Source organism: Chenopodium album, chromosome 13 (assembly GCF_948465745.1).
Source record: "Chenopodium album chromosome 13, dcCheAlbu1.1, whole genome shotgun sequence".
Lineage (NCBI taxonomy): Eukaryota > Viridiplantae > Streptophyta > Magnoliopsida > Caryophyllales > Amaranthaceae > Chenopodium > Chenopodium album.
In genome coordinates this window covers 37,032,642-37,104,730 of record NC_137846.1, presented here as the reverse complement: position 1 = coordinate 37,104,730, position 72,089 = coordinate 37,032,642, and the positions used below count along the sequence as shown (strand labels likewise).

The 72,089-nt window shown below is 41.2% G+C and overlaps 2 long non-coding RNA genes across 2 annotated transcripts; both read left to right on the top strand.

Moving 5' to 3' along the window:
• The first annotated feature begins 25,302 nt into the window (after positions 1-25,302).
• Positions 25,303-26,456, top strand: LOC145576605 (uncharacterized). Its single transcript, XR_014098485.1, has 3 exons — positions 25,303-25,621; positions 25,820-25,903; positions 26,365-26,456. It is a non-coding gene; the product is annotated as an uncharacterized LOC145576605 (long non-coding RNA).
• A 728-nt stretch (positions 26,457-27,184) lies between these two features.
• LOC145576604 (uncharacterized) lies at positions 27,185-27,727 on the top strand. The gene is made up of 2 exons (XR_014098484.1): positions 27,185-27,315; positions 27,512-27,727. It is a non-coding gene; the product is annotated as an uncharacterized LOC145576604 (long non-coding RNA).
• Positions 27,728-72,089: the final 44,362 nt, after the last annotated feature.

The window sequence follows — 72,089 nt, the reverse complement described above, 5'->3', positions numbered from 1 at the left end:
GGTTATTTCCTAGGGTCAAGCTAGATGTCTCTACAAATGACTTCAAAGGAAAATCGCATATCAAGATCAATGGATAATAATAGCTTCCAAATCGGTTTTTCGTGCCATTGATAACTACTATGAAATCTAGCATGATAATCAAGGTTAGCTACTCCTTTTCAAATCAAGCACATTCACAAATTTCATCAACCAATTTAATCACATAATCAAATCGATCAAAAACCCCAAATTAGCTATAGATTATCACTCATACATGATTCACCACTTCCCTAGAAAAGGAACTACTCACTACACATTGCAAATTTGAAAAGCATAACAAAACTAATCATCAATTTCATCATCAACATTGTAATCTAAGTATCAACAATCAAATCATACAAAACTAATGAAATTCAACAATATATCAAAAATCAAACATAAAATTGCATTGAAAAGGAAAGAATTCTTACAAAACTTTGATTAATATCAAAGAGGAATGAAGATCAAAATGTAGCAATTATCAATACCAAGTTTCTCTCTCTAAAATCTAAGAAAAAAATCTACAAAATCTTGAGCTTCTCTCTCTAAATTCTAATCATAATCTAGTTTTAATTCAGTTCTAATGTTATTCTCTAATCATTCACTCTCTAGAAATGAAGAAATTCTATATATAATAAAACTAACTAAGGAGAAGTTAGTAGACGTCCAAAAAGAAGCTCAAATGGCACGGCCTCTCATCCCATTGTGCGGTCGCAACAAAATGGGTACGGAACAGGGGGAAGAGGCTTGCACGGCCGCTCTTGGCATCTGCGTGGCCGTGCCAACCACCTTCACGACCGCTCCTCCTTCGTGCGCGACCGTGCCCGGGAGCAGGGGATAATGCTTTTGTGCGCTCGATGATGCTCTTGTGCGTTCCACATGATATTTGTTGGGGAGATAGTCACTAGAGGCCTTAACGGTGGGTTCAACACCGACTTTGATGTCCATGCGACATGAGAGCGCGACCTTGATGACTTAGCTTATGTACTCCTTCACTTTTGAGCTTCAAGAAGAGGAACCATGTTGTATCCTAGGCTTTGTATACCCCGAGAGAACGCCAATGAGCTTCTCGAACATCACCATTCTCCCAAAATCAAAGAGAAGCAAACAAGTAAAGAAGAAAAAGCAAAATAAGCTAATAAATGTAATAAAATGAGAAAACAACTAAGGAAAATGCAGAATAGATAAATTACAAGTAAAACTAAAGAAAAAGAGATAAAAGAGATGCAAAAGCAATGAAAAATCATCCTAAAAGAAGCTAAATGAGTGCCATAAATGACACTCATCAAACACTGGAGACAGGTTCAGACTAACGTTTCAATAATGACGCGGAGGTCTTGCCTATGGCGCGACACCCAAGTGTCCATCGCGACGCGATAGCAATATCGTTACGCGATGGCTCTGGCGTGACTCGACGGTGCCATTGTTTGCGTGATGGTTTATTTTTCTACTTGTGTCTTCGCGCCAAGTTTGTTTAATTAATTAATTAATAATCGAAGTCTCATTCAGTCTTTAATCAAGTCTAGACACATAGTCCCATGGTCTTATACAAGTGTCAAGCATGCCACTTTCACTCACTTTTTTTAAAGCACACACTTTATGTATGTTTCACTATGACCATGTGTAGAGAGTCTTGTGTGCGCGTATTTTCCATCATTTCCTTAGGGGGGTAAGTCGGATATTAATCCTCCCAACATAACCATGTTGTTTAAACCATTAAACTTGATTCTAATAATTGTACCCCATTTTTTGCTTTATTGCCTTTTAAAACCAATAAAAGGCAAAGTCAATTTGAGTCGAGACATTAAAAGAATCAATGCTTTAATATTATAGCGCTTGGTCAAGAAGAGAAGGATGGTTAATCAAAGATAACACTTTCGTACAAGTTCTACTCTTCGACAAACCCATCAGGCACAGAAAAAAGTTTGTACTAATGGCTTCCCAACAAGAAGTTGATGAGTTGAGGCAAAACATGACTAACTTGACCTCGATGTTCAAAACTCTCGCTCTTCAAGTCAACGACCCTACTAGACAGCAACAACTTGAGCGTATGGAAGAAAGCTTGAGAAAAATTTCCAACGACTACAAGTTTCAGGAAATTAGCTCACAAGGGGTCTCGGTGGACAAGGAACTTCTTCGACAGAAGTTCAATGCCAATGACATCCCTAGATTCAAGCCAACTAACAACCCCTATTTTCATTTAAGAGCTTTCAAAACTATAATGAATATCAAGGGAATTGATAGGAAAGTTTTCCATTCGCTGTTATCGCTATCTTTAGAAATCGTTTGTCAACAATGGCTCTTCTCCCAAAACAAACAGAAGATCTCTTCTTGGGACTCTATAACAAACGCTTTCATTGATAGATACAAGTGCAACATTCAAGTTGAAACCGACCATAGAGAATTGGAGATGTTGAAACAAAAGGAAAACAAAGGATTTACTTCCTTCTTCAACAAATGGAGGGAAACTTCCTAAAAGATGGTCGAGGTTCCTACTGAAAAAGAATCTGTGAGGTTGTTCATCAAGAACCTCTAAGAAAAGTACTCGAAACATCTCAAATACCAAATCAATTTGATTACTTTTAAGGCCATCTATGACATAGGAATCGATATTAAAGACGACCTTGCAAAACAAAAAGCTTCTAGCAACTCCAACAGTAGCTGGAAAGAAAAGAAGAATGACGATCCTTTTTCTTCCAAAACTACCCACTCAAATAATGTTAGCACCTTTAGCTTGAATGAGTTCCTTGCTATGACCAATCAAGGGCAAAAGAAGCCATTTAGGAGAAACTTCACACCTATTGGACCTTTCGGAGATTCACAAATCAAAAGGAGGACAGCTAGCAGGAACCCCAATGCACATTGCAAATATCACCAAGGAAGGGGCCATCTCACTGAGAATTGTTGGAAGTTGAAGGAAGCTATCTAAGACTTAATTGATAGCAACAAACTTCCATTGCCTCCCGCAAGTAAGAATCCAAGTATTAATAATGTTCCACTTTCAGATTCCTTGGCAATTTCTGATGATGAAAACCATATTGATCCATCATCCCTTATTAAACCAATTGAACAAACTCATGCTATTGACAAAGAGGAGGAAATCTTTTTTGATGCATGAGTGATTACCCCACAAGAGAACAATCTGCCACTAAAGAAGAGGTATGGCTTCTCATAAACACAATGAGGGAGGCAATAGACATATGTCGCGAGACCCTCGACCATGCAAAGATGGTTCAAAACAAGCATGACATTAAAAAGATGACACCCACTAAGACCACTAAAAGAAAACCCTTTTCCCTCAAAGTAGTTGAATCACCCTAAAAGAGTAACAAGGCATACAAACCAATTTGGACTTCATATGCAAACATGTTCAAAATGCTCTTTGAGAATGGGAAGATCAAACCTCTCGAGCCAAGAACATTTGAATTGCTGAAAAGGACAGATAGGTTCTACTGTCCATACCATCAATCAAGAGGACATACTATAGATCACTTTTAAATTAAAGGATTTAGTCCAAGGATTAATTGACAGTAAAAATTTGGTTCAGATTTGACGAGAAAAAAATATAAGTATCAATGGAGTTTGGGAAAGCAATGATGAGGATGTCTACCTCAAAGACATACAAAGAAACTCCACTTTCCACAATCTATCAAGTTGATGGTATTTGGGATGAAGAATATTCCTCTATCGACAACCTCATAAGATCAGGGAGAATGCAATCCCCCATCACGAATCAACCCATTCCTACCACTCAACAAGTCCCTATTCCAATTATAGAAGACAACAATGTTGTCAAACAATTGAAAAAGACTAAGGTAGAAATGAACGTATGGAATCTCCTATCCACATCCCAGGAGCATAGGCTCGCAGTAATGGATGCCTTGGCTAAAGTAGGAATAGATTCAGAAACCTCGCCTGAAGGTTTAGCTAACTTCCTTACTAAAGATCTTCCTAGTCCCATCAATTTGATCACCTTTTCTAACAAGGATTTACCTCCTGAAGGTGATAAGCATAATAAAGCCTTGAACCTCACAGTTGTGTTATAAAAGGATGAATGTTCCAATGACTCTCGTAGATAATGGGTCGGCTATTAATGTTTGCCCACTTTGAACCGCAAGAATGTTAGGAATAAGAGATGAGGATTTGTCCCCATCAACATAAGGCATATGAGCTTATGCTAACACTCGTCGTCAAGCTCTTGGGATCATTACTATGAATGTCACGAGCATGCTACTACTTTTCAAGTAGTAGATATTAAGGCTTCTTTCAACCTACTGTTGGGACGCCCTTGGCTTCACGACCTTAAGGCCGTCCCTTCATCCCTTCACCAACAAGTCCAGGCTATAGTTAGAGGAGTTCCTGTCACAATAAATGCTTTCCCTATGTTAATCAAAGCAATTGATAAGACAATCATAAATGTGGATCATGATAAGAATGATGATGATTTATAGGGCTTTAATGCCGAAGAGGTCTCTTTTATCAAAGAAGAAAAGACCCCTCTTTGCTACAACCTCCATTCAAACATGATAGTCAATGGTATTCTCATAAAACAAGGACACTTTCCTGGAACGACTCTAGGAAAGAAGAAAGGAATAGCGAAGCAAATAGGACTACCTTACCTCCCTAAATTAGATACTTTTTGTCTTGGTTTTGAACTAACTCTTGAATACTACAAGTGAGCTCGGGAAAAGTTCAATGCACGGAGAAATGCTTGTACCCAAAAAAAGGCTATTGTAATGGGTCACTATTCCCCCACTCTAAATGGACAATTCATAAAAGAGGGTGAAGATTATCCATGCCACGAATTCCTCTAACCGTTTGTCAAAGTTGGGATAAGACAACCAGGGTTCGGGATATTCTTGGATTGTAATTTCTTAGATAAGATCCCAACTCCCATCTACAAGGAGCAAGCACCTCCATGCTTCGACTTCAATGTTATTGGTCTCCTCTTTGGATACGAGAAAAATGACCCTAAGCGTGTCGACGATGATTCTGCGCTTATCCAAACAGTATTACAAAGTGAAAACTTTGATCCTACAAAGCTCATTACTCCGGCAGAAGGATTAGTTCAGGGATGGCGAAAGACAATGAAGGTTAACCTCCATCACCACAGGACAAGGACAAATGTTTGATGAGTCTGAGTCGTTTGAGTCTGAGTATTCAAGTCTTCTACAGTTGTGTCTCCTTCTATCCCTTCTAGTTTAAAACTTACCCCTAGAATAGTCAGTAGTCAAGTCCCTATGGACGTATCTCTTTTCGATGTAATGATTTATGAATTTAATAACATGTCTTCTTCCGCTTACTTCTCGTGTCATTCTCTCACCCAAGATGATGATCATTGCTTTGCTAACAATGAAAATGATAAAGAAATAATTAAAGCAGTGGAAACACTTAAAAATAAAACATCGATAATTGAAGACACCGAAACGGTTAATGTTTCAAAAGATCCAATTATTAATAGAGAAGTTAAAATTGGTTTAACCTTTAATTAAGAAGAAAGAACCGATTTAATAGATCTACTAAAAGAATTTATCGATGTTTTCGCTTGGTCATATGATGATATGCTAGGAATAAATAGAGAAATTGCTCAATACACTATACCACTAATCCCATAAATGAAACCTGTAAAACAAAAGTTACGTCGAATGAAACCCGACGTGGCTCTTAAAATAAAAGAAGAAGTGCAAAAACAAATAACTGCAATTTTTATCAAGGTATCCAAATACCCCGAATGGGTTGTAAATGTAGTTGATGAGTGTCATTTATGGCACTCATTTAGCTTCTGTTAGGTTGATTTTTCATTGTTTTTACATCTCTTTTATCCCCTTTTCTCTAGTTTTACTTGTATTTTTCTCTACTTTGCATTTTCTGTAGTTGCTTTCTTAATTTCTTGCTTTTCTTAATTTATTTTTCATTTTCTTCTTTACTTGTTTGATTTTCTTTGATTCTAGGAAGTTGGCGATGTTTGAGAGGCTCAATGGAATTATTTTAGGGTTTTCAAGCCAAAGATGTATCCCGGTCCCTCGTTTTGAAGCCCAAAAGCAAAGGTGTGTAAGAGTCAATTATTTAAGGATGCGCCCTCATACTGCGTGGACATGAAGAGGCGGTGTTAAACCCACCGTAATGGTTCCTAGAAACTGTCACTATCAACATGCATCATCCGGAGCTCACGGGGTCATCTTCGAGCACACCATAGGAAATCCCCTACTCCCAAGGCGCGCCCGCGCGCGAGGGAGGAGCGGCCGTGCAGGTGACAGGCGCTGCCGCGCAGCTGAAAGGAGTGGCCGTGCCTCTCTCTCTTCCTTGAATCTGTAACCATTTTTTTGCAGCCACGCTAAGGAGTGAGAGGCCGCGCCTTTTGAGGTCTCTTTTGGACGTCTAACTAACTTCTTCTTATTTAGCTTTACTATATATAGATTTCCTTCATTTCTAGAGAGAGAAGATCATAGAAGGATGTTTAGACATAATTTTGATCATAATTTTAGCTTAGTTGAGAGTTTCTCTCTCTAGTTTAGGGTTAGTTTAGGAGTACTTTTAAAGAGATAAAGTGAGAGATTAATGATAGAAGGGTGACAATTGTGTTGAAGATCTTCTCTATTATCGATGAGCATTTCTAACTCTATCTCATCTTATTGTTTTGTTTAATTTCATGTTTGTTTTGGTTGATTTTGATGTTTGATCTTGATTAGTGTAATTGTTCCTGATATTTTGTTGATTTTTGATATCTTTAGTTGTTTGTTGATAGATGATGATTCTTGAGTAGTTGTTTGGCTAGGATTTGGGTAAAACTTCTATGATTGATTGATAGTGATTAATTTGGGAATTTTTTTGATTGATTATTGAGATTAAAGTGATTACTGTAAGTTTGCATGTGTGTAATTCGATTAGGCCTTGAGAATTATGCTAGATTGCATTGTAATTGCTAATGACACGACCAATTGATTTAGGAATTGCATCTACCGATTGTTTTAGATTGTGATTCTCTTAGTTAGTTATTTGTAGAGACATCTTGTTTAACGATTAGGAGATAGCTCTTTGATCCCAATTGATATCTCTTATCATTAGTCTTCACAACCATTGATTGGCATGTTTGTCCCAAGTTGTTGCAATTGTCATGATTACTTGTTGATCCCCATTCCTAGTTTTTATTTTGTTTGGTTGTTTGTTTGTAGTTGTTAGTGTTACCTCTTTACCCTTGTCTTCGACCTAGCTTAGGCTCGCAAATTGAAAGCATTTGAACATAACCGTTCCTTTGGGTTCGACTTTGAACTTACCTCTATACTTGTATTTAGGTTTGTTAAGTGTTTAAAAATTTAGTTTGACATAGGGAGGATAAGTTAACGACCTAGTTTTCCCCACGTCAAAATGGCGCCGTTGCCGGGGAACGGTGTCTATGTTTGAGTATTTTTGATTGCTTGAGTCTAGGTCTTTGTATATATTTTTCTTTTATTTGATTTTTGTTTGTTTTGTAAAATAAAAATGGCAAGTACCTCGTTTCCTCAATTTGAGAATGAGTCGTTTTGGGTGTACTTTAATAGACTAGAGAACTTCATTAGTTACCATGGTTGTGATCTTTGGGAGGCTTGTTAAATTTTTTTATCATGATTTGAATGAGAAAACTAGAGACATTATTGAAAGAATGTTGAATGGTAGATTTCGAGCATTGTCAATCGATGATGCTTTGGACTTTTATATATGGTTTACTAGAGATACTTATGATCGTGGTCATGATTATTTAAACGTATCTATTGATAATAGTGATGTTCCATGTTCCATGTATAATGAATCTTGCATGCCTACTTGTGCCTCCATTCCCAATTTTGATGATGATGCTCATATCTCTAATGTTAATCCCCACATGCTTGCACATGATTCATTTCCCCATGATACTCCTCAATGCTCTTCACCTTTCCAATCTTTAGAATCTAGGTTTGAGTCTCCTCATAATCAAATTGGAAGTTCATTGAAAGAATTGGACATGAATTCTAATTTGGAACCAAATGAGATAAGATATTTGGAAATTATGAGAAGCCAAATGGAAATGTTAAAATGGATGGAAGAGAAAAATGAGGAAGACTATAGGAGAAATGATGAGATGAAAAGTCAATTGTCATCCATGTTGAATGTAAATGAAGTTTCTATAACTTTGGTAGATATGGAAGATGATGATGATGATTGTTTTGAGAGCTCCAAAGTGTGTGAGGAAAATGTTTAAGAGCCTATGAGTGAGAAAAAGGGTGTAGAGATGGATGATCCTAAAGAGAGTTTGCATTTTAAACCTCTTTCCCAATTTGAATTTCGTCCCATTGAGCCTTTAGATGGAGTTGAAGAGAAACTAAAAATGTTGGCTTCTATTAATGTTGAGGAAATGGTAATTCAAGTTATGAAGGATGGGACATTGCAATTTTTTAAGCATGGAGAAGTTGTGAGGAAAGAGAGAGATGATGAGGAGGATGAAGTAGTTTCCATGGGAGATTGGATGTTTGAGGGTGATGAGGACCAAGAGGTTTTAAGTGTTGAAAAACCAATCGGAGTGTCAATACCCCTACCCACCTCCCTTGATGGTGATTTCATTCCCCCATTCCTTTATTTTGAAAACCAATCTTCTTCCACCCCATCTCCTTTGCATGAGAACCGTGGTTGCTTTGAGGGTGAGGCCTTGAGCTTAAATGATTTTTATGTAGATGACGATCAATATGAGAGGGTTAAGGAGGTAGAGCTTATTTTTTATGATTTTGGAGATGAGAATGAAGTGTTTAGTGAGGTTGAGTCTCCAACTCCTATCTCAAATCTTCAACCATTGCCTTCCTCTTTTACCTTTGATGACCCCTTCTCTTCTATATTTTCTGTTTTGGGTAAAATTACTCTGTCCACGTGGACCAATCAGAGAGGACCACGTGTCCATTTGGGCCAATTGTCAACTGACACGTGTCAACCTCAGATGCTTCCTGAGTTGCGGCCTTCAAGACCCAATTCCCAAGAACGCCGTAAAACGGCGCTGCCCACAAAATCTAGGTCAAATGACCTAGAAGGGGCACGTTCTCCAATGACCCTATAAATAGGGAGATATTCCCAAAATTTTGGGGACATTAAATAATTTATTACACCTAACCTACATTCTCTCACATCATAGAACCACCTGATCTCGGAATCCGAGAAGATCTCATTTCATTTTCCGCACCTTCTCCTACTCACATTCAAGTATTAACTTAATCGTCGAAGGTGGAGCTCCAAAACACCCGGAGTCTCTGTTGTAATGCAGGTAGAGGCGCATTCGGATCAGTCCTCAAGCTGTAACTTTCCCGTGGGACAAAAACACCCAAAATATTTGGCGTTGTCGGTGGGGAGAGTACCTCAAGGATGGCTCAAGAGTCTGTACCGCCTCCTGACCACACTGTTAATCAGCCAAAGGTCTTTACTGACCAGGAGGATAATGATCCTCAGGTCGAAACGTACATAGGCAAAGATGGCTCTCTAATCACCAAGCGCATCCGTCCCAAAAACACTCTGGAACGGGGTACAAGCCAGGCGGGCACAAGTGGGCCCCCTGGTCAGCCGGAAGGGGAAACCCAAATGGCAAACAGATCCGCCCCAGTCACCCGGGACGAACTCATGAAATTCGTGACCAGTTTCAAGGGTTAAATCAAGGATCTGATCACTTTAAGTAAGGCTGGCCCAAGCAAGGGTCAGTCGGCCAAGAAGACTCGTCCAGAGAGAAGGAAGCTAGTTAGGGACAGGCAGCCAACTCCGCATCCAAAGGACAAGGCAGCCGGGACCCTAGACTGGTCCATGATCCTTCTGCCCCAGAAGTATCCAAGAAATCCCCGCCGGGAGAAACAGCCGGTGGGTAACAAAAAATCTACTCCTGACGCTCGACAAATCATGGAGCGCAGGAGGAGTCAGCAACTGTCTATTTTGGCCTCTACTTCGAGCTTTCCGGACAGCTTCAAGAATACATCTGCAGGGAACATTCAATCCTTGCATAAGAGCCATACAGGCGGTAACACCGTCTATTTTGGCCCTCAGATGATTAGGAATACACCGTATGTACCCCCTATGGTCTACGGTCTGTATTCTCCTCACTTCATGCAGCCGACACTCTTTGGGGGTTAGGCGGCATATAACGTCCAACCTTTGGACTGGCAACTCCGTCTGCTTAAACTTGGTGAACAAACTTCTACCTTCACCAAGGAGATAACCGAGGCCGTATAGCCGGCCAAGGTTAAGAATGTGTTGGTGGGTGCCTATGATGGTACTACCAACCTGGAGGACCACCTCATGGCCTACTCTAACCTCATGCACATGCAGGGCCTGGAGGATGCTATGTGGTGCCAGTGCTTCCTAGCTACATTGAAGGGCATTGCCCCACAATCACTAGTAGAAAAAATGAAAAAGGCACCCCTATAATGCCACCGGTTCAGTCCAAACCGGTGGAAAAAAAGGCTAAAAAATGGGATGATCAAATCGGGGAAGCTTAATGGCACCGGTTCATTTCAAACCGGTGGCAAAAATATTTAGGCCACCGGTTTGAACCGGTGCCAATTTTTTTTAAAAAAAACCGCCTATAGCTTTCTCCCTCCCCCTCCCCCTCCTTTCTTCCTTCTCTTTCGTTCCTTTTCATTTTCGTTCTCAGCTCACACCCTCACTCACTGTTTCATTCGAAAACCCTCACACCCTGACTGTCCTTCTCCCTTTTTCCCTCCACCACAGCCGCCACCTTCAACACCGACCGCCACCTGCATTGCCGGAGGATCGAAAACCCTCCACCACAGCCTTCTTCTGTTTTCCCCCTCTCCTTCTCTTTCCCCTTTCTTTCTCTTTCATTTTCGGAGGTTCGACCACAGCCTTCACCACAGCCGCTTCCATCATTCCATAGCCGACACCACCCCCGCCATCGCCGCTGGGTCGTCCTTAGTCTCTCCTCCCCTTAGCTTCCACCTCCAACTAGCTTAATTAGGGTAAGTTTTATTTTTTTTGTTAAAAATTGAACAATTATTTTGAAATATGTACTTATATTATTTTCAATTGCATTTTGAACAATTGTTAAGTAGATTAAAGTTAAGGTTTGAATATAATTTTTCCTTAATTTTTCTTAATTTTTTGTTGTTTATTGGGAAATTTTGAATACATTATAGATTAGATAGTAACCTTGTTCCTTAGTTGAAATTTTGTATGTTGTAATGAGTAATTTTAGGTTTATTTAATGAGTCATGGTTTGGCAACCTGCCAGCCGGATGTATAGACAGCTTCGGGAAGCTTTCCTTCCTGTTTGCCTCCAACTTCTCAATGAACATCCTTGCTAAGAAAACAAGTCTTGACTTGAGTACAATCCGGCAGGGAGATAGAGAAGGGCTTCGCTCCTATGTCAGGCGGTTCAACCCGGTGAGAATTCAAATCCAGGGGCTGTCAGACGAGGTAGCCTATACAGACTTCTTCAAGGGTCTGAAGGACGGGTCGACCTTTAAGTTCAACCTTGTCCGAAAGAGGGTTTTCACCCTTCAAAAGGCGTTGATAGAGGCGGAGAGCTTTATTCAAGCCACCGTTCTCTGCTCGTCCAACCACCAGTCGAATTTCAACAAGTTTGACAGGTAAAAGGAGAGTCGGACTGCTCAGCCGCCTCAGAAAAGCTGAAGAGTGCAAAAAGAGAAAAGAAGTCTGGGCGGTTGAGGAACCTGATCAGCCGTCCAAAAAGAAGAACAAGGAATTCAAACCGTATGTCTCACGATATGAATTCAATAAAGATTGTTACGCCATCTTTACAAAGGTGAAGGACCGGCTGACTATTGAGAAGCCGAATCCTATGAAGAGTTTCGTTCAGTCCCGAAATAAGAATAAATTCTGTCACTTCCATCAGGAGGTGGGCCATAACACCAACGACTGCTATAATCTCAAGCATCTTTACAAAGGTGAAGGACCGTCTGGCTGACAAGGGCTTGATGTAGTCCTATGTCTTGAAGTCCAAAGCAACTTCTAAGACGAATCCGGGGCAATCGTCAAAAATTGTCCAGCTTACTAGTAGTTTGGATACCGACAAGGATCAGGTCTACACTATAGCAGGCGGATTCACAAGTGGTGGCCCGACCATCCGGGGCACCAAGGATCATCTGAATAGGATGATTCACTCAGTTAATGTAAGGTCGCCAACCAGCTGGTTGGTCGGATCCTCATAGACACGGGTAGCTCCTCTGATCTCATGAGCTATAAGTGTCTGTCCCGGCTTAATTACAAGCGGGATAGCCTGCGCGACGTCTCCCATCTACTAGTTGGCTTTGGCGGAGGGGTTGTGCACCCAGTCGGACAAATTGACATACCTATCCGGCTGGGGGAGAAGGGAAAGGGGCGACAGATGGTCGTCCAGTTCCTGGTGATTAAAAAGCTGACCGCCTACAAAATCATTCTTGGCCGACCCACTCTGCACGAGTGCAAGGCCGTCATCATCCCAGATCTCATACTTCTCAAGTATGAAAAGGATGATGGCTCTGTTTGCTCGGTCAATGGGGATCAGAAGACGGTAAGGGAGTGTTATCTCTCTAACGTCAAGCCGACTGCTGCTGCAGCCGGTCAATCGAAGGAGCCAATAGACCTTGACGATGTCAAGGACCCTTATTCGCTCCCTCCAAAAGCCGCAAAGAAAAGAAAAACTAAAAAGCTGGTGGAGGTGAAGAAGGAGAAGAAATAGCAATCATTGACCGAGGAACGGTCAGATGATCTCTGTCCCCAGCCCGCTGGTGAGCGCATGGATATCCCTCTAGACGACGGCCGTCCAGAGCACACTATTAAGGTCGGGACGGCTGCCTTTGAAAGGCTTGGTGCAGACTTGCACCTTCTGCTAAAGGAATTCAAAGACATTTTTGCCTTTGAAGTGGAAGAGATGCCAGGCATCAGCTTGGATCTCGCTGTCCACAGACTCATCGTGGATCCAAAAAAGAAGCCCATCCGGCAAAAGAAAAGAAATCACGGCGAGGAAAGGAGTCAGGCGACAGCTGCCAAGGTCAAGAAGCTGTTAGACGCCGGGTTCATTCGGCCATGTGAGTTCCCTGATTGGGTTGCGAATGTGGTGCTTGTAAAGAAGCCGAATAGAACTTGGCACATGTGTGTTGACTACACTGACTTTAACAAGGCATGTCCAAAGGACAGTTACCCGCTTCCAAAGATCGACAGCCTTGTCGACCCTACAGCCGGGCATGCCTTGATGAGTTTTATGGATGCCTACTCCGGCTTCCATCAGATACCCCAGTGGAAAAAAGATCAAGGAAAGACGGCCTTCGTCACTTATCAGGGGCTATTCCGTTATACGGTGATGTCGTTTGGCTTGAAGAACGCGCCGGCTACTTTCCAACGGATGATTAATACAGTCTTCATTAATCAGATTGGAAGTAATTTGGAGGCGTACATTGATGAAATGATAGTCAAATCCAAGCTACAGACGGGTCACCTTGCTGATCCCCAAGAAACGTTCACAACACTAAGGCGGCATAAGGTCATGTTAAATCCTAAAAAGTGTGTTTTTGGTGTTCAGTCTAGGATGTTTCTCGGATTCTTAATTGATCAAAGAGGGAAAGAGGCTAACCTCGAGAAGATACAGGCGGTGATTGTCATGAAGTCACCCCGCTCTGTCAAGGAAGCTCAGAGGCTTACCGGTTGTCTGGCTGCACTTGAAAGATTCCTCAGTCGGTCAAGTGACAAATGCCTTTACTTCTTCCAAGCAATCAGGAAGAAGACTCGGTTTGAGTGGGGGGATGATGCTGAGGCGACCTTTCAAAAATTGAAAAGAACATTTACACTCCTTGCCAAGGCTTGTTAGCCCTCTGCTAAAGGAGACGCTCTATATGTGCCTAGCCGTCTCAGATCATGCCCTTAGTGCTGTTCTCCTTGCTGAGAGAGATGGCAATCAGCTCCCGGTCTATTTCATTAGCCATGTGCTTAGAAATGCTGAACTCCGGTGCCTCATGGTTGAAAAATTTGGCCTTGCTATTTACATGGCTGTTAAGAAGTTGAAACCATACTTCTTGGCAAATCTGGTGGTGATCTACACAGATCAACCCCTCAAGCAGCCAGTGACAACACTGGACTCATATGGTAGAATGCTCAAATGGGCTATTGAAATGCAAAGTCTTGAAATCACATATGAACCTAGAAAGGCAGTGAAGGGCCAGGCGTTTGCCGACTTCATTGTCAAAATGACAAGGACGGTTGCTCCGGACAACCTTGATCAGGTTTGGAAGGTGCATATATACGGGAGCTCAACTATGAACGGATGTGGTGCAGGCATAATATGTCAATCTCCGGAAGGAGATAAATATGTGTATGCACTACGGTTTAAGTTTTAGGCCTCAAACAATGAGGCGGAATAAGAAGCCCTGCTAGCCGGTATCCGCATGTGTAAGGCGACAGGGGCAACAAAAATTGACGCCTACTCTGATTCTTAGTTGGTCGTTAGCCAATACCATGGTGAGTATGAACCCACCCATCCGGCTATGATCAAGTATTTGCAGGCGGTCAAGGATGAAGCTGGGACACTTGAACAATTTCATCTAAGTCAAGTGCCCCGGTCTGAAAACAACCAAGCAGATGCTCTGTCAAAATTGGCATCCTCCGCCTCCTGTGATACGCCTCGGTCAGTCTTTTGGGAAGTAATGGAAAAACAAAGTATATCAAATGACGAGCCCATTGGAATACTAGACCAAAGTTCTACTTTGATGGATGGCATCTGGGCGTATCTGACAGACGGCACGCTCCCAGATTCACCTTAGGAGGTAGCCGTGTTGAAGAAGCGTGCAGCAAACTTCGAGATGAGAGAAGGAGAACTCTTCAAGGCGGGGTTTCTGAAGCCTCTATTGAAGTGTGTTACCCCGGAAAAGGGAAAAGAAGTTCTCATAGAGTTGCATGCGGGATACTGCGCCTCTCATTCAGGCGGTAGATCCTTAGCCGTCAGGGCCAGGCGGCATTACTTCTGGCCCACTCTTGAGTCAGATGTCATGGAATTTGTAAGAAAATGTGATAAGTGTCAAAGATTTGGCAAGCTAATCCATCGGCCGGCTACTGACCAGACGACAATCCACAGCCCAGTCCCGTTTTCTAAATGAAGCATGGACATTTTAGGTCTGTATACACCTGCACCAGGAAAAAAGCGCTATATTCTTGTGGCTGTAGATTATTTTACTAAGTGGGTGGAAGCAGAGGCGGTAAAAGGCATCAAGACAATAGATGTTATCTCTTTCTTCGGGAAAAACATTATCACCTAGTTCGAGGTACCTATGTCTATGGTATTTGATAATGGACCTCAATTTGAGACGCCTCAGCTTAAAACTTGGTTGGGAGATCAAGGGATCTCACATTGTTTTTCATCAGTCGGTCGACCCCAAGCAAACGGCCAAGTTGAAGCCTTCAACAAACTCAACTCAGACGGTATCAAAAAGAAAATTGAAAGAGCCGGTGGTATATGGGCTGAAGAGTTGATTCATGTCTTAGGGGCCATCCGGACAACTGAAAAGGGGGTAACCTGTGAAACCCCATTTCTCATGGTTTACGGTGTTGAATCCGTCTTGCCCATCAAGCATTATGAGTCGACTCTACGAGTCATGCTATACGATGAAGAGGCAAACTGGGAGGCCATGCGGCTAGCATTGGACTCACTCCCGGAGCGTAGGGGCAATGCTGCCTTACGTCATGAGATTTATCGTCCAAGAATGACTCGTGCCTACAACAAGAGAGTGCACAAACGGCCCTTAAAAGTTAGGGACTTTGTGTTACGAAAGATGGAGGCAACAGGTAGGGCCAATGAGCAAGGAAAGCTAATTCCTAATTGGGAAGGCCCCTACCGGATTTATGAAGAAGTAAGAAATGGCACCTACCCGCTGGAAACTCTAGACGGTAGGCGGCTGCCTAGAACTTGGAATGTAGATAACTTGAAAAAGTACTACTTCTAAGACTTGTAAATTTTTGTAAATAAAAAGCCTATCAATGCAAAAGTTGCCTTTTGTTTTCAATATTAATTTTATTGCTTTGTATATATACATGCGGAACAATATACTATCGCCTGTTGAAAACACAGACGGTTTATTGAATAAATAAGCTAGGTTAAAATCTTAGCGGCTAACCTAATATTTAAAATTGGTGGACCATCATCAGTGCAATGCACAAACGGGCCCTATAATGAATAAAACTAAGCTAAGTTAAAAGACTTAGTGGCTAAAATGATATTCAAACTGAGGCCAATGGCCGGATGCAAATTGATTTTATTAATTTGTCTACTCCTATTTGAGTATGGCGTCCGGCGATGCCCCTCCGGGTGTTATCGTCGCAGAGGGCATTTTATCATTTGCTCTACCAGCATATGCAGATGGCAAATATTGAACGACCAAATTGGTAAACTCATAGTTGTCTGACGAAAACAGTTTAAAAGAATGATTATGCTTAACACCGGATGACATCAGCTGGTTAATTACTAAAGTTTTCTGTTAGGCTGTTCAACGAAATTGTACTAGTCACCCTAATGGGGCAGACGAACCAGTTGCAATGGATTGCAGGTATCCTAGACGGCCTTTAAGCTGTCCGGGGTCCATAACACATGCGGACAATATGTTCCTTGTTCCATTAACTGTCAGGCGGCAATTTCCCGTCTGGCTCGCAAAGAAGTTATATGCGAATTCCCGGTAGGGTAAAACGGCTGTCGTTGACAGCTGTGTACTTGGTTTGGGGCAATCACTACTGTGATTGATTGACTTAGGAATATTTTATACTCTTTAAAGTATCAAGCATTCCAAAGTCAATCAATCAAAGAAGTACTGAAACGAATAACATAGCCGCCAGGGGCAAGAGTAGGCGGTATACTATCTGAATCGCCGCATGCTTTAAAAAGTTAGGAAAAAATTCAAAAATTGAAACAAAATAGCAAATTCATCAAACCGACTCAACCTGTAAATTTCATTCAAAACAGGTTTAAACCAGATAATATTATAACCAGATATACATCCAGGATAAGAGAAAGTATAATTGTTACCCGATCCCTCAGTCGTTAAACCTACAGAAATACTCGGCACGCAGGCCAGAAAAAGATAAAGGATGGCATACTGCCGTAGAAAGAAAAAAGGGAGGAAGCTGAATCATGGCTACTGGGTCTGCTCCGCATGCTTTTGACATGCGAGGAGGCTTGTTTCAGTTTGAGCATCCGGGACCTGACCATCCTGGACTTAATCAGCTTGAGCCTCATTAGCCTGGATTTGAAAATTCGGGTCCACAGCCGGCTCCTCCTCACCATCAAAAACCTCGTAGCCTTTTCCAAGGGCCCATGCCTTGAAGGGAAGCGGGGCCTCCTCGTTGAGTTGTTGTGCATCATACACCTTAGTGGCATAATCGTATCGAAGCCTAAGCACATCAAACTCAACCTTGGGATGGAGTAGACCGCATGCAATCCGCAGACGGGCTTCAGTGTCCCGTTGGTTCTCAGTAACTAGCCACTTCTGCTCTTGGGCTATTTCGTCCTAGTGTTTATTTTTTAGTTGGACGAGTTCGACCCCCATGCGATTGACGTCTTCCCTCAGCTGGGTATTTTCTGTGTCAGCTTCCTCCAAGGCCTTGAGGTTCGACTGGGCAGTCTTCAACTCCTCTTCAAGCTTGGCCACCCGCTCGTTTGCGGAATCATTAGCAGCCGTCAAGTTCTTTATCAGCTCCTCCTGTTTCAACTCTACTACTTTAATTTCAACATCACATTATATTTTACTATATTCAGTAGAGTTGAGAGCTTGAACGACCTTCTACTTAGCATCATTTTCCTCTTCTCCCTTCCGTCTGAAGGGGACCCTAAGCCCGTCTACTCTCAGCATCGCCTGATGAGGTTCTAAGAAAAAATTACCTCAGCCAACAGGCCATGGATTCGATCGAAGTCCACGACCTGCACATCCGGTACATAGTGTTTCTCTGTCCGGTAAGTGTTCGCACCATCCTCTTAGCAAACACCTGCATGTCAGGCGGATCTGAGGGGGTATCTGTACCAATTTTGTGAGAAAGCAGCATAGGCGGCACCCGACTCATGCCGGCTGCTGATCGAACCTTCAGGCGGATTGACTCGAGTCTTCACTCGCATATAGTCAACCGGCCAGGGGAGTTCGACTCGTGTCTTACCTTGGACGTGGGGCTGAGGAGACTCCCCTTCAGCAGCTACAACGCCGACTGGAACAGTAAGTGGCTTGCCACTCTTCGATGTAGTTGAGACATCCGGCTGTTTCCAAACAGATCGCCTTGAGCATTCACTCATAGCTCTCATTACTGCCAGGCCTTTGCTCCTGGTTGTAGGACGATCTAGGTTGGCTGAAGACGAAGTAGAAGAGTTTTTTCTCCCCGTCTTAGACGGAATTTTGGCCAGCTCTTCCCCCGGCCGCTTGAACAGTTTTGTGATGGGGCAGGGGATTAACTTGCATCCACCCTGCAAACAACAAAATAGGAGATACAAACGGAAATCCATAAGTTGAATGAAAGGGGTACAGCCGGAAGTTTGAGTTTAGCAGGCGGCTTACCCCTCCCTTCTTGGCTTCCTTGGCTTCTAACGCCTTCTTCTCCAGAAGCTGCTCCTTCCTTAAAAGAGCAGGCGTCATTTCTAGAGGTACCCTGTTCTTCCCTTCTTCAGCAAAGATAAAGAATACAGTTGGTCAAAAGATTAACAAAAACAAATAAGGCATTAATAAAGACGGCAAATTGTCGGGTGTGTTATAAGTCTACCCTGCTTGAACATAGGGCTAAGCCCATAGGCGGAGAGGAAAGCTTCGTTCTTAAAGAAGTCCGGATGAGGTATCTTGTTCTTAGGAACAATTATTTGAGTCCCATCCTCTAAGGGAATTGTTGTTGTCTTAAAAGATCCTGGCTCTATGATCTGCTCGTAAGCCCTAGAAGACATCCGGGGCAGGGCGCACTTCTTTCCGAGCAGCGCCGGATCTTGATTGTACTGGCGAAGGAACCAGTTGTGCCCCAGAGTTGGAGAGCAGATCAGATAAAATCTTTCCTTCCAGCCGGACCATTTGGACGGCTTGTCCAAGGTCATTAAGTATTGTGGGTGTGTGGTTAGAGTGTACCACGCACCATACCCGCCTGGGGCCCGGCTCATATAATGCATATGAGCAAACGCAGAAAAACTAGGCTCTATGTTTTGATACTCCCAGGCGGCAATATAGCCCAGAATGTTAATCCACGAGTTTGGGGTAAACTACCACACACCCAAGTGTGTTTAATCACGGCCTTGTGAAGGGGGAAGCGGAGGCTGGCTTTAATCACGGCCTCATAAAAGCCGAAACAGTTGTCGGCGTTCTCAATATCGTCCTCCTAGGCAATCATTGCCTCAGGCGGAGGAACCTCTTTTCTCCATCCCTCTCCTATCGGATGTACATCTGCAAAAGCTCTAAAGCTGCTTTGCATAACAGCTAAGGCCCTAAGAAGCATTTTAGTTGTTAAGGGATTTGGCTGATCCGACCCTTTAGCCGGCTGCTGAAACTCAGCCGCTATATCTTCTTGGTCAGTGCCCGACGCCTCTAAGCTGGATCTCTCGGCGGCTTCCTCGCCGCCTGACCTCTCTTCATCGGACCCTAGGGAAGAGGCATCGTTCTCGCCATCTTCCCCTTCAAATATTGTGTCACTGGGAGTTGAAGGGGTACCACCCGAGGAAGAACCTGCCTACTCTTGCTCTTCCTCCAAATCCTCATATTCCTCATCAAGAATAGCTTCATTAGCGGGCACTCTTCTAGCGCACCGCTTGCTCGGCTTGACAGCCGTTTATTTGACTCTGGGCATGGTGTCCTGCATAGACACAGAGACGGAGGTGTTCGGGGATGAGAAAAACAGATCCGAATGTCTAGAAAAGGGACCCCCAGTTCTAGATTCAACCGTACCAGGAGACCGGTTGAATGACCTAGGCGGTACCGTGTGGGTCGATGGAGAGTTCATTTTATCTTTGAAGCCTAACTACACAGGCGGAAAAGTATAAAAAGCTTGAAAGGAGTATAGGCAGTTACCTTTAAACTTAGCTCTAAATATTTGAAAATAGCTATACACGGTGACCGGATGTGTTCCTTGAAATGCAGCCGAAAAAACGCAAAATCATAGCAAACGGATGCAAAGTTTCTCTCTCTAAAAAGCTCTCTCTTTCTCTCTCTAAGAAGTCAAAGGCTATGGTGTGAAATGAGGAGAAAGAGAGGGTAAAACCTTTTATTTATAGAAGGGTAAAATCAGGGGCATCCCCGTAAAACCCTAGAAGGTGAATTGTTTTACTATTCACCGTTTACTGAATGTCGCGTGTCACAGGCGCCATGTGGCCAGCCACGTGCCACCTGTGAGGGGCAAATGTTTTGGGTAAAATTACCCTGTCCACGTGGACCAATCAGAGGGGACCACGTGTCAAGCCTAGGCAGATCCATTTTGGCCAATTGCCATCTAACACGTGTCAACCTCATATGCTTCGAGAGTTGCGGCCTTTAAGGCCAAATTCCCAAGAACGCCGTAAAACGGCGCATCCCACCAAATCTAGGCTTAATGACCTAGAAGGGGCACGTTCTCCAATGACCCTATAAATAGGGATATATTCCCCAAATTTTGGGGACATTTAATCATTTATTACACCTACCTTACATTATCTCACATCATAGAAACACCTTACATTATCTCTTTTCATTTTCCGCACCTTCTCCTACTCACATTCAAGTACTAACTTGATCGTCGGAGGCGGAGATCCAAACACCCGGAGTCTCCGTTGTTTTGCAGGTACAGGTGCAGTCGGATCAGTCCTCGAGCTGTAACTCTCCCGAGGGACAAAAACACCCAAAACATTTTCCACCATTAAGAATGATGAGGCCTTTTAGAGGGAGATTGTTCTTCTTATGTTTATCTTGAGCTACCTCCCATGTTCGACCCTCCACCATTTGATGAGATTTCTTTGGACCCTGATGATGTTTTGAAGCTTTTGAGAGCTCATTTAGGGTGTGAAGTTTATGAGGATAATGTGATTGAGAATGAACTTAATTTGAATGAAGATGAGTTGGAGGAGAACCCTTTGGATGTGAGTTTTTTGGATGGGAGAGCTTGTGTTTCAATGGATAGTGGTGTAAGTGAGCAATCAATTCCTATTCCTTCTTCTTACACCTCATTTTCAAGAAAGATTGATCTTGTTCCCTCCTATCCCATGTCATTACCTTCTTTTCTCATATCCCCTCCTCTTGAAGAGCCTTTAGTCCCCCAAGTGCCTCATTTGATAACTTTTGAGGATAATGGTGGGATTTCCAACAAAAAATACTATGTTGAGAAGAGAATGACGTCTTCTTTTTCTTTTATTTCTCTTACTTTTTTTTACATTCTTGTTTTTCCCTTCTTTTCTTCCCCTTCTTGGCATACCTCTTCTCAACTCCATAGGTGTGCACTAAGCTTGTTGCATGCCTTCATTTTGTCATGTGCATACTTACTTTCTTATGAGATGTGTAGTAGTGCATTTGACAAGCTCTTGCGTTCGTTGTAATATTATTTTCTAGAGTGGTCAAGCTTGGGCCTTAAGCAAGCCTTTCTTGGGAAGTAACCCGTGTTTTATTTCTTTCATTTTCTTTTCTTTTTAGAATAGATTTTCTCTCATGGAAATGTTTGTTTGCCTTTTTCTAGGTACATAACTTGATATACTTTGGTGCATTGGTTTGGATCGAGAATCAAAGAAGATTGACTCCTATCTTTGGTAGCATATAGAAAACAAAATTCAATGACAGAGGAAATTGGCTTTGAAAGGTTGAATTGGGTCATTTACGGGTATTTACACCCACCTAAATCCGGTAATATCTTTCCTTGCTCTTCCTCTAATGGTTGCTAACTTGTTGGACATGTGTTGGTTTGTTGGATTGATCTCTTTTTTTTTCCCCTCCCGTGGATTATTTGATTTATGTTTGAGCATGTTGTCTCATTTAAGCTTGGAGGAGGGTATTCTATCATGTTTGGTGGGATGTTGGTTCATGTATGACATGCACATTTGTATATGCATTTCCGTGTTCTTTTATTTTGAAAAACTCCAAAAAGATTTTTGTTTCTTTCGAGGCAAATTTGCTATGTGTTTTGTTTTGTTCTTGCCTTGGACATAATACTTTTGGACTTGTATAATTGAATTCTTTTCTTCTTAAATGGTAACGGTGTGCACGATTTAAGAGTATGTTTGGTTGATTCTAGGATAGAGTATGCTAAGGTAGTGTCTTTAGAACTTTTGGGACCTTGATGCCGGATTCTAATTGTTTTTGAAAATTTGAAATTGCTCCCTTTTGGTGAATTTGAAACTAATAGTAAGTTATTGCTACAACTATGTGAGGTTTCATTCTTTTCAAGCCTTCTACATCATTTGCATGAGAGGCACTTGGATCCTTGACAATTGTATGCTTTATCTAGAATTTGACTCTTGTCTCCCGAGATCGCGACCGAGCCATTTAGAAAGGACAAAGGCATCTTTTCGGGGTTGTGATTTTTCTTTTTCTAGGTTAGTTTTCTATTTCTTTATTTTGGGTTTTCATTTGCCTACTTGCTAACCATTTGAGCCATAAACCTTCTTTTCAAGCCATATCTTTAGATTTTGACCCTTTTATTTTATTCTTGTTTCTAGTATTAGTTTTTGTGAAACAATTGATCAATTTGTTGGAGATTATGGTGGATGAGTTGTATATTTGTTCTTATAATGAATGCAAGTTTGTATTGTGTATATCTTGTGAATAAAAGGAAAATTCCAAGTTAAAAAGGCCGTCCATAGTTAAAAGAGGCAAGGACAATAAAGTGAAAAAAATGAAAAATGAAAGAATGAGAAAAAGCAAAGCAAATTCAAATGCTTTGGCAAAAGTGATAAAAAGTGAAAAATAAAATGCTCAAAAATATTTTGATGTGAGTGTTTTTCTCGTTATTTTAAGCATTGAGGACAATGCTTTGTTCAAGCTTGGGAGGAAGCGTTCATAAGCTTTTTGTATATATGTTTGTGATTTTGGCTTTGAATAAGTTTAAGGGTGTTAGTGTTTTTGTTTGGTGATTACTTGGTTTTGCTGCTAAGATTTGGCCAATCTTTGCTTCACAATATAGGTATACCACCAAATTTCAAATTTTAGCTTACCTTCACCCTTTTCGCCCTTACATTACAACCCTTTTCAAGACCTTTTGACCTGTTTGGTTGAGTCACAAGTTTGTGGAGGGAGATGTGAGTCAAGCCTATAGAGTGGTGTGCAATAGTCGAGTTGTCGAGTAGCCTTAAATCTCTTTCTTTTTCTGGTTCCTTCGAGGAATCATTTAGATGCTCTCTAAAGGTGAATTTGAAGCTAATTGGGAGAATGTGTTAAAAATGTTTTGAGATGAAGGTGAATTGTATTTCATTAGTTCTCTATGCTTAGCATATCCTATGTTTCAATCAACCTTGGATATCTTGAAACGTGCGCTCCCTTATTTGTTTAGAAAGAATTGCATCCATTTCCGCTTGTTTATTTGCAAAAGTCCATTCATGAACATTTGTTTTCTTTTCTTTTCTTTTTGCTTCTTTTTCATTCTTTGCCTTGTTGGTTTGGTTTGTGAGAGTTATGGGTCAATTTCTTAGGAATTCCTTACGAGGGCATCACTCGTCCTCTAGGACGATCTAGGGGTTTTAATGGCTTATCTTTAGTTGCTAAAATTGACCGTGATTCCTACGAAAGTGAGTTTTAACGTATATTCTTATCTTTTTCTTCCCTTTTTCTTGGTTTGAATAAGTCTTTCATCCTAATTCTTCTTGCTTTTTTTTGCTCGAGGACAAGAAAAATTTTAGCTTGGGGGAGTTTAATGAGTGTCATTTATGGCACTCATTTAAATTCTTTACGGATGATTTTTCATTGTTTTTACATCTCTTTTATCTCTTTTTCTCTAGTTTTACTTGTATTTTCTCTACTTTTCATTTTCTTTAGTTGCTTACTTAATTTCTTGCTTTTCTTAGTTTATTTTGCATTTTCTTTTTTACTCGTTTGTTTTTCTTTGATTCTAGAAAGTTGGCGATGTTCGAGAGGCTCAATGGCATTCTCTCGGGGTTTTTAAGCCAAAGATGTGTTCCGATCCCTCCTTTTAAAGTCCAAGAGCAAAGGTGTGCAAGAGCCAAGTCATCAAGGATGCGCCCTCATACTACATGGAAATGAAGAGGCGGTGTTAAACCCACCGTAATGGCTCCTAGAAACTGCCACTATCAACATGCATCATTTGGAGCTCACGGGGTCATCTCCGAGCGCACCATAGGAAATCCCCTACTCCCATGGTGCGGCCGTGCGCGAGGGAGGAGCGGCTGCACAGGTGGATGGCGCGGCCACGTAGCTACAAGGAGCGGCTGCGCCTATCTCTCTTCCCTATTTCCGTACCTATTTTGTTGCGGCCACAGTAATGAGTGAGAGGTCGCGCCTTTTGAGGTCTCTTTTAGACGTCTAACTAACTTCTTCTTAGTTAGCTTTACTATATATAGATTTCCTTCATTTCTAAAGAGAGATCATAGAAAGAAGTTTAGACATAATTTTGATCAAAATTTTAGCTTATTTGAGAGTTTCTCTCTCTAGTTTTAGGGTTAGTTTAGGAGTAGATTTAGAGAGAGAAAGTGAGAGATTTCAATGGTGATGTGAGAGATTGATGATATAAGGGTGACAATTATGTTGAAGATCTTCTTTATTATCAATGAGCGTTTCCAACTCAATATTATCTTATTGTTTTTTTTAATTTCATATTTGTTTTGTTTGTTTCTGATGTTTGATCTTGATTAGTGTAATTGTTCTTGATATTTTGTTGATTCTTGATTTCTTTAGTTGTTTTTTGATTGATGATGATTCTTGAGTACTTGTTTGGCTAGGAATTGGGTGAAACTTGTATGATTGATTTATTGTGATTAATTTGGGAATTGTGTTGATTGATTGTTGAGATTAAAGTGATTAGTGTAAGTTTGCATGTGTGTAATTCGATTAGGCCTTGAGAATTATGCCAGATTGCATTGTAATTGCTAATGACACGACCACTTGATTTAGGAATCACTAGTGGAAAAAATCTCATTCGTAACAGGCTATTCGTAACGGGCAAAGCTTTGCCCGTTACAATTAAGATATTCGTAACGGGCAAACTAGTGTCCGTTACGAATACGTATGTATTCGTAACGGGCAAAATAGTGTCCGTTACGAATACGTATTTGTCCGTTACGAATACATACGTATTAGTAACGGACACTGTTTTGCCCGTTACGAATACTATATTACACGTAGATGACCAAACATGGCCCAATTAATGAGAGGAGAGCCCAATACTCGGCTTTTTAGGTTTTCACTTAACAGCCGTCACACCTCTTTCCCTCTCATCAGTCCCTCACTCCCTCTCTCTCTCCTCTCCTCTCCTCCCCTCTCCGTCATTCACCTCTTCTCTTTCTTTTCAAACTCAGGCCCTCTCATTTCGAGGAGCAACGAGAAGACCTTGAGCAGCGATTGCGTTCATCTTGAGACCGGCGGCTTCATACATTAACTCCCAAGCGGCGTCGAATTTGGGCGGAGGTGTAACCGGCGATGATGAACAACCAAGCCCGTAGGCTTCTTCCTCTTTAGATCTAAGTCGTTGAACGAACCGATGCTAGGTAAGATTATTCTCTTTGTAATCATCGAATATTAAGTTGAAATTTATGTTGTTTTTAATTGATTTTAGTTTCTAGGTACTGTATTTTAGTGATTTGGGATGAAATTCAATCAGATCTAATGGAGGAAAATAGATTTGATTAGAAAAATATAATAATTTGTAATATTTTTTAATAAAAATTGTTAACTGGGTTTTGTAGGTTTACCCTCTGTTTGCATCGGTTGGTGTAGCCGTCGGAATTTGCGGGTTTCAGCTCATCCGGAATATTTGCGGCAACCCAGAAGTGAGGTATATCTTTCTCTCTAATTCAATTTCTTGATTTTCCTTTTAAATTCTAAATAGAATTATTAATATAAAGCGGGATTCATAATATTATTATTAGGTTTAATTTATCTAAATTGATTTCGTTAGGTTGTTTTGATGTGTAATTAAAATCTTTGTATTATTGTGGTAGTTTGAATTAGGTTTTAAATTCGAGTGAATAAGCAATTTGAGTTGTGTATTGTTGTAAGGTAAAATATGGTGGTTTATCTCGTACTTGTCGATTAATTGTGTGAAAATTAAGGGATTATACAGAAGCTCGGCCAAATTGTGTGAAATTTGGATTTGTTTCAGGCATTAGTGAATGTTTTGACATGGAAATTTTCAGTTGATTAGGTTGCCTTGCTCTTGAACAGAGCAATGTTAATTTTCTGGTTGAATTTTTCATTCTGTAAGTGATTGTTTGTGTGAATTTTTCATTAGATCTGATTGAATTTCATCCCAAAGATAGAAGGGGCATGAGCTTCAAATTGTTGCCACAAACCTTAATCAGTATATCAAGATCTTCATCAGGTGGTGTAATGGTTCTTGTATTATTATTTTAATCTTCATTGTCATTTAGTTGGCTGCTGCAACTAAATTTGAATACACAAGCACTAAACTGTGCCCTTGATCAGTCCAGTACAATGTGTATTAATACCTTATGCTTGTATTTCATCTGAGTGAAAGTTATTGCTTTTATTGATATTGATATCAGTCTGTAGAGTTTCGTAGATTTACCCTCCTTTGTCTATTTTTCTGTGATCGAGAAGTGGTCTTACTTCTGCTGCTAGAATATGTGCTCTTGTCGTCCAAATTTGAATGTTATTGTCTAATATGTCCTGTCTTTTTCTTTGCAATTTGGTTTTCTCTGAGATTGATGCATCCCGTGCAGCAATGTGTTTATTGATTAATAAACATTGCCTTGGCAGAACGGAAAAGGCAGAAAACTAGTAACTCAATTAACCGGAGTAATAAATTGAGGGATTTATACCATCAAGTTACAATTTGCTCCATAGATCTTTTACCAATTCAGAAGTGAATTTTTTGAGGCACATTCAGAATTGAATTTTCCCATCCCTAAGTAATGATAATCGAAGTATGAAAACAGATTAACAGATGTTGAGCGATGATTCAGATGTATAAGTTTGCTGGAAGCCTCGTAGAAAAAGTATATGTGTCTTGTTTTGCTGTCTTTGTGAATTTAGTGATTTGTTTTCTTTTGTTGGAGTATAATCTGTTATGTTTGTATGGGCAACAAGTAGCAATCCTATTGATGTTACGGATTCATGTTGGGAGATGTATGTCATTGTTCATAAGATAGCTGACCCAGAGGGAGACCAGAGTAGATTGCTATAAACAGCTCTAGATATGAGCAAGATACAGTTTAACAAGGTACTTCGTCAATGCCCCATAATTTGCTGCATCATTGCTAATTACCCCAGATGTAATATCGTATTGTTGTTCCCACTTGAATTTAAAATTCATAGTTAAACAAAGTGATGAAAGTTTTTACCATGTGATTGCTGGAAGGCATGCATTTCTTATACTGAAAAAGTACTCAAAATTTTGCATTTATCTTGTCGTGCAGGATGTTGGGAAAGCAATGCGGCAAAGCTACTCAAGAGTTTTGGAGAGCTTAGCATTTACATTATGGCTAGACTAGACGATTTATTATTTTAGGTAGTCTTATGTAAACTTGTTTAATTATTATTACAATGATTTGTTTTTGCTTTGTTTTAGTTTTAGTTATTAGGAAATGATTAAAGCAGCTTTTCTTGATTGTATATTATTCGGTAATTATTAAGTGTATACTCTACTTGTATTTATATATATATATATGATTTGATAAAATAATTTTTCAAGCTAGCTGTCCAGCCATGTGCTGGATTTTTTTTTTTAATTGGATCTCATAGTATTCGTAACGGGCAGAACCTGTCCGTTACGAATAACCCCGTTATTCATAACAGGCACCTGAAAAGCCCGTTACGAATAACCCATTATTCGTAACGGGCACCTGAAAAGCCCGTTACGAATAATGGGTTATTCGTAACGGGCAACATAAATGTCCGTTACGAATAATGGGTTATTCGTAACGGGCTTTTTAGGTGCCCGTTACGAATAACTTATTATTCGTAACGGACAGTGCCCGTTACGAATAACAATGGCCATCCGTAACGGACGCTGCCCGTTACGGATGGCCCCTTTTTGCCCGTTACGGATGAGGATTTTTCCACTAGTGAATTGCAATTATCGATTGGTTTGGATTGTGATTCTCTTAGTTGGTTATTCGTAGAGACATCTAGCTTAACGATTAGGAAGTAGCTCTTTGATCCCAATTGATAGCTCTTATCATTAGTCTTCACAACCATTGATTGGCATGTTTATCCCAAGTTGTTGCAATTGTCATGATTACTTGTTGATCCCTATTCTTAGTGTTTTATTTTTTTGGTTGTTTGTTTGTTAGTTGTTAGTGTTACCTCTTTACCCTTGTCTTCGACCTAGCTTAGGCTCTCAAATTGAAAGCATTTGAACATAACCGTTCCTTTGGGTTCGACCCTTGACTTACCTCTATACTTATATTTAGGTTTGTTAAGTGTTTATAAATTTAGTTTAACTTAGGGAGGATTAGTCAATGACCTAGTTTTCTCCACGTTAGTGGTACGGTTCCTTAGATGGATGGTAGGGTAGAAATGTGTGTCGACTACAGAGATCTAAATAAGGCAAGTCCAAAGGACGACTTTCCTTTACCACACATCAACATTCTAGTAGATAATACAGCGAATCACGCGCTTCTCTCATTTATGGATGGATACGCAGGATATAACCAGATTCTCATGGTTGAAGAAGACATGGAAAAGACTACTTTCATAACACCATGGGGCACTTACTGTTACACGGTGATGCCATTTGGGTTGAAAAAACGCGGGTGCCACTTATCAAAGAGCAGTGACTGCTTTACTCCATGACATGATGCATAAAGAGGTTGAGGTATATGTGGATGATATGATTGTAAAATCAAAGGACCGTCCAGGACACCAAATAGCCTTAAGGAAATTCTTTGAGAGATTAAGAAAATATAACATGAGGCCTAAACCCAGCCAAGTGTGCATTTGGAGTCACCTCAGGGAAACTCTTAAGCTATGTCATTAGCTCTAGAGGAATAGAGATAGATCCAACTAAGATCAAGGCAATCATGTCAATGCCACCGCCCAAAATTGAGAAACAAATTCGAGGATTTATTGGCCAGTTGCAATACATAAGTAGGTTCATATCTAAACTCACTAAGATATGTGAACCAATATTCAAGAATCTAAAAAAGAATGTACCAATGATATGGGACGACGAGTGTCAAAAAGCCTTTGATAAGATCAAATCCTACCTCGCTAATCCTTCTGTATTAGCACCTGAGCTTCTAGGAATCCCTCTTCAATTGTACCTAACGGTTACCAAAGAAACAATGGGAGCTATGCTAGCATAAGAAGTAGAGAATAAGGAAATTGCCATCTACCACTTAAGCAAAAGATGCTCAAGTATGAAGTTCGCTACACACCACTTGAAAAATTGTGCCTCGCATTAGTGTGGGCCACAACCAAGTTAAGACATTACATGCTTGTTCATACAGTATATGTAGTATCTCGAATGGATCTCTTAAGTACCTCTTTGAGAAGTCTACACTCAATGGGTGAATAACTAGATGGATAGTCAACTTAGCCCAATTTGATGTAAGATTCATGCCTCAAAAAGCTATCAAAGGATTAGTGGTCTCGAACTTCCTAGAGGATTTCCCGATTGAAGATTCGACACCAATCCATGAAAATGATTTTCCAGACGAAGATTTAATGGTCAAGGAAGATGATACCTGGACATTATACTTTGACGGAGCCTCAAACCAGTAAAGATGTGGAGTAGGATTAATATTAGTGTCACGAATAGAAGAACACCTCCCAATCTCAATAAAGTTATATTTCGACGTTAACAACAATGCTGCGGATTACGAAGCATGTGTGGTAGGCCTTGAAACTGCTTTGACATTGAGAGTAAAGAAGCTACGCATATTCGGAGACTCTTCCCTCATCATCAACCAGATCTCCAAAAGGTGGAAAACAAGGAGCGCCCCTTACCAAACATACTTTGAAACCCTTACTGGCCAACTCGAGAAGGTAGAATATACATATCTACCAAGAGAAGAAAATCAGTTTGCTGATGCCTTGGCAAGACTAGCCTCGATGGTTAGAATTCCTAAGGAAATTGAGCAAATTCCTTTAATAATAGAAAAAAGGCATAAGCCACCTTATATTCAAGCCATAGAAGATAATGAAACCGTTCAAGAAGAGGAAGAAGAGGAAGAGGAACCTTGGTACATAGACATCCTTAACTATGTCACCAAAGGAGAATATCCACTTCATGCTGAAAAGAGAGCAACACGTTCTTTAAGACTTTTGGCTTCCCAATTTGTGCACATAAATGTTGAGCTACACAAAAGGATACCTAAAGGAAGAGCTCTCTTATGTGTAGGCAAAAAGGAAGCTCAAAGAGTGATGAGAATAATCCACGAATGAGCATGTGAAACTCATATGGTGGGGCTAGATCAGGATCCTTGACATCGTCAAGGTCTATTGGCTCCATCCCCTGTCCGGTTGTTGCAGTCGTGGGTTTGACATCTGAGAGGTAACACTCTCTAGCCGTCTTCTGATCCCCGTTTAAGGAGCTAACAGAGCCATCATTCCTTTCATATTTCAGCACCATGAGAGATGGGATGATGACAGCCGTGCACTCGTTCAGAGCGAGACGTCCTAGAATAAGGTTATAGGTGGTCAGCTATTCAACCACCAAAAATCGGGCGACAATATGACGCCCTTTACCCTTCTCTCGTAGCCGGATGCACATATCTATCTGTCCAATTGGGTGCACAACTCTTCTCCTAAAACCAACAAGAGGATGGGAGACGTCGCGCCTGCTGTCCGCTTTATATTTCTGCCTAGACAAGCATTTGTAGTGGATGATGTTAGAGGATCTACCACTGTCTATCATGATCCAGCCTACCACCTAATGGTTGACCTTGCACTCAATGACGACTGGGTCATCATGCGGCTGGCGGACAGTGCCACGGTCCCTTTCAGTGATGACGACCTCAGGAAATTTGTTGGTAGACGCCTGAGGCTCATCAGCAAGGTTAACATCTATTTTCCTCAAATGGTCCTTGGAGCCTCGGATGGTAGGGCCACCACCAATGAATCCGCAAGCTATGGCATAGATCGGATCTTTGTTAGTGTCCGAACTACTAGTAGGCTAAATAGTTTTTTTGGACGACTGTCCTAGATTCGTGTTTGGAGTCACTTTGGACTTTTGGATGTATGACTTCAGCAACCCCTTGTCAGCCGGATGGGCATATCTATCCGTTCGACTGGGTGCACAACTCCTCCCTAAAAACCAACAAGAGGGGAGGAGACGTCGAGCATGCTATCCGCTTTGTATTTTAGCCTAGACATGCATTTGTAGTTGATGATGTTAGAGGAGCTAATATTGTCTATCAGGATCCGGCCTACCAACTAATGGGCAACCTTGCACTCAATGACGACTTAGTCATCATGGGGCTGGTGGACTGAGTCGCGGTCCCTTTCAATGATGACGACCTCAGGAAATTTGTTGGTATACGCTTGAGGCTCATCAGCAAGGTTAACATCCATTTTTCTCAGATGGTCCTTGGAGCCTCGGATGGTAGGGCCACCACCCGTGAATCCGCATGCTATGGTGTACATCGGATCTTTGTCAGTGTCCGAACTACAAGTAGGCTGGATAGTTTTTTTGGACAACTGTCCTGGATTCGTGTTGGGAGTCACTTTGGACTTTTTGATGTATGACTTTAGTAACCCTTGTCATCTAGACGGTCCAACATTCGCTTGAGGCTATAACAGTCGTTGGTGTCATGGCCAACATCCTCATGGAAGTGGCATTATTTATTTTTGTTCTGCGACTAAGCGGAACTCTTCATTAGGTTTGGCTTCTCAATGGTTAGCCGGTCCTTTATCTCCATGAGGATGGCGTATGGTTTAAACTCTTTCTTCTTTTTCTGGGACGGCTAGTCAGAATGATTGACCGCCCAAACTTCTTTCCTCTTCTTGATCTGTTCAGCTTTGGGAGCCGGCTGAGCAGACCGACTCTCCCTGTGTTTGTCAGACTTCTTAGAGTCTGACTAATTTTTGGACGTGCAGAGGTCGGTTGCTTGTATAAAGCTTTTTGCCTCCATCAACGCCTCTTGGAGGGTGAAGACCCTCTTCCTTACAAGGTCAAACTTAAAGGTCGACCTGTCCTTCTGACGCGGGTGAAACCTAGGTCGTTGATTTCTAGATTCCTCGATCAAAAAAAAATTTATAAAACCAAACCCAACCCTAGGTATAGACGTAAGTCTGGGTCCAACCCAAGGGAAAGCCGTATTTACTAAGGTCTCAAGCTAATATATTCCAAAGTCTTAAAACAATGGGTTGGTCTAAGCTATACTATTAAGTCAACGCAATCAAAACTAGCAAATAGAATTCAATTATCATAACACTAGGGAATTTAGGATCCTCATGCACTAATGATAAACATGCTAATTTTTCGGGAATTTAATCAATCAAGCAATGCGAGGGAAAACGATAATTGCAAAAAATCACTCACAGAGCTATCTCCTAGGGTCAAGCTAGATGTCTCTACAAATGACTTTAAAGGAAAATTGCAAATCAAGATCAATCGATAATAATAGCTTCTTGTAGGGAATATTTCAAGCATTAACCCCAAGCTTGAACCCCACTGTGATCATACACTTAAGTATGGTGGCATCCAAAAGGAAGGAAGCTAGAGCAAAAGAGTCGCCAACAAGTTTTAGGAACTTATAAACTGTTCACAAGATGAAGATTACACCCCTTAACGATCCATGAGATCGTCAACTCCAATAGGTCTTGAACCAAATAGGGTTCAAGGATGAAGGTACAAATCCAACCTAAAAGAGATTGAACCTGCCCTAATAATAGGCCTCTACTTCATTCTCCTCGTATGCATGTGCGCTTTCTAACTAACACGCAATCAACAGATTAACCCTAAACCTGTTTATCTATGTTAGTGTAGACACCCAAATGTGTCTCCCCAAAACCAAACCCAGTGATAAATACCTTTTGCGTCGAATCATAATCGAATAAGGTGAAAGTGTCAAAGTTCTAGTGTTGCGGTTGGTTTTTATTTGAATTCTTTCTTTCTGTTTTCGAAAACAACTCTATTTTATGAAAACAGCCAATCCAGTTTAGTTTGGTCCATGACAAGGGTCCAATAATAGTGTAGTTGGATGGGGATTGCAAAGAGCTTTCCAACGATATATTATAAGCCCAATTCCGATGAATAATGAGGAAGTTATTGCCAAAATACTAAACTAGGCCCAGTTTGATCTTCACATGCGGCCCAATGATCTAGGGGAGGGCCTAATGTTAATTATTATTCCGAAAGTTATTAGAATTAATTATAGTCTTCTAGAATTCTTTAGAAGGTTCTCTTTAATCCTAATAAAATTAGAATTAGTAATTATATTTTGATAAGTTTTGCTTGGAATAAAATATTATTTTATGAAAAATACGATTTCGATTTTCATACAGACTTTACAAATCGATTTTGATTCATATGTGGACTCCGTGTTTGAAAGCGCGTAGAAAATTAGGCATGTCGCCACGCGACAGACCCTGTCGCCTGGCGACAAGGTCGGTTTTGCAGCGACATCGTGGAGTTTCATTCCTTATCAAATTCTACCTATTTCTGGACTGTTTTCTTATAAATAGGGTCATGAACCTCCATTCTTATTCATCAACAATCATCTCTATCTCTCAAAAGCTAGAAGCTTTCTCTTTCTGTTCTTTTTCTAAACCTTCCCTCTTACAAAATTCCGCATTCACGAGATCTAGACACACCTAGCCAAGTTCGAAGTTGCCTTCTCCCTAGACGTGAAAGGTTATAATTTCTGAGGGTTTGGTCCCAAATCTCGATTTTAATTATTTAATTTAATTGTTTTATTATTTTCCTTAAAGTTATTAACGCGTGTATTTTGTTATTAGAAAGAGGTACGAGGCATCCAAGTAAGTACTTTAATTGTTTAATTGATATTATGATATAGAAATCATGTTAAGATTGTTATTTTGGTTCCTAGTATCATGTTAGGATGCTTTCCTTAGTATGATATTTAGGGTGATTTGCTTATATCAATTATGATTTCTAGGAAGTTTCCTATTTTCTTTCCTAATTGCATGTTAGTACCATGTTAGGTTTAAAGCTTTGATCTTTATTGCTTAGTGACATGCTAGGGTTTGTTATTAATCTTGTTAGTATCATGCCTAGGATCTTGCTAATAATATTATGCTTTAACATGATTATTATTATGATTATTATGTTGCTTGATGTTTATTTATTGTTATTGCTTGATCACGCCTTTTATGCATGTTTAAAGGGAATTTGTACTTCTAATCACGCTTAATAAGATAATTAATAATCATGTTTAGGGTTAATTTGATTATAATTCAAGTCGTTTAGGGTAATTTTACCCCGCCATGTGGACCAACCAGAGGGTGACACGTGTCAGCCCCAGGGTGGTCCAAAGTGGACCTATCCCTGCTTGACACGTGTCATCCCAGATATTTGGAGGAAGACGACCTTCAGGCCCAAATCCCAAGAAAGCCGTAAAACGGCGCAGCCCACCACCGATTAGGGTTCTGTGACCTAATCAGGGGCACAATTCTCAGGGACCCTATAAATAGGGGGATTCCCCTCTTTTGGAGGGCACGTTCTACCATTTATTACAAACTATCCCTTTGATAGAGACAACTGAGCTTGGAACTCGAGCAGATCCCCACCTAAATTTCTGCACCTTTTTCTCTCCTTTCAAGTTACTAACTTGATCGTCGGAGGCGGAGCACCTACCAACTGGTGTCTCCGTTTGTCTTGCAGGTACAGGTCGCACCGGACCAGTCTTCGAGCTGTAACTCTCCCAAGGAACAAAAATACCCAAAACATTTGGCACCGTCTGTGGGGAGAGTACCTCAAAGATGGTTGGAGAGTCTGTACCTATTCCTGATCTTACAAACTTACAACCGGCTATACAACCGGAGAACCAAGAAAACCCTCAATCGGCACCTCAGCCGGGAGGTTCTGGAATTCCTCAGTCGTTCCCTCGGCCTCCGCCTGAGTTCGTCACTGAGGATGAAGCTGATGATGACGTGGAGACCTATACCATAAAGGATGGGTCCTTCGTGTCTAAGTACAAGCGTTCCAAAGATAAAATGGAGCGCAATCTTGATCAGGTGGGCCCAAGCAGGCGCCCCTCTGGAAGGCCAGAAGGGGAAACCCAAAAGGCTAAAGGTCAAGCCCCAGTCACCCGGGATGAGCTCATGAAATTCATGACCACTTTCAAAGGTGAAATCAAGGCCATGATCAACAAAAACAAGGCTGGCTCTAGCAAGAGTCCGCCGGCTAAGAAGTCTCCCACTCCTGGGAAGAAAAAGCCCGTCAAGGACAGGCGTCCAACTCCCCATCCCAAAGACAAAGAAAGGGAGAAGGAGAGGATGGCCTCCAGACTTGACTGGTCGAAAATTCTACTGCCTGCTGGTCCTCAGAGGCAGCCTCGGTATGAACAGCCGGGGACCAGCAAGAAAACAGCCTCCGATGCTCGACACATCATCGAGCGGAGGAGAAACCAGCAGCTGTCTGAGTCAGCCTCTACTTCGAGCTTTCCAGACAGCTTCAAAGAAACTTCTGTAAGAAACTCACAGTCCTTACTTGAGAGTGGGACAGGCGGAAAAACCGTCAATACCGAACCTCGGCTGATGATTGGGTCTGTCCCATATGCAACTCAGGCGCAGTATGGGAAATATGGCCTACAAATCATGCAGCCTCCTCCTTTTGGAGGACAGGCGGCATACACCCCCGTTCAGCCTTTGGACTGGCAGCTCCGGCTGCTCAAGCTTGGTGAACAACCCTCTGCGTTTGCCAAGAATATAACCGAGGTGGCTCAGCCGTCCAAGGTTAAGAATGTGTTAGTCGGCACCTATGATGGTACCACCAACCTAGAAGACCACCTGATGGCATAAAACAACCTCATGTGCTTACAGGGTTGGGACGATGCCACCTGGTGTCGATGTTTCCCGGCTACACTGAAGGGCATTGCCCAACAGTGGTTTGGCAACTTGCCAGCCGGCTCAATTGATTGCTTCAAGAAGCTAGCCTTCTTGTTTGCCACCAACTTCTCAACGAACATCCCTACTAAGAAAACGAGCCTTGATTTGAGCACCGTTAAGCAGGATGAGAAGGAAGGGCTACGCTCATATGTCAAGCGGTTCAACCTGGTCAGAATTCAGATCCAAGGATTGTCTGACGAAGTAGCTTTTACAGACTTTTGAAGGGTCTGAGAGATGGGTCGGCTTTTAAGTTCGACTTTGTTAGAAAGGGGGCATTTACGCTACAGGCGGCCCTGAGGGAGGCGGAGAGCTATATTCAAGCTACCGACCTCTGCACGCCTAGTAGTCAGTCAGACTCAAAGAAGTCTGACAAACAAAAAGAAAGCCGGTCTGCTCAACCAGCCAACAAAAAAGAAGAGAGCAAAAAGAGAAAAGAAGTATGGGCGGTCAGTGATTCTGACCAGCCGTCCCAGAAGAAAAAGAGAGAGTTTAAACCGTACGTCCCCAAGTACGAGTTTAACAAAGACTGCAACTCCATCCTCATGGAGGTAAAGGACCGGCTGTCCATTCAGAAGCCAATTCCAATGAAGAGTTCCGTCCAGTCGCGGAACAAAAATAAATTTTGCCAATTCTATGAGGAGGTTGGCCACGATACCAACGACTGCTTCAGTCTACAGCAGACGTTGGACCGTCTGGCTGACAAAGGGCTTCTAAAGTCCTACATTTCTAAGTCCCCAGCTGGGGCAAAGAAGAAAAACAAGGGTCAGTCCCCCAAGACTACCCATCAGCCTACTAGTAGCTCGGATACCGTCAAAGATCCAATCTACACTATAGCAGGCGGATTTTCATGTGGTGGCCCTACCATCCGGAGCACCAAGAGCCATCTTCGAAAGATGGACAAGGATGATGATGATGAGCAGGCGTCTGCCAGTTCCACCTTCCCAGACGTCCTCATAACTGAGGAGGACAGGGGCAGCGTCTGCCGTCCGCATGACGACCCGGTCGTCATTGAATGTAAGGTTGCCAACCAGCTGGTTGGACGGATCCTTATTGACACCGGCAACTCGTCGGACATTATCAGCCTCCGGTGCCTGCAGAAGCTGAAATACAATGTCAGCTGCATGCATCCGGTTACCCACCCCTTGGTTGGTTTTGGGGGTGGGGTGGGCTACCCAGCCGGAAGAATTGACTTGCCAATCCTACAATATCATCCTTGAGGAGTAGGCCAGGGACGACATATTGTCGTCAGATTCTTGGTCGTTGAGGAGTTGACCGCCTACAATATCATCCTTGGTAGGCCAACCCTCAACGAAGCCAAGGCGGTAATCATCCCATCTCTCATGCTCATCATGTATGAGCGGGATGATGGCTCTGTTGGTTCCTTGAACGGGGATCAGAAGACGCCTCGGGAGTGCTACCTCTCAGCCGTTAAAGACATTGTGGCCTCAGACGGCCAAGAGAAGGAACCAATAGACCTTGACGATGTCAAGGATGCCAATCCTGCCCCACCAGTCGTTGGTAAGAAAAGAAAAGCGCCTCTGCTGGTGGAGGTGAAAAAAGAGAAAAAATAGCAATCACTGACCGGGGAACGGTCAGACGAGCTCCGTCCCCAACCGGCTGGTGAAAACATTGATCTCGCTCTGGATGACAGCCGTCCAGAGCGTACTGTGAAGGCTGGGACGGTTGTTTATGCTACTCTGGGTGCAAGCTTGCACCTTCTGCTGAAAGAATTCGAAGACATCTTTGCCTTTGAAGTGGAAGAGATGCCAGGCGTCAGCCCAGATCCCGCTATCCACAAACTCGCCGTGGATCCTAAAAAGAAGCCCATCCGGCAAAAGAAAAGAAACCATGGCGAGGAAAGAAGTCAGGCGGCAGCTGCCGAAGTCAAAAAGCTGCTAGACGCCAGGTTCATTCGGCCTTGTAATTTCCCCGACTGGGTGGCCAATGTAGTCCTTGTTAAGAAACCGAATGGGACCTGGCGCATATGTGTTGATTACACAGACCTCAACAAGGCGTGTCTAAAGGACAGTTACCCGCTTCCAAAGATCGACAGTCTGGTCGATTCAACAGCCGGTCACGCCTTGATGAGCTTCATGGATGCCTACTCTGGCTTCCATCAGATACCCCTGTAGAAGAAAGATCAAGAGAAGACGGCCTTCGTCACTGATTTGGGGTTATTCTGCTATATTGTGATGCCGTTTGGCTTGAAGAATGCGCCTGCCACCTTCCAACGGATGATTAATACGGTCTTCATTAATCAAATTGGGAGGAATGTGGAGGCGTACATCGATGACATGATAGTCAAATCCAAGCAACAGATGGATCATCTGGCTGACCTCCGAGAAACGTTCACCACCCTCAGGCGACATAAGGTCATGTTAAACCCCAAGAAATGCGTCTTTGGTGTTGAGTCTGGGAAGTTTCTCGGATTCCTGATTGATCAGAGGGGGATAGAGGCTAACCCCGAAAAGATACAGGCGGTAATTGACATGAAGTCATCCCGTTCTGTCAAGGAAGTTCAGAGACTAACTGGTTGCCTAGCCGCCTTGGGAAGGTTCCTCAGCCGGTCAGGCGACAAATGCCTTTACTTCTTCCAAGCAATCAAGTAGAAGACCGGGTTTGAATGGGGAGACGATGCTGAGACGGCATTTCAGAAGCTAAAAGAGCACTTGCATTCTCTGCCTAGGCTGGTTAGTCCTCTGCCTAGGGAGACGTTGTACATGTATTTGGCCGTCTTAGATCATGCTCTCAGTGCGTTCTCCTTGCTGAGCGAGACGACGTTCAGCTCCCGGTTTACTTCATTAGCCATGTTCTAAAAAATGCTGAACTCAGGTACCCCATGGTTGAAAAATTTGGCCTTTCTTTGTACATGGCATTCAAAAAATTAAAGCTTTACTTTCTGGCTCATCCGGTGGTGATTTACACCGACCAGCCACTCAAGCGGCCAATGTCTACTTTGGAGTCAGCGGGCAGAATGTTGAAATGGGCTATTGAAATGCAAAGTCTTGAAATCACTTACGAACCAAGGAAGGCAGTGAAAGGTCAGGCGTTTGCTGACTTCATTGTTGAAATGACCCGTCCGGTGGCTCCGGATAATCTTGATCAGGTTTGGAAAGTATATGTAGACGGGAGCTCTACAAAGAACGGCTGTGGTGCAGGCGTAATCTACGAGTCCCCTGAGGGGGACAGATATGAATATGCACTACGGTTCAAGTTTCAGGCCTCAAACAATGAGGCGGAATATGAAGCCCTGCTAGCCGGAATCCGCATGTGTAAGGCGGCAGGGGCAACAAAAATTGACGCCTACTCTGATTCACAGTTGGTCGTTAGCCAGTATGAGGGAAAATTTGAGGCAACTCACGCGGCTATGATAAAATATCTTCAGGCGGTCAAAGAGGAGGCTGGGTCTCTTGAGGAGTTTCATTTGAATCAAGTACCCAGGTCTGATAACAACCAGGCGGATGCACTGTCAAAACTTGCATCTTCCGCCTGCCATGATACGCCTCGGTCAGTCTTTTGGGAAGTTCTTGAAAAAAGAAGCATCTATGAATATCCCATTGGAATCCTGGACCGAAGCTCTACCTGGATGGATGGCATCCGGGCATACCTCTCAGACGGCACACTTCCTGATTCGCCACAGGAGGCAGCCGTTCTAAAAAAGCGAGCCGCAAGCTTCGAGTTGAGAAATGGAGAACTCTTCAAGGCGGGGTTTCTTCAGCCTCTTTTGAAGTGTGTAACCCCAGAAAAGGGGAAAGAAGTTCTTGAAGACTTGCACTCAGGATTCTACGCCTCCCACATAGGCGGTAGATCCCTAGCTGTCAGAGCCAGACGACATTACTTTTGGCCCACTCTGGAGGCAAACGCCAAGGAGTTGGTGAAGAAATGTGACAAGTGCCAGAAATTTGGCAAACTTATTCACCGTCCGGCTACTGATCTGACGGCCATCCACAGCCCAATCCCGTTTGCAAAATGGGGCATGGACATCTTAGGTCCTTACACGCCTGCCCCAGGAAGAAAGCGTTACATCTTGGTGGCTGTGGATTACTTCACCAAGTGGGTAGAGGCTAAGGCGGTAAAGAATATCAAGACATCAGATGTCATCTCTTTCATCTGGAAGAATGTTATCACCTGGTACGGGGTTCCTATGACCATGGTGTTTGATAATGGTCCTCAGTTTGAGACGCCTCAGCTAAAAACTTGGTTGGGAGATCAAGGGATCTCAAGTTGTTTTGCATCAGTCGGCCGTCCCCAAGCAAACGGCGAAGTTGAAGCCTTCAACAAACTGATCTCAGACGGCATTAAGAAGAAAATTGAAAGAGCCGGTGGCTTATGGGCTGAGGAATTAATCCATGTCCTATGGGCCATCCGGACAACAGCAAAGGGGGCAACCGGTGAAACCCCATTTCTCATGGTTTACGGTGCTGAAGCCGTCTTGCTCATTGAACACTATGAGCCGACTCTCAGAGTCATGCTTTATGATGAAGAGGCAAACTGGGAGGCAATGCGCCTGGCATTGGACTCACTCCCAGAACGCAGGGGAAATGCCGCCTTACGTCATGAGATTTACCGTCTGAGAATGACAAGAGCCTACAACAAGAAAGTAAACAGGCGTCCTTTAAAAGTGGACGACCTAGTGTTACGGAAAATGGAGGCAACCGATAGGGCCAATGAGCTTGGAAAGCTAACTCCAAATTGGGAAGGCCCCTACCGGATTTATGAAGAAGTAAGAGACGGCACCTACCGCCTGGAAACTCCAGACGGAAGGGGCCTGCCTAGAACTTAGAATGTAGACAATTTCAAAAAGTACTACTTCTGAGATTTGTAATGTTTGTGAACAAGAAGTAAATTAATGAGAAATTGCTTTTTGTTTTCACCTGTTCATTTCTCTGAGTTTGTCACTTGAAAATTGAATTAACGTCTGATTGACGAGAGGCCAATGGCCAGATAATTAAGCTAAGCACAAAACCGCTTAGTGGCTATACAGCCGGTCTCAAACAAGACCAGAAGGCCAATGGCCGGATGGCTGCTTTTCCCATAAATTCGCCTATCCCAACATGGACAAAGGCATCCCGCGACACCCCTCCGGGTGCAATCGTCGCAGAGAGAAGCCAACCTACTTACTCTACGAACCAATACAGGCGGCCATGATTGGACGACTGAATCAGCCATCCATAGCCGTCTGACCTGAACAGTCTAAGGAACGACCAAGTTTCGGAACCCGGATGTCCAATGACATCAGTCGGCGACCGACTGAAGTTCTTACTTAGCATTTTTTCGTTTTAAATTGCATACATCCTCGTTTGGGGCAAAAGAGTTGTGCAATGGCTATACAATCTATACCTAGACGGTCAACACCGTCTAAATAGTGACTGGAACGCCTGTTAATGTACGGCTGTGCACTTGGTTTGGGGCAATCACTACTGTGATTGATTGACTTACAAACGTATCATGCTCTATGCAGCATCAGACGTTCCGAAGTCAATCAACCAACTCCACTTGTAACCAACCACACAGCCATCCAGGGGCAAGGACAGCCGTATACTTTTGATAAGTTAGGCAGAGATCGCCGCATGCTTTTGATAAGTTCGGCAAATATTGAAAATGCAAAAAATTGAAATGAAATTGAAGTGCAAACACAAGCGCAAAGTAATAAAAACCGACTCAGTCGGTGCATTCATTGAATTTCCACCCAGCCAAACGGCTGTGATGGATTAAATGTTAACCAGACCCCGTCCGGGTAAAGGAAATTGTTTGACAACACGGCCCTACGGCCGGTAAAGATACAAATATACTCGGCACACAGGCCGGAAAAGCAAGTTTGGTGGCATACTGCCGCAGATAAAAAAAAAAGAAAGAAATTGGCACACAGCCGCTGAATTCATTGCCTCGCAGACGGTCCCTCCTGGCCCTTCTCCTCTTCTTCTTCAGTCTCGGGGGCTTCAGGCTCGGGGTGCTCAGTGTTGGCCCAGGCGAGGAAAGACTCAGGCTCTAGCTCACCCTTCTCTCTCAGGTATAACACCTCTTCAGCATATTTATAAGCCAGAGCCCATACGCCATAATCCTTGTTTGGATACAAGGCAGCCCAGGGGATCTTCATCATGGCCTCGCTGTCGGCGGCCATCTCAGCTACCAGGCGGTTTTGATCCGCCTGCAGAGTCGCTCGGAAGTTATCCTGAGCTTTGGCTACCTCCTTCTCCAGCATGGCAACCTTGCCCTTCAGATCAGTGTTCTCTTTCGAGACACCCTGAAGCTTCTTAAGGTCCTCCTGAGCCTTCTGGAGGTCCTCCCTAAGCTTGGGGAGGTCCTCCTCCGCCTGTTTCTGGGCCGTCTCTACATCCGCCGCCTTCTGCTTGGCCGCCCGCAAGTCCGCCTCTAGCTCTTGAATCTTGGCCGCCTGTGTCATTTGGGTTGCTTTAGTTTCAAGATCGTCAATGATACACGAGTATAAAGCAACATTATTGGCGTCTGAGGCGGACTGCTTTGCCCGTCTTACCTCATCCCGCTTGCGGGTGTAAGGATGCTTGAGCCCGTCTACCCGTAGAAGAGCCTGTAAAAGCAAACAGGGTTAGCACTGCAGGCGGAGAAAAACTTAGAAAAAAAATGATTCAAAATTATTCAAGTGTCTTACCTCAGCCAGGAGGGACAAGATACGTTCAAGATTGAACGTCTCAATCCCCGGGATAGCATCCTTATCCCGCTTGCTCACAGCCTCCAGCATGGCCTTGGCGTGCTTCTGGACGTCTGGCCAGCGAGGTGATTGATCTGCACCACAATCAGCGTCAGAGTGTGAAACTAAAGCAGCACCAATCTGGTTCCGACCGTCTGAGGATGACGTCTGCTGGGAGTGTGATTTCACTCGCAACGGCCACCCCAGCTCAGGCGGGGATTCAAAAGGGTTCTTACCTGCAGAGCCGGCCAGACGAGAGCCGCTGGCAGGTGCGGTGAACCCCCCGGTTGCAGATAGGGGGTTGGCCAGGTCGAGGCCTAGGGAGCCACTCACCTTCTTCGTTCTTCCCCCTATCCGCATCAGAGTCTTCCCGCCTAGGGCGTTGGGAGTTGCGGTGGAGGCTGCCTTTTTCGAGGACTTGCTGGGGTTAGAGGCGGTGGTCTCCTCCTTTGCCCGTTTGAGTTTTTTCTCAAATGTCTTATCCACCTCTCCTCCCTAAGAAAATAAACAAGTTAATGTTAGCAGTCGAAGAAAGCAAACTTTGAAAGCAAACTCAAGAAAAGAGTCAGAAGTTTACCTTGGCCCTGAGTTCCCTCGCCTGAGCCTCGGCCAGGTCTCTGCGGATTTGAGCAGAGGACCGCCTGGGAGTCTTCTCGTCTGGCAACATGTTCAACGCTTCTTCTGCAAAAAACAAAAAGGAATTGGTTAGTACATCATTAAAAACGATTCCGATACAAAAGTACTACAGACGGATATTGATTCAGGCGCATACGTCTGGTGAACATGTGCCCTAGCCCGCAGGCGGCTAAGAAGCATTCGTCCCTGAGCCAGGCGCTCTTAGGGATCCAGTTTCTAGGGACTTTTATCGTCTCCACGGTTGACAGTGTGGCGTTTGTGACGCCAAAGAAGTCAGCCTCAATTATTTTATCGAAGTCCTCATCCGGGATTCGGGGCAAACAGCATTTCCGACCCAGAAGGTCGGGCTTTTTATTGTATTGGCGGAGCTCGCAATTCTCCCGCCTGGTTGGGGCCGTCAGCAGGTAGAACCTGTGCTTCCAGCCATCAAATTTGGAGACCTTATCCAAGGTCATCATATATTGAGGAAACGTGGTCAAAGTATACCACGCTCTGTACCCTCCTGGGCTGCGGCTAAGATAGTGCATATTAGCAAAAGCTTCCCAGCCGGGGTGAATTCCTTGGAACTCATAGGCGGCAACATACCCCAGAATGTTTGCCCAAGAATTGGGGGTAAGTTGCCAGACTCCGAGGCCGTAGCCTCTCAAGATTGCCTTCACCGCCTGGTGAAGGGGGAAGCGCAGACCAGCCTTGAACGCCGCCTCGTAACAGCCAAAGTAGCCGTTGGCGTTTCGTTCAGTGTCTTCCCAAGAAATGGTGTCGTCTGCAGGAGGCACCCTTATTTTGTACCCGTCTCCTAACGGGTACACTTTCAAAAAAATTTCAAGGCCTCTTTCCATGAGGTCCTTGTCTTTGTTGGAGACGTGGATCTTGTAGGGATCGTCCTTCTCATTCCACTTCTTCCTCTCTTCTTCCTCGCTATCCTCAAGCGGGGGAAGATCATCACTGCTCTCAGAAGAGGAGACGGTAAATCCGCTCCACGTCTCCTCCCTAGAATGGGAGACAGAAGCTGAGGCGGCCTCCTCACCGCCTTGGTCGCACTCGTCCAAAAACGAGTCTGGAGGAGTTGGGGGGCCACGCGGAGGGGATCTCTCCGGAGCCGTCTGGTGTTCTGAGCCAGACGTCTCTCCCTTAGGCGTTTGGCCGCCTGAGCCTTCGCTCCTATAATTGGGATCATGTGCCGTCTACATAGTCCGTGCCATTGTGTCCTGCACAGACGCGCAAATTGTCGGAATCCAAGCATGAAGGTGGTCCCAACACCCTGAGACGGCACTACCAGTCCTAGACTCAGTCGTTCCTGGTGAACGACTGGATTCTAACCTTGGTTGTGCCGTGTGTGTTGGTGATGAATCCATTTATTACAAGAAATATGTACAAGCGGTAAAATGAAAAATAGCTGAGAGTGTTAGAGACGGTACCTTTAGATTTGAGATCTGAAGGTAGACGGGTCCACCTGTGTTGAGAAGAATGAGTTTTCTTAAAACTTGCGCTTGACTCAGACGGATGACTTCTGCTCTCTTTTTCAAGATTCTCTCAAAGTTCTCTCTGAAAATTTTTGTGAAACGTACAAAAATAATGAGGGTAAACGGCTATATAAGGAGGGTAAATTAAGGGGTATTCCTGTAATTTACTCAGATGGTGAACAGTAAAATTTTGGCGGTAAAATTACCACCAATTAGAGAGTGACGCGTGTCACAGATGCCACGTGTCGTGCCACGTCACATCTGTGAGGGGCTAATGTTTAGGGTAATTTTACCCCGCCATGTGGACCAACCAGAGGGTGACACGTGTCAGCCCCAGGGTGGTCCAAAGTGGACCTATCCCTGCTTTACACGTGTCATCCCAGATATTTGAAGGATGACGGCCTTCAGGCCCAAATCCCGAGAAAGCCGTAAAACGGCGCAGCACACCACTGATTAGGGTTATGTGACCTAATTAGGGGCACAATTCCCAAGGACCCTATAAATAGGGAGATTCCCCTCTTTTGGAGGGCACGTTCTACCATTTATTACAAAATGTCCCTTTGATAGAGACAACTGAGCTTGGAACCCGAGCAGATCCCCACCTAAATTTCCGCACCTTTTTCTCTCCTTTCAAGTTACTAACTTGGTCATCGGAGGCGGAGCACCTACCAACTCGTGTCTCCGTTTGTCTTGCAGGTACAGGCCGCACCGGACCAGTCTTCGAGCTTTAACTCTCCCGAGGGACAAAAATACCCAAAACACAAGTGGTCTCCAATAATAGTTTTGCTTGTGCATTAACTTCAACCAACATAGATAAACAGGTTTAGGGTTAACATATTGTTTGCATGTTAGTCAGAAAGCGCAAATGAATACGAGAAGAATGAAGTAGAGGCCTATTTAGGACAGGTTCAATCTCTTTTAGGTTGGATTTGTACCTTCATCCCTGAACCTTATTTGGTTCAAGAGCTTTTGGAGTTGACGATCTCCTGGATCATTAAGGGGTGTAATCTTCACCTTGTGAACGGTTTACAAGTTCCTAAAACTTGTTGGCAACTCTTTTGCTCTAGCTTCCTTCCCTTTGGATGCCACCATGCTTAAGTGTATGATCACAGTGGAGTTCAAGCTTGGGGTTAAAGGCTTGAAATATTCCCTACAGTTTTTGGCGACTCCACTGGGGTATGTGATACCAAGTTGCAGTGCTTAACATTATTAATGTTGTGCGTGAGGCTAGCATGGGAATGGAGCTTGAAGGTGCCCTAGAAGTGTTCGAGTAGCCAGAGATAGCTTCATAGTTTTAATTTCTGGATTTTTATGATGATTTAAGAACAATTTCCAGTTTTGATCGGACAATTTTCAGTGTTAGTTTGAATAGTGATTCGTTTTTTACTTGGCTAGGACAAGTGTTGATTCATGACCAAGGTAATAAATTATTTTCATTTTGCTTGATACGAGTTAAATTTTTTTTATGACATTGATATAAGTAGATCACAAAAGCAACTTAGATGATTCAAAGATAAACTTACTTACAACAAAGTAAGATTAGGTCACACAACCAATTAGCACATCTAAAGTTACATTGGATGGACTCTTATTCTAATTTGATTATGAATCACTTGAGAATAAGAAGTCATGCTTGATAAGGTAAGATGACCAAGTCGCTTTTTAGTTGAAAGGATACATAAAAGAGCTAAAATGACCTTTCGGAACACAAACATATGATGTGTGTGGACCATAAGTTCAAGAATTAGCAAAGAGATTTAACTATTTCATTGCTTTTACTAACGATTTAAGTAAATATATCGATAATTACTTAATGAAGTAAAAGCTTAAAATCATTGAAAAGTTCAAGAATTCCAAAATGAAATGAATAATCAGTTTGAGATAAACAATTTAGCACCGCAATATGGTTGTTGTGATATATTTTTAACTCAAAATCAATGATCATCTGAAAAGGAATTGTTGAATTAGTTCACAATCCAGAAACATTACATTCAAAATGAATGGTGAAAGAAGGAATCAAACCTTGCTTGCCATGGTTCGATCTTAGTTTAGCTTTAATGATTTACAAAAATCGTTTTGAGGATATGAATTTAAAAGAACAATTGCGAATATACTAAACAAGAAAATTAACTAAAGCAGTAGAAAAGATGTCATAAGAGTTATGAACTGGAAATGTTCCAAAGTTATCTTTTCTAAACAGGATTAAGGGTTATGAAATCAATGTAAAATGTTTACAAATATGACATAATTCACCCTAAATCAGACAAATAGTTCTTCATGGGTTTTTCTCATGGAAACTAAAAGGCATTATTCCTACAATCGCGTAGATAACAAAGTGTTTGTTGCTCGCGATAGTGTCTTTATAGAAAGAAATCTCTTCCTACAAAGCCAAGTGGGAGTAATGTTAGATCTCAATGAGATTCTAGACGAGAAACAAATGGATGTGGATAACACTGCATTAGAGACGAAGGCATATGAAATCAGTTAATTTGATAAACCACGTGTCGAAGCAAGCTAATTCCACTAGCGAGGCTTCTATCGTCCCAACTTGAATGAAAGGATTCAAAGAGTTGAAGAGAATAATTCTATTATTGCTCATACCTATTGTAGGTTACTTGGGATCAAAACAAACAGTTTGTTAAAATTTTGAGAAAAGGTGGATTTTAAAATTTTCCTATTGGAATGGTTAGAGCCCACAACCTACAAGCAAGCTTTGAATAAGTGCCAACTCAAGAAATGGCTTAAGGCCATGAAATCCAGAATGGACTCCATGTCTGTAAAGGTGTATTAGTCCATGATAGTCTTACAAATAGGATCAAACCTATTAAATGCGTAAGCCTATTCGGACTCTTCTAGTGATTGCTGATTTTAATTACGAAGTATAGCAATAGAGATCAAAATCACCTTCTTGAAATTTTCTTGATGGAGGATATGTATATGATACAACCTAAGACTCTTGAAATCCAGAAATTCCTAGAAAGTTTTGCAAACTTCAGAAATTCATTTTAGGGATTGAAGTAAGCATCAGGGAGTTGGAACATTCTTTTTGATTAGGCAATCAAACAGTTTGATTTCCTCAAAGAACGATAAGGAATCTTGTAGAGACAAGAAGTTTAGTGGGAGAAATTGGTCTTCTTAGTCATGTATGTAGATGACATACAGTTCATATGAAATGACATATCAATGCTTGAATAAGTCGAGCTATGGTGAAAGAGTTGTTTCTATATGATAGACATAGGAGATGTTGAGTACATATAGGGAAGCAAGATCCATGAAGTGAATCTTTAAGAATGATTGGAATGAATCGAGAGACTTATGTTGATAAGGTTCTTGACAAGTTCATCAAGCAAGACTCTAAGAAAGGATGTTTTCCCATGTTTCATGGTATTACACTCAGTAAAACTCGGTGCCATTAAAAGCTAGTAGAGTTGAGTTGTACGGATAATGTACCTCATGCTTTTGAAAAACGGTCAATTATATGTACAAAGCAAGATGTTACATATGACTCGTGCATGTGTAGCAAGTTTCAAGTAAATTCAGAATAAGCATACTGAATGTTGCAAAGAGCAAATCCTTGAGTACTTGAGAAGAACTAAAGGAATGTTTCTAGCTAATGGTGTTAAAAGTGAACAAGTTGTCAAAAGTGAATACGGATGCGAGTTTCCAAACAGGCAAGATGGCTTTAAATGGTGATCTAAATACATTTTTTGTTTGAATATAGAAGAATAGTAAGCTTGAAGAGTTCAAAGCAGAGCACTGTTGCATAGCCAATATCAGAATATGTGTATTTAGCTACAGTAAGAGTATTTAAGGAGGAAGTTTGGATCAAATTGTCCTGTGACTAAAAGGACACCTTTGCTAAAACAAAGGAGTCAGGGTCACATCACAAATCCAAACAAATAGATATGAGATATCACCTCATTTATGAGATCAATAACAAGCGGGATGTCATGTTCTGCAAAGTTTTATTATGAGTGAGAAATCACTAAACCCTTTCCAAAGACTAAGATATGAGAGTCATATTAAAGACTTGGATTGAAGCAAGTTATGTAATTCAAGTTGTATATGTTTTGAGAAAACGTATTACATAAGGAATGAATATACTTGCAGAATTATGTTTAAAATAGAAATTTCATTTCTCTTATTTAATTATGGTTTTGGAAATCAAATAAATATCCAAAATAATTATGAATTGATGGGCTCATCAGGTTGATGACCTGGTGAATGAAACCCCACAGGTGAACAAAATTCATATATTATTTAAGTTCCTAGTTCGAAATCATTAAAGTGGACATAAATGATTTCAATAAATGGACTAGCATGTAAGATTGATTGGATAGCGCAATTTCATGGGCTATAGGGGCATAGTGATGCTCGGTCAATCACTTAGATATGCATGAATGATGCATGATCGAACTAATGACCTACTTTGAAGTTCATGTATAGAGCTTCCGGATATATTAGTGGATTCCTTTGACATGAGTGGAACATTGATTTCATTCAATGATTGATTTAACTGTGGTACACTCAAACGTCTGCCCGTAACTGCAAATTATAAAGTGTTTCCCGGTTACTTCAAAAGTTGAGTGGGAGCCTTGTTGCCAAAAGATTGGATTGAGTCTACCTATTAAATTAGGAAATGTGTCATGACCACTTGAAGAGGGAGAATTCAAAAAATATGTGGCCGCGTTCAAATGCATTACTTAGTAATCGTTCAAATCTCTTGGGGCTCTATTCTCTCCCTGATTTGTCAATCAAACTGCTACATGGAATTCACGCTTCAAAGTTATGATTATGTGTCTTGTGTGTTGTGCACGTGATCTTGGGATTAGGTACTTTTATGAATATGATTCATGATTTTCCGCTGCGTAGTACCTATAAACTCCTACACAAGCATCATCACATCGCAGCCGTTAGATTAGTTGAAGCAATCGCGACCGTTGAAACTCGGTAATTCCGTACAAATACACCCAAAAAATTAGAGCGGCTGTGGCTAGGCATCTCCTCGGCATCTACCGAAATTTGGGCAAGGCTGGATAATAGAGCCTCGTGCCCCCGGCGGAAGAGGCCGCGCTCGCGGTTATATGGTTTACTGCAATTGGAGAGGCTGTCACTACTCTATTGCTGCTTATTTGTTGCGATTGGTGCGGTTTAGTTGTGGTGGTGAATGGAGATGAATTGGAGCAAATTGATGATGTTGCAGTGGTTGTTGCGGTGATGATTGCTGGTGATGATTGGAGGTGGTTTGGGCGGTTATGCGAAGTGAGGGAGGTGCGAATTTGGAGGTGTGAGATGCGGGTTGGTGGGGAATTAGGAGTAGTGGTGGCTATGGGTTTGCGTGGTGTGAAATGGTTGTTGTGCTGGGCTGGTAATTGATGGTGGCTGACGGTGCTGCATGGTGGTTTGGTGCAACTGCTATTAAACGTTGCGGGGTGTGGTGGTTGAAATTGGTAAATGCATGAGTTGGGGAAGCAGGGGAATTGAGAGTGGAGATGGTGAGCAAGTGGGTGTGGTGGAGGATAGGTGATTGTGGTGATGGATATGAGCAAAGGGGCAGCAGCTTGATGCTTTACATATGACTCAAAATTGAGAATCCGAAATTGATTTCAACTTGAAAATCGAGCATCGACCCGAACACGCCTACAACCAAAGAACAAACACGAGGGTAGGATATAAAATAATAAAATAAAACGAAGTAAAATAAAAGGTTAAAATTAAATAAAATAAAGATAAAATTAAAGTAAAATAAAAAATTAAAACTAAAAGAAATAATAAAGTCAAATGAAATTAAATAAAATAAAGAAAACAAACATGAAAATAATAGAAAATAAAAGGAGTTAAACGAGAAGAAAAATATTAACAAGAGCCTAGACTAAGAACATTATAAATTAAGAATTATAAAATAAATTACGAAAATAAACTAAAAACTATTAAAATATACTTCCTCCGTTCTTTTTTACTTGACCCGCTTTGACTTTACACTATTCATCACCCCTCCTTTGACCACTTTTGTTAATAATATGTAAGGAAAAATATATTCATGTTGGATATTTTTAAATTCGTCTTAATAAATACTACCATAATATATAAGTTTTATAATTTTTACTTGTGGAAAATTAAATTTATTGATTGTTAAAGTTTTGCATTGGCAAGCATGATAAAAGAAACAGGTCACGTAAAAAAGAACAGAGGAAGTACAAAATGAAGATCAAATAAGGAAAATAAGAAAAAGAGAGAAATAAAGCGTAAAACTAGGAAAATTATTTAGAAACTAAACCGAAAAATAAGCATAAAAATACCCTAAAAGTGACATAAAATTCACTTATCAAAGTCCCCCAAGCTAATCTTTTGTTTGTCCTCGAGAAAATTAACACGAAACACTAGATAAAGGGAGTGAATTATTCAAGCAAAGCTGAGACACTAAAAGAGATAAGAATGTACACTAACTCACCTTCGTAGGAATCATGGTCAATTTTAGCAACAAAAGACAAGCCCTTTAAACCCCTAGATTGCCCTAGAAGATGAGTATGTTCTCGTGAGGGTTTCCTAAGAGCTTAACCCACAACTCTTGACAAAACCAAGGCAAGGCAATAAAATGAAAAGAAAAAGAAACATAAAAAGAGAAAGAAAACACGAGTTCATATTTGGACAAGAGATAAGAACAAGCATCAATGATTGCAAACCTTTCTAAATAGACAAATCTATGCACGTTCCAAGATGTCAATAGTTGATTGAAACCTAACATATGCTAAGCATAGAGAACTAATGAGGACTCAATCCACCCTAGCCCCAACCAACCGGGCCGCGTTCTCTCCACTAGTTTCAAATCAACCTTTTTGCTAGATTCTCATGATTCCTCGAAGAAACCGGAAAAAGATAAAGAAAATGATGAAAAACTTTTGGCAAGTTAATCCCGACGTCTTAGCCATGCACACTCTCTCCAAAGGCTTGACAACTATGTCCCTCCACCGATATTGACTCAACCCTCAAGGGTCTAAGGGTCTTTTATTGGTTGTAACGTGAGGCTAAGGGTCAAGGCGGGGTAAAAATTTGAAAAATTTGGTGATATTTCCTAAGTGAAGAAAAAGAGGGGCAAACTCTCAAAAACAAACTCAAGAAGTCACCAAACACCAAACAAAAATACCAATAATGACATCTCCCCCAAGCTTGGTCAACACCAACACATAATATATAAAAACATGAAGGAACGCTCCCCCCCAAGGTTAAACGAAGCATTGTCCTCAATGCTTAAACAAGGGAAGAAAACGAAACCAACAAAAATATTTTTGCTGTTTTTGATTCTTTTCCAAATTTTTATGGAAAAAAATATTTGGTGTGCTTGCCTTTTTTAACTATGGACGGCTTTTTCTTGAATGCATTTGCTTTATTAAATACAATATATACAATTTACTTTCTTTCTTGGTCCAAAAGTGCATATTGCTTTCTCATTTTCATTCAAACCATCACAACACAAAACAAACTCTCAAACCAAAATGCTTCACAAAACTAAAGGTTAGGGAAACAAAAGGTCATAAGGCTTGTAATGTGGCTCATAATCAATAAAGGGACTAGGTTCAAAGGGTTAGCAAGATAGGCAAATGCAAAATAAAAACAAAATACGTAATAAAACAAAAAGAAGATAAAGAAAATGAACAATGCCCTTGTCCTCCCCTAGAGTGGCTCGGTCACGATCTTGGGAGCTAGAGGTCAAAACAAGGATTAAGACATGCATAGCTAAGGATCCTTAATTGCCGCTCAACAAGGTAATGAAGGCTAGAACAAATGAAGCTCACAAGGGTTATAAAGCAATTACTAACAAAGGGTTTCAAATCCATTATGAAGAGCAACTCCATCTTACCACAAGCAATGAACTAAGGCTTCATGGAACCCAAAAGTTCTTAAACCGGCTACCTTAGCATATAGTATCCTAGAGTCAACCAATGACACTCTCAAACCGTGAACACATTTGCTACTTAGGAAGAAAAACATCCAAGAATACAAGTCCCAAAATAGAATGTCCAAATCAAGAACTAACAAAATACATTTTGCCTAAATTACCTTAAAAGTAAACACAAATCTTTTTGGATTTTTCAAAATATAAGAAAAGACATGGAAATGCATATACTCAAGTGCACGGCATACATGAATCAACATCCCACCAAACACGATAAAATACCCTCCCCCAAGCTTGAATGAGACAATATGCTCAAACATAAACCAAAGAGTCCAAGAGATGGGAAAAGATAAAAATCAATCCAACAAACCAACATAAGTCCACCAAGTCACCAACCACCAAGTCAAATACCCACAAATGAACCAATTTAACCTTTCAAAGCCAATTCCCTCTTAAATTAAATTTTGGTTTCCATATGCTAGCAAAAATAGGAGGCAAACTTCCTTGTTTCTTGATCCAAACCAATGCATAAGTGTATATCAAGTCATGTACCTAGAAAGGGGCACACAAACATTTCCATGAGAGAAAATCAAATCTAAAAAAGAAAATAAAATGAAAGTAATAAAAACTCGGGTTACTTCCCGAGAAAGGCTTATTTAACGTCCAAGCGAGACCGCTCTAGTAAATAATATTGCAAAGAACACAAGAGCTTGTCAAATGCACTACTAATCATTTCATAAGATAACAAGTAAGCAAATGACGGTAGGAGGACGTGCAACAAGATTATTGCACGCAAGTGAGGAGATACCAAAAGAAAGAAGAAAAATCAAAAGAAAAATTAAGAAAATAAGAAGAAGAAAAAGAAGAAAAACAAGAAGAAGAAAACAAGAGAAAGAAGAAAAAGGCAAAACCTCATCTTTTTAGGTGGCACAATCACCCAATTCCTCAATAATGGGAGGATGAGATGGAAGACGCTCCTCAATAGGCACTTTGACAAAAGAAGGGAGGAACATAGGATAGTAGGGGATGTGGTCAAATTTCCTTGAAAAAGGGACATGAGAAAGGGGGGAGAAATAAAGGTCTCACAAAGCCTCACATCACCACTGAGGGCATGAAAATCATTCATAGAATCCTCAAAAGAACACTCATGACTCACATCTCCCTCAAACAAAAACTCTCCAAGAGAAACAACCTCATCATCCTCTCTATCACACCGATGACCAACCACTCCCTCAATAAATTCATAGCCTAGAGTCTCAAAACCGTGCATGAAAGGATAAAGGTTTCTCTCAAACTCGTCCCTTTCTCATGAAGCATTGCCAATGAACTCTTTCAAAAGGCTATAATGCTTTGTTACTCCTTCAATGAATATACTAGAAATAACCTCAAAGGAGTCTAAAGACTCATGGATAGAAGGGTCACAAACATGCAAAGTAAACTCATCAAGATGGGGAAAGAGGTTGGAATCCTCAAAATAGACATTCTCTTCATTCTCAACTCCTCCACCATCACTCAAGGGACTCTCAATCTCTCTTGGTAGCTCAAACTCATCATCATCATCCTCATGAAATCCCTCATTCAAAATTGAAGATGGCTCACTCACATCCTCGCCAAAGGAAGCTCTCAAAGGGGGTGAATATGGGGAAGGATGGCACTCAAGCTCAAATGGGGAATGAAAAGGATCAAAATCCTCAAAAATCCTCTCATCACAAGAAAATCTCCCATCACCTCCACACCCTTGGCCCACATCATCCTCAAAAACACTCTCACACTCCAAATGAGGTGCCTCACATCCATTTACATCAATCCTAGCACTCATCACTTGGGCAAGTCTCACTTCTCTCAATTTTTGTTCTTCTTGAAGCTCTTGGGCTTGTTGGGTGAGATATTGTATTTGAGAAAGAATTTGGGCATCAATGTTATTGGGTTGAGGTTCATGATCAAAATCAAATTACATATCATCAAAATTAGCACAAACCTCATCACAATGAGCATAAGAGGGAAAGGGGTCAACATGCATATTTAGATCATCACAAGGCATATTAGAAGTATCAAGAGAATTCATGAAAAAATTAAAAGAATCTTGACATTGAGAATCAAAACAAGAAACATGACATTCTCTATCATAAGAATCTCTAGCAAGCCAAGTGAAGAAATTCCAAGCATCATGCATAGACAAAAGATGGAATCTACCATTATACATATTCTCAACCATTCCCCTAGTATACTCATTCATGTCCCAATAAGCTATACTACAAGCATCACTAAGAGAGCACCCATGGGAATTAAGAAAACCATGTAATCTATCAAAGTAAGCATAGAAGGGTTTATCATCAAGTTGAGGAAAAGATAAGCATACCATTTTTTTACAAAAAACAAATAAAGGAAAACAAAAATCAAATATTATACAAGAACCTAGCTAATCAAATCAACAAACATTAAAGAACGCCTTAGTCCTGGCAACGGCGCCAAAATTTGATCGAAGGTTAATAGGTCATTGGGACTACTAATCCTAACCAAATTAGAAATTTATAATAGCTAAACTTACACTAAACTAGTTAGTGGAAAGTAAGGGTCAAACCACTTAGACTAAGTGTATCAATCTATGCTAATTAGACAACTAGGATGGTCGAGATATAGAGAGAGGTACAACTAAACACTACTAAAGCAAACAAATAAAACTAGGGAAAGTGGAATCCAATTACCTTAACGCATTCAACGACAACATTGCAATTAGATGAAAATGACCTCAATTAGGAACAATCAACACACTCAACTCACTCTCGCGCAATTAAGCATGCTAATTATCCTACTAAACTAATTCACTCTCGTGCAACTAGCCTAGCATAGGTATGGAAGAATTTAGACTCTCAAACAACTCACTTTCGCGTAATTGATTGAAAGCACAATTAAGAACATAGAATCAATTAGCTAGAAAGATTCTAATCTATATAAGCATCATCCATACACAATAATCAAGAATCAGTTTCATACAAATCACAATCAATCATTCAATTCATCAACATAATCTTCATCCAATTCCCTAGAATAAAATATAAGTTAACATGATAAAGATGAACATTAAAAACAAGGTAAAACTCAAATTAAAGCTAGAATCAAACAACTAATCTAATTAACAACTCCAATCAACAAGCAAATAAACAAAAACAAGAAATAAAGGAAAGCAATAAAGATTAGAGAAAGTTAGGAAGACTCATTGAATATATGAGAAGAAAATCCACAAATAGATTCTTCAACCTCTCAAAACTCCATGAAAAATCCAAGATTTCTCTCTCTAAAACTACTCCTGAACTAGATAGAAAGAATCCTAATCTAACCCTAAGAGAGAGAAAATAAAAGAGCCTAAAACTAATCTAAGTTAGGGAGAATAATTGTTAAGAGAGTATTAAAACCCCAAAGAAATAAAGAAATAAAACGAAACAAACTAAATAATAAACAAAACTAAACAAACTAAATAATAAACAAAACTAAGGAAAAGAAAATTAAAGGAAATGAAAGTAAAAAGGAAAACAAAAATAAAAACCCACGAAACCCCCAAAATAAACCATCAAACCCCCCCTAATTCCACTTCTTCGAATTAGTTGGCTGCACTAATTTATGATCTTCACCATTCACGCATCATCAACCATCATTACCACCGTTCATCAGTTTCAATTAGCATTATCATCATCAAGCATCATCACATCGCAGCTGTTAGAATAGTTGAAGCAATCGCGACCGTTGAAGCTCATTAATTTCGTACAAATAAACCCGAAAAATTGGAGCGGCCGCGGCTAGGCATCTCCTCGGCATCTACCGAAATTTGGGCAAGGCTGGAATATAGAGCCCCGCGGCGGAAGAGGCTACGCCCGCGGTTATATGAATTGCTGAAATTGGCGAGGTTGCCACTACTCAATTGCTACCTATTTGGTGCGATTGGTGCGGTTTAGTTGCAGTTGTGAATGGAGATGAATTAGAGCGAATTGGTGCTGCTGTAGTGGTTGTTGTTGTGGTGATTGCTGGTGATGATTGGAGGTGGTTTGGGTGGTTATGCGAAGTGAGGGAGGTGCAAATTTGGAGGTGTGAGATGAGGGTTGGTGGGGAATTAGGAGTAGTGGTGGCTATGGGTTTGCGTGATGTGAAATGGTGGTTGTGCTGGCCTGGTAATTGATGGTGGCTGACGCTGCTGCGTGGTGGTTTGGTGCAGCTGCTATTAAATGTTGCGGGGTGTTGTGGTTGAAATTGGTGATTGCATGAGTTGGGGAAGTAGGGGTATTAAGAGTGGAGATAGTGAGCAAGTGGGTATGGTGGAGGATAGGTGATTGTGGTGATGGATATGAGCAAAAGGGTAGCAGCTTGATGCTTTACATATGACTCAAAATCGAGAATCTAAAATTGATTTCAACTTGAGTTGGGGAAGCAGGCTATGATCAGTTCAAGATGAACTATATATGCACAGCATGGAGAAAACCCTCACCAAGTTTTATGGTATGTTGAAGCAAGCCGAGTAAACGCTTAAGGATGAGGGGAAGCATGATATTCTCATGATCAAAAAGGGCAAGCCGTTCAAATTCTTAGGCAAAAAGAAGAAAGGCTTTAAGGGAAGGGTAAGAACAAGACCTTTCCGCCTAAGTCTAAAGCTACCAAGGATGACAAGGAAAAGAAGGTAGCATCTTCTAAATCTAATTCTGAATGCTTCTATTGCAAGAAGAAGGGACATTGGAAGAGAGATCGCCTCAAGTTCAAGGAAGATAAGAAGAACAGAACTGTTGCTTCTGGATCAGGTATATTCGTTATTGACTTAAACTTCACTAGCTCAACATCATGGGTATTAGATACCGGATGTAGCTCACACCTTTGTTCCAATTCTCAGGGACTAAGGAACATTAGGAAGCTAGCGAAGGGAGAGGTTAAACTCCGGGTCGCCAATGGAGCCAGAATTGCAGCCGTATCCGTAGGAACTCTCAATTCGTCTTTTCCCTCTGGGCTTGTTTTGGAACTTGAAAACTGTTTTTATATTCCCAACATTACCAAAAACATTATTTCAATTTCGGCGTTGGACGCCAAGGGTTTTGAATTTCGAGTAAAGGACAATGAATATTCGTTTTCTCTCGATAATGTTTTATATGTATTGCACATTCTGAAAATGGTCTTTATGTGCTTTCTTTAGACAAACAAGTTTATAATGTTAATAATACCGCCAAAAGGGGTAAGACCATGGAGTCAAATTAAACATACTTGTGGTATTGTCGTCTTGGCTACATTAACATCAAATGCATCAAGAAACTTCTACAGGAAGGTGTTCTTGACTCTTTCGTTTTGCAATCGTTTGAGAATTGCGAAGGATGTTTATTAGGCAAGATGATTAAGCAGCCATTCTCCAGGTTGGGAGAAAGGGCAGGAGACTTGTTGGGTCTAATACACACTGAAATCGGTAGATTCTCGTGAACACTTGTTATTTGATATTACTCTTTTGAGAGCTTTTATCTTACATAGTTGTTTTGTAGGAGCCTGGCGTGGTATACCGACCATGGGCTGATTTCGCTATACCTGCGCTGGCCACGAGGTATACTACCGAGCGTTGTTATTTTCAGGGGACGTATGATGCTACGGTGTATCTTGGCGAGAGAGTAGTTATTCAGCACTCCTCGGATGTTTTCGTCGTTCCCACTTTCCCGCCTCAACATATGTTTCATGAGGCGTTGATGCATGACTCTGCGAGTCGGTCGTCTCCTGGCACTCGCTGGCAGTCTTATGTCCATACAAAGCAGAGTTACGAGGATGACTTGCTGCCTTTGTTAGCGCCGGCCCCTGTTTTGTCTGAGGAGGCAGCGGTATGCTTTACTTTTTATTCTTCATTAAGTAGCCCCAAGTGAATTCTGATCATTTGAATTTTATTTTACCAGGCTAGGCCTAGGGAGTTCGTCCCTCCGAGGATGTATATCTATTACCAGGGTATGTTTGGACCGATCAAGGAGATGATTCCTCCAGCCCCCGAAGATCAACGTTTTGTGGAGCGATCCATTGCTCGTCACCAGACTCGGGTGAGCTTATCTATTTTCTTGCTCTTGTATTTGTTTTGTATTATCACTGACTTTATTCCTTTGACAGTTTTCCCGCGAGGTGGTGACATCCATGGCGAGGTGTATAGACGCCTTTCGCAGCCAGCTCGTGAGGTTACGGAACTGAGCTACTTGTCGGAGGAACGACGTTGAGGAGGTATCTCTCCTGTCATTCTTTTGTGTCACCTTTTATTATATTCTTTACTTAGTATCTGACTTGATTTACCTCTGCAGGGACAGCCTATTCCTTCACCCCGCACTCGGTCGAGACCCGAGGCTAGGAGAGAGCCGAGTAGATCTGGCTCAAGGCGTCGCCGCGTTTCTGATGGCGGCCGAGGTGGCCGGTCTGAGGCTGCTCCAACCGAGGCCTCGGTTTCTTCGCTTGAGGATGTTTTTGTTGGGCCGACAGGCCAAGGAGGAGTGACATTGGCTCCTTCAATGGGTGGTGGGACGTACGAGGTTGGCTCGTTGTCGCAGCAGCCCTTGCAGCCTCAGCCGTTGTCGATAGGTGAGCCTGGGTGGCCGCCGACTGGTGGGTCAGGACTACAGCGTGAGGGGCATACACCCCGGACTACAGCGTTCTTTGATATGATGGGCGTACGTGATCATCTACAGCCTCTGGCACCATAGTTTGTACCCGTGCTTTATTTATTGAATTCATAGGACTTTCTCCGTTGTATTATATGACTCACATATTAGACATATTGTATATACAAACTTTTTATATTAAGCCTGTTTTATCTTTGCATTTTATTTTTCATGTGCATGTGAGTGTGTGCAGTTGTGACTTAATTTTTGCGCAAAAATTTCCGTCATTTTTATTATCAATGGAGGGTATCCGACTTTCTCCCCCAAGAGAAAAAAATGAAAAATAAAATGATTTCGACTAAAAATAAGCCTAAGCCCAATTTAATCAAAAGAAAAAAGCAATATGGATTGGAATTGTATATAGGGGTATTGAATAACGGGGTGTAATGTGCAAAATCAAAGTCGAATCGAAGTCAGAAAAACGCGGTTTGTATGACACGTACTTGTCGCTGGCTCAGACGTGTTGTCGCCACGCGTTTACTTTGTCGCCACGCGACAAGCTTTGTCGCCATGCGAAAGATGTTGTCACCACGCGACAAACTTGTCGTTTGGCGACAGACTTAATTTTCCAAATCCTTTCAGAATTTCGAAATCTACCCAAAAAATTGTTTATAAATAGCCCCCAAATCTGACGATTTCTGTATAATTCGAATAGATTAACTCAAAAATTAATCATGGCTTTAATAAAGAAGAGTTTTTTGTGATTTCACTCATGAGTGGTGTCGTTCTTTAACTGCTAAGGAGAGAAAAGAACTTGATTTTTTCCATATGGGGGGTATTTATGGCATAAAGGGGGTAGATCTTGATATAGACTTCATTCATACTGCCTTAGAATATTGGGATCCTAATACGCATTGCTTTAGATTAGGTTATGATGAAATTTGCCCTTTACCAGAAGAGTTTGGTGCCATTCTAGGCTTTCCTTCATTAAATCTTGTGGTAATGCCTAGAGTGAGTGAGTAGTATTACAAAGATTATGAGCGTTTCCTTGATCTTAAGGGTAAAGATCTAAAAAACATAGTGCATGGTAATAATGTTGATTTAAAAGAATTTGCACGTTTTTATTTTGATAGACCACGCTCTGAATCTTTTCATGTCTATAGGAGAAGAGCTTTCCTCTTTTGCATGCTTAGCCAATTTCTTCTTACTAGTGGTAACAATAATGATGGTCAAGCAATTATAATATCCGTGTTAGAACAAATTGAATCTGGGAGAAATCCAATGCCATTAATCGTTGGAGAGACTATGCTTAGTCTTGATGAACTGAAAAAGAATCCAGAAGCACCTCTTCGAGGCTCTCCAATTTTATTACAGGTAGAAAAATGATATTCTTAATTACAGAAATTAAAAACATATTTTTGTATAGCAATATTGATTATGTGCATTGAGTTTTACAGATGTGGCTCATGGAGGGACTAGAATTGATTAGTCCTCCTGATAATATTGACAAATATACCTCCAATTGCTTTGTTCGGTGAAAGAAACGTTTCTCCTTGAAGATGGGTCGCCGTGAATGGGGCAAAGTTTTTGCCTGTTGTGACTTCTCCATTTAATGGGTCGTTCCCTAGTGGAAGCTTAAAAAGATAATTGGTTGTAATACCCAACCCTTTTGTCGTCTTCCTAGTTTGTCAAAATTGACCTTTTATTATCCCTGTAGAGTAAAGAGGCAATATGGGATTGCGCAAACCATTCCTACGGGAGATCTTCATCGCCCTTATGAATTCCCCATTTCACAAGAAGTTGAACGATTTGACAAATATTGGTGTGCTAGGCCTTTATGGGAAGTGATTACCCAAAAGGTTCCACCTTCTCTGACAATGATGTGAAGCAATGGTTGACTGGTAGATCTCAAAAGGACCGAACCAAAGTAGAGAAGACCAATGTGAAGACTCACCTTGGTGACAAGAAATTTCCTAATGAGGAACGCCTAGGTGAAAGAGTTGAGTTTAAGACTCCTGTGATGCCTAAGAACAAGAGTGCTAATAAAGACAAAGGGAAAAGAAAGGTGGACTCTACAGAAAAGAAGGTTTGGGTAGAGAAAAAGCATGGAGTTTTAGCTGTGGGAGAGACTATCCATACTAAAATCGAATGTAGAGCCTCTAATGGATGTCTATTAGCAAAAGTGATGGATGAAGAGGAAGGTTCTAACAAGAATTGGAAAAGGATTAAGAAAGAAAAGAAAGATTAGAGCATTGCTTTTCCTTCAATTTAATAGACAAGTTAAGTTAATTTTAATTTTTTAAGCTTTATTTAAATTCCATTAATAATGTAATTCCTTATTTATTAATGCAATTTCAGCTTTTCAATTAAATTAACTTTACATTTGATTGTTTAAAGCAATGAAAACAGCTTAAAATATTTTTTTTCTGAAAAAATTTCTTCAAGTACGGAAGTCGAAAAAATTTCTAGAATGCACGGAAGTTGTCCAGATGTTCGCAAAAAATTGGCGCTGCTCATACGAGTCTGTCGCCAGACTTTTCTACTTGTCGCCTGGCGACACACTTGTCGTTTGGCGACAAGGTCTTTTTTTTTTTCTGGGACGCGAGATTCTTAATAATTAAAGTGGTCGCACACTTTAAAGGGTTGCCTACGTATCCTTTCTTAAGGAATCAGGCCAAACGTAGCTCTCTTGAGTGTCCTACTAAAGTAATTATGGGTAGTATTTCTTAAGTTGGTCAAGATTGGTCATGTTTGAGAATTCATTGCCATCCATGTCAGTTAATTGAGCTGCACTTCCTGACAAGATTGTTTTGACAATGTATGGTCCGGACCAATTGGGCCTGAATTTGCCTCTTGGATCCAAAACATCTTTCCTTAGTGCTTTTAGTACCAAGTCTCCAACCTTGATGTTTCTTGTCTTGACCTTCTTGTTGAAGTGTCTGGCCATACGAGTCTGGTAGCATTGGGTATGATGTAGAGCCTCTAGTCGTTTTTCGTCAAGTAGAATTAACTCTTCATACCGTGCTCTAGTCCATTCAACTTCATCGAGTTTACTTTCTAACGCAATGCGTAGAGAAGGTATTTCTAGCTCTATAGGGTGTACGGCATCCATTCCATAGACTAGGGCGAATGGTGTGTTTCCTGTTGACGTTCGAATTGACATGCGATAACCCCAGAGTGCAAAATGGAGTTTGTCAGGCCAATCCTTGTAATTTTCTGTCATTTTCTCGATGATAGTTTTTAAATTTTTGTTAGCTGCCTCAACTGCTCCATTTGCTTGAGGTCTATAAGGGGAAGAATGGTGATGTTGAATACCATACTTTTGTAACAATTCTTCACATTCAGCTTGAAAGTGAGTTCCATTGTCAGTTATCATCTCATGTGGGACTCCGTATCGACAAATTATGTTCCTTTCGATAAAGAGTGCTACATGTTTTGCGGTGAGTTTAGCATATGATTGTGCTTCAACCCACTTTGTGAAGTAATCGATCGCTACCAAGATGTACTCGTGACCTCCTGTTCCAGGAGGTGTGATTTTTCCGATTATATCGATTCCCCATGTTGAGAATGGCCATGGTGAGGTGTAGGTGTAGAGAAGAGATGGGGGAATATGTTGCGAATTTGCATAAATTTGGCACTTAGGGCATCGTTTTACATATTGATGACAATGCCTATTCATGGTAGTCCAGTAATATCCTTCTCGCATTATCATTTGGACTAGCATTTTGCCATTAACATGTGTTCCATATACTCCTTCGTGGACTATTCTCATAGTTCTTTGAGCGTCTTTCTTGCCTACACATAATAGGGCTCGACCTTTAGGTACCCTTTTGTGTAACTCATCATTTATGAGTACGTATTGGGAAGCTAAAAGTCTTAAAGCTTGTTTTGCTCTTTTGTCAGCATGAGGAGGGTATTCTCCTTTGGTGGCATAATTGAGTATATCGGTATACCATGGTTCTTCTTCTTCTTCTTCTTCTTCTTCTTCTTCTTCTTGGATCATTTTATCATCCTCTATAGCTTGAATGTATGCTGGTTTGTGTCTTTTCTCTATAGTTAGAGGCATTTGCTCGATTTCCTTAGGAATCCTAACAGTTGAGGCTAATCTTGCCAAGGCATCGGCAAATTGGTTTTCTTCTCTAGGTAGATATGTGTATTCTACCTTTTCCAGTTGATTGGTGAGAGTTTCCAGATAGGTTTGGTAAGGGGCTAAGCTTTCACTCCTTACTTTCCATCTTTTGGAGATTTGATTGATGATCAAGGAAGAATCTCCGAATATTCGAAGTTTCTTTACACCTAATGCTAAAGCTGTTTCGAGGCCTACCACGCATGCTTCATATTCTGTAGCGTTGTTGGTAACGTCGAAATCTAACTTTATTGAAATTGGAACATGCTCCTCTTTAGGTGATACTAATAGGACTCCTACGCCACATCCCTACGCCAGTCCTTCCTAGTGGAGTCGCCAAAAACTGTAGGGAATATTTCAAGCCATCCCACACTTGAGCCCCACTATGATCATACACTTAAGTATGGTGGAAGCTAGAGCAAAAGAGTCGCCAACAAGTTTTAGGAACTTGTAAACCGTTCACAAGGTGAAGATTACACCCCTTAACGATCAATGAGATCGTCAACTCCAAAAGGTCTTGAACCAAATATGGTTCGGGGATGAAGGTACAAATCCAACCTAAAAGAGATTGAACCTGCCCTAATAATAGGCCTCTACTTCATTCTTCTTGTATTCATGTGCACTTTCTGACTCACATGCAATCAATAGATTAACCCTAAACCTGTTTATCTATGTTGGTTGATTTTAATGCACAAGAAAAACTATTATTGGCGATCACTTGAATTATAATCAAATTAGCCTTAACAAGATTATTAATTATCTTATTAAGCGTGATTACAAGTACAAATTCCCGTTAAACATGCATAAAAGGTGTGATCAAGCAATAACAATAAAAGCATCAAGCAACATAATAACAATCATAATTAAAATAATTATCATAATCATGTCAACGCTAAAGCATTATAATAGCAAGATCCTAGGCATGATACTAACAAGATTAATAACAAACCTTAGCATGTCACTAAGCAATAAAAATCAAAGCTTTAGCCCTAGCATGATACTAACATGATATTAGGAAAGAGTAAAAGGCACCCTAACATGATACTAGAAAGCAATAATAACATCCTAACATGATACTAGGAATTAAACAAATTTAAACATGCTTTCTACAAGAATAGAGCAATAAGACTACATACTTTGATGCCTCGTATCTCTTTCTAATAAAAAAATACACGCGTTAGTAACTTCAAGGAAAATATTAAACAAAACAATTAAATTAAATAATTGAAATAGAGATTAGGGACCAAACCCTCAAAAATTATAACCTTTCACGTCTAGGGAGAAGGCAACTTCGAATTCGGCTAGGTGTGTCTAGATCTTGTGAATGCGGAATTTTGTTTGTGAAAATCTAGAGAGAGAGAGAGAGAGAAGAGAAGAATAGATGATAATTGATGATTGTTGATGAAAAAAAAGTAGGTTCAGGACCCTATATATAAGAAAAAAGTCCGAAAATAGGTAGAATTTGATAAGGAATAAAACTCCACTTTGTCGCCGCAAAACCGACCTTGTCGCTTGGCGACAAGGTCTATCGCGTGGCGACAGGCGTGTCGTTTGGCGACATCCTGGATTCCTACGCACTTTCAAACACGGAATCCACTTATGAATCAAAATTGACTTGTAAAGTCCGAATGAAAACTGATATCGTATTTTCCATAAAATAATATTTAATTCCAAGTAAAACTCATCAAAATATAATTATTAATTCTAATTTTATTAGGACTTAAGAGAACCTTCTAGAGAATTCTAGAAGACCATAATTAACTCTAATAACTTTAGGAATAATGGTTAACATTGGGTCCTCCCCTAGATCATTGGGCCGCATGTAAAGATCAAACCGGACCTAGTTTAGTATTTTGGACATAACTTCCTCATTATTCATCGGGATTGGGCTTATAATATATCGTTGGAAAGCTCTTTGCAAGCCCATCCAACTACACTATTATTGGACCCTTGTCATGGACCAAACTAAACTGGATTGGCTATTTTCATAAAATAGAGTTGTTTTTCGAAAACAGAAAGAAAGAATTTTTAATAAAAACTAACCGCAACACCGGACCTTTCACACTTTTACTTCGTTCGATAATCATTCGACGCAAAAGGTATTCATCACTGGGTTTGGTTTTGGGGAGACACATTTAGGTGTCTACAACATGATACTAGGAATTAAAATGTTTTCTATAAAAATATAGCAATAAAATAACTTACGTTGTTGCCTCGTATCTCTTTCTATCTAAACAATACACACGTTAGTAACTTCAATGAAAATATTAAATCAAACAATTAATTTAAATAATTGAAATAGGGATTTGGGACCAAACCCTCAGAAATTATCAACCCTTCACGTCTAGGGCGAAGGTAACTTCGAGCTTGGCTAGGTGTGTCTAGAACTTGTGAATGCGATATTGTGTTTAAAAAGGGAAGGCTTAGAAAGAGGGAGAAAGAATAAGCTTTGGCTTAAGAGAGAAGATAATAGAATTAGATGATTGTTGATGATTGTTGGTTATTGTTAATGATTGTTGATGATTGTGAATTGGGGAAATACGACCTTATTTATAAGAAAAATAGTCCAGAAACGATCAGAAAAAGACCGAATCCCATCTGGAATAAAACTACCTCTGTCGTGGCGCGACAGGGTCTAGGGCGTCGCGAAAGCCTTGTCGCTGTGCGACAGATTTGTCGTGGCGTGCTAGTTCTGTCGTTTCGCGATGGTTCACGTGTTTTCTAAAATCCTTACGGAATCCTTAATCTAATTAAATTCAATTAATTAAAGTCTGTAATTATCTTTGAAAATCAGATTTAATCTCTTTGAAACACTTGTTTTAATCCAAATGGAATTCTTTATTTTCATAAAAAACATAATTATTAATCCTAATCCCATTAAAACTCAAAATAACCTTCTAGATTATTCTAGAAGATCAAAATTAATCCTAATAACTTTAGGAATATTAATTAATGGGCCCTCCACTAGATCATTGGGCCATATAAAAACCATTTCAGGCCCAATTTAGTATTTTGGCCATAACTTCCTCATTATTCATCAGAATTGGGCTTATAAAATATCGTTGGAAAGCTATTTTCAAGCCCAATCCAACTACACTATTATTGGACCCTTATCATGGACCAAACTAAACTGGATTTGACATTTTCACAAATAGAGTACATTTTAAAAAACAGAAAGAAGGTATTTTTATTAAAACAACCGCATCACAAGACTTTTCACACTTTCACTTCGTTCGATAATCAATGACGCGAAAGGTATTCATCATTGGGTTTGGTTTTTGGGGAGACATAATTAGGTGTCTACAATACTCTAACCAAAGAGGGTAGGGTAATCAAAACCAACAACCTAACTCCCAATACTATGACCATCAAAATCAAAATTTTGGTGATCAAAGTAACATGGGAAACAATTAATAAAGAAATGTTCCTAACCAAGGCACCGGAGGCAATAGGGGTCGAAATGATTCTAATTGTGCCCAAACTAATAGGCCTCCAGGTTTCCATCAACCTCAACTTCCCCCACCTCAACAACCTCTTTCAGTTGAAGCTCCTCCAAATGATCCCATGATCGCTAAATTTGATGCTTTAATGAAAATGCATGAAGAGGATAAGAAGCGAACTAATGCTCACTTAAAAATGCTTGAAACTCAAATTGCTCAACTTGCATCTAACTCTTCCAATTCATCCCCTTCCTCTTCTTCCACCATCCCAAGTCAAGGAGTCAACCCAAAACCAATGTATGCCGTGAAAACTAGGAGTGGAAAGGTAGTGGGGAGTGACCCTTTGGTTGAGGAAGAGCCTCAAGAAGAAGTGGAACTAGAGGATGAGAGTGAGAAAGCCAACGAGTCATTGGGGGGTGAGGAAGAGAGGGATATTGAGGTGCCAAAGGAGAGAGAAGTTATCCCCTTGCCTTTAAATCTCCAACCTAGAGAGGAAAAGCTACCATTTCCACAACGATTTGTGAAACCAAGGTTGATGCTTAATTTGGGAAGTTTTTGGATGTCATTAAGAATTTGCATGTTTCCTTTTGTTGATGCCATGAAACAAATGCCCCACTAATCTAAATTCTTGAAAGACCTTTTGAGTGGGAGAAGGGAGTGTGAAACCGTGAACCTAACCGCCAATTGTAGTGCCATCCTTTCCAACAAACTTCCAACCAAATTAAAAGATCCGGGTAGCTTCTCCATTCCTTGTTCCATTAATGGTGTCAAGTTTGACAAAGCATTGTGTGATTCAGGAGCAAGTGTGAGTCTTATGCCCTATTCCGTCTACCAAAATCTTAGTGTAGGAACTCTCTCACCCACTAATGTTACTCTCTAACTAGCGGACCGTTCTACCAAGTTTTCCATAGGTAAAGTTGAGGACATTCCCCTTAAGGTTGGAAAGTTCACATTTCCCGTGGACTCTTATGTGCTAGAGATGGATGAGGATGAGAGGATCCCTATAATTTTGGGTAGACCATTTCTAGCTACTTCTAGAGAAATCATCAATGTGAAGGAGAGTAAGATGACCCTAAAAATTGACAAAGACTCAACTGAAATTTATTTGAATAGTGTCATGTAACAACCTTCCTCAAGTGGTGAATGTTTTAGAGTTGATGTTCTTGATAATGTCTCCAATGAATTTCTCACTCCCCTTTGCATTCTAATAATGATCCTTTTGAAAGTATGTTATTGAATGAATCCAAGATAGGTGCTCACAAGGAAGACATGCAATTCTATGAGGATTTGCTTGAGGAAAGCAAAAGGGGGTGCAAGGATGCAAGCATGGAGGAAGAAGCTCCTTTCACTCATGACCTCTTTCAAGTTGAAGAAAGAGAAGAGAGCTTTAATGGTACGGTAGCACCAAAGGTAGACTTGAAACCTCTACCTTTGGGCTTGAGGTATGTATATCTTGATTCCAATGAATCTTTTCCCGTGATTATCAATTCTAATCTAACGGAGGAGAAAACCTCCCTCTTGATCAATGTTTTGAGAAAACACAAGAAAGCTTTGGGTTATACCATTGATGACATCAAAGGTATAAGCCCATCCTTATGCATGCACAAAATTGATCTAGAGGGAGATGCTAAACCCGTTAGGCAAAGGCAAAGGAAGCTTAATCCTTCCATGTAAGAGGTTGTGCGGAAGGAAGTTGTTAAGCGTCTTAATGCAGGAATTATCTACCCAATTGCTTATAGTGATTGGGTACCTCTCGTACAAGTTGTGCCAAAAAAGGGTGGCATGACGGTAGTGAAAAATGATCATGATCAACTAGTTCCTACTAGGCTTGTTACCGGTTGGCGCATGTGTATTGACTATCGCCAACTCAACACAAGTACATGCAAAGATCATTTTCCATTACCGTTCATTGACAAAATGTTGGAAAGGCTTACAAAGCACTCTTTCTATTGTTTCCTTGACGGTTACTCGGGATTCTTCCAAATCCCGATTGACCCTAAGGATCAAGAGAAGACAACTTTCACATGTCCCTACTGTTGGACTTAATGATTTTGATGATGACACAACCTCACTTACTTACAAACTAATAAGAGCTTGATTGTTTGAGTGTGTGATCAATTCCAATGAATAGGAGAACTAAGTGTCTTGCAAAGATACCATGAGGAACAAGAAAGCCAAAAACAAAGTTATTCAAAAAGAAGAGTTCCTTTGCAGGAACTGGTGCTTCAGAAATGAAGTCTTGAGAAGAGAAGGTTCCCCTCAAAGAAAAGAAGCTTCAGAGAAAAAGCTTCACCAGAGAAGAGAAGTTCCCCTTAAGGAACAGAAGCCTCGGAGTAGAAGCTTCATCAGAGAACATGAAGACTAAATATATTTTTATATTTTATGATTTATGTAAGTATAAGAATTAAGTTACATTCGAAATAGCTGTGTGGAATTGGTCCTAGAAGATAAAATTGTGCAAGCATGTTTTTAGGAAAGTAATTGGTTTCTAACGTTTATCTTTTATTCATCAAAAAGGATTTTTATTTTGTTTATTTTTGAAATATCTTTTTACAAAATAAAATCTATTTTTCAGTCTTTCCTAAACTTACGGCCTACTCCCCATGATCTCTTTCATATCATGGTCAAGCATATTAAGGAGTTCATGTCCCTTGAATTTAGGAACATGATCTTCTTAGTGGGTTGGAGTAGTGGCGTAATGGAATTGCTGCACAAAGAGATTTTTCCAATTTGTTTATTGCTCTATAAATAGTTTTTGATCTCAGTTGGAAAAACTCACCCTTGCTCAAATAAGTTTTAGCTTTTGCTTTCTTTAATCGAGTTAAGAGTCCAATTCCATATTAGTGAAATAGAGTGTTCTTATGTTCTTATACTAGAGTTATTTCTTTTGAGTTCTATTTTGGGGAATGGGGAAGTTTGAGTGAACTTCTATTGTGAGAAAGAGAAGTGAGAAAGAGAAGAGAAATAAAGAAGAGAAAGAGAAGAGAAAAGTGACAAGTTGAGCGACTTGTTCCTCGGGGCTTTGAGTTCGTTGAGGAGCTTGAAGTTAGAGTCTTTAGTTTGTAATAGGACCATTTTCCCTATTATAGTGAAGATTCTTTTCCTAAAATCCCAATTGGTCGTGGTTTTTCTCCTTGATTAGGGCCAAGGAGTTTTCCACGTAAAAATCTCTCTTGCACTTTTAATTCCTTTAGCTTTCTTTCTGTTCTTCTAGCTTACTTAGTTTTAATTCCGCAAAAAGTTTGACTATTCTGTCACACTACAATTCAACCCCGCCTTCTTGTAGCATTCATTGAAACAACACGTACGGTACTTATGCGTATCGTAGGATGCCTTTCGGGCTTTGTAATGCCCCTGCAATATTCCAACGTTGTATGATGTCAATTTTTAGTGATATGATTGAGAATGAGATAGAAGTCTTCATGGACGATTTCTCTATTGGGGGAACCACCTGTGAAGATTGTCTATCCAATTTATCTCGTTGCTTAGAAAGATGTGAGAGGGCTAACCTCGTGTTGATTTGGGAGAAGTGCCATTTTATGGTAGAGAGTGGGATTGTTCTTGGGCACAAAATCTCCCATGTCGGTATTGAGGTGGATAGAGCCAAGGTACAGGTTATTGAGAAACTTCCTCCCCCCACCAATGTAAGGGAAGTGAGATCTTTTTTTTGCCATGCCGGGTTTTATCGGCGTTTCATAAAAGATTTTTCGTTAATTGCCAAACCTCTCACATCCCTCTTGCAGCAAGATAAAGAATTTGTGTTTGATGATGCTTGTCAAGAATCATTTTGTAGGTTAAAAGAAGCTCTTTGCACCGCTCCCGTAGTCCAAGGACCGGATTGGTCTCTACCATTCGAACTAATGTGTGATGCAAGCGATGAGGCCATTGGCTCGGTCCTTGGACAACGAAGGAAGGAAAACTTCATGTTATACACTACTTGTCCAAGACTCTCAACGATGCGCAACGGAATTATACAACTACCGAGAAGGAATTCTTGGTTGTTATCCATTCATTTGAGAAATTTAGAACCTACCTCATTGGTTCTAGGACAGTAATGTACACCGACCACTCAGCTCTCAAATATTTGATAAGCAAGAAGAAGGCTAAACCGAGATTGTTAATATGGGTTTTGGTCCTTCAAGATTTTGATTATGAAATGAGGGATAAAAAGGGGGTCGAGAATGTGGTGGCGGATCAACTTTCTAGGTTGGGCGGTGCAAGGTTTCATGATGATGGTTTGCCAATAGAAGATGCCCTTAGGGATGATGTGTTATATGCTCTAGAGGTGAAAATGGAGCCGTGGTATGCGGATATAGTGAATTATTTGGCTTGTAGTGACATACCTCAAGACTTCACCTCCCAACAACGTCAAAAACTCAAGCATGAAGCTAAGAGATATATATGGGATGACCCTATTTTGTTGAAGAGAGGGGTCAATGGTTTGTTGAGAAGATGTGTCCCCAACGACGAGGTTCAAAGTGTTCTCCATATGTGCCACTCTTCTCCTTGTGGTTGGCATATGAGCGCTCAAAAGACCGCCTCCAAGATTTTGCAATCTATGCTCTCTTGGCCTTCACTATTCAAGGATGCTTGGCAATATAGGTGTCAAGGGATGGGGAATGTTTATAAGAAGGACGAAATGCCTCAAAACCCCATCCTTGAGCTTGAGATTTTTGATGTGTGGGCAATAGATTTCATTGGCCCCTTCATTTCTTCACATGAAAACAAGTATATCTTAGTCGCCATTGATTATGTCTCTAAATGGGCAGAAGTCGTGGCTTCTTCTACAAACGATTCTAAGGTGGTTGTTAATCTTTTCAAAAAGGTGACTTTTCCGAGGTTTGGTGTCCCGAGAGCTATTATCAGTGATGGGGGTCGCATTTCAAGCATCACACCTTTACTAGACTTCTCGATAAGTACGGTGTATCTCACAAGCAAGGGCTTGCTTACCACCCTGAAACAAGTGGTCAAGCAGAGATCACCAATAGGGAGATCAAAGTGATTTTAGAGAAGACGGTAGCTAGAACAAGGAAAGATTGGTCCTCGAAGCTTATTGACTCCTTATGGGCATATAGGACCGCTTTCAAGACTCCAATTGGGACTACTCCCTACAAGCTTGTTTATGGGAAGAATTGCCACTTACCCGTAGAGATGGAGCACCAA